This window comes from Astyanax mexicanus, chromosome 14 (assembly GCF_023375975.1).
Source record: "Astyanax mexicanus isolate ESR-SI-001 chromosome 14, AstMex3_surface, whole genome shotgun sequence".
Classification (NCBI taxonomy): domain Eukaryota; kingdom Metazoa; phylum Chordata; class Actinopteri; order Characiformes; family Acestrorhamphidae; genus Astyanax; species Astyanax mexicanus.
The window spans coordinates 4,683,422-4,755,510 of record NC_064421.1 but is presented as its reverse complement, the minus strand read 5'-3'; the positions used below and the strand labels follow the sequence as shown (position 1 = coordinate 4,755,510).

The window sequence follows — 72,089 nt, the reverse complement described above, 5'->3', positions numbered from 1 at the left end:
GCTTTGTCACTTCGCGCGCTAGTTCGCCCCCTCCTCATTCTTCGCCTCCCAAACCTTTTGTGGCCTGACGAACGAACAACGGCAATAGACGAACAACGGCAATAACGGCGCCGTCTCCCCCACGTCGGGTTTATGCATGTAGCGGCGCGTTAACCGACGCCGCTCTTTTCGAGAGACGTAATAGGAAAACACAAGCACAAATCACACACACACTCGCAGGCACTGCGGTGGGAGACATTTGTAGAGCACGTAAAACTGTCAGTGGGCATGTTGAGCACAGATCCACATCAATAGCACACATTTTCAATCGTAACTACCGCCACGACTAGGACTGTGCTATTTCCTGCGCAGATCCTTTGCATATTCTCTATTCCCCATTGAGCGCACTTCTAACTGCTCTGTTACCAGTTCCCTATTCATGCAGGAGACCAGAAAGAGCTGAATAATGGTACCCCGATAAGGCTCGCAATAAATTCCTGACATCTGACAGGGGAGTCTTTCACATCTAATGGCTGAGGGCTGCTGGCACTGACAGTCTGCTAAATGTATTCTCTCCGTCTCTCTCTCCGCTCTGCCATATGACTCGATGGCGCTGCGGATATTTCGTGCCAACGTTCCACGTTATTGCCTTGGATGCGCTCCAAATACGGCTGCCGTCGTGTCGCAGGGTCATTTCTGAGCAGCGACTTTGTGTTTGATGGGGCGCAGCTCTTTAAATGTACGTATTTTCATAGTTTATGGGATTTCTGATGAAGCAGTTTGTCTAGAATGTGTCAAAATACAGTTGTGTTCAAAATTATTCAACCCCTACTGCAGTAAAGTAAGTAATTTAATACAGGAAATTGACAAATCCTGCACCTAACAGCTGGGGTTATGCATAGGGCTCAGCCAGGATCTACTACTCACTCAACTAACAACAATAGCAAAACCACCACAATCTGATACTGGCTCGACAAGAATCCAGAAGCACAGCCTAACACTATGTTCATGGTCCATTGCCTCAACTGCCAAGTATCCAGACCTACCGAAAAATAACCTATGAACACACAGAATCCCTCCTTAATCTAAGCTCACTTCCTTTAACTATGGCAACAACACACTTACCTAAGCACAATCACACACAATAAATCACATTATAAGTTGCGTGAGCAGAACACAGCAACCACTACCATCTGATACTGGCTCGACAAGAATCCAGAAGCATAGCGAACTATGTTCATGGTCCGTGCCTCAACTGCCAAGTACTCAGACGTCTACAAAAACTCATGAGACAAATTATTACAAGAGCAGGACCACACCAATCCCCTTCATCCAAACTCTAACACAAACTTCAGTGCAAAGTGTTTTAGCAAGTTTAACATTTGTTTTTTATCTTGTTCATAATCAGATCAAATAAGGACTTGTACAATAGACAACAGAATTTATCTTACTAGAGCTACATTTCAAATTGTAGGTTTTAATGAGAGGTTGAAGTGTTTGTCATACAATCTGAATGAATCAGATTCCTGCATTCTGGTGTTTTTTTAAGAGGTTTTAAACACAATTTTACCTACAAAAGTGGCTTAATTCAGTAATTATTTTAGAAACACAAACATGTGCACAAAAACACAATTTAACTTACCAAAGATACTTTAAAGTGGGGCTTTAACTCTCTGTTAGCCACATTTTCTGCATGTTTTGATCACAAACATTGCTAAAACATTGTAAAAATAAAAATGAACTTTTTCTAGGTTTTCTTATAAAACTTTATTTCAATAACAGGAAAATTCAGCAGTATAATTAGTGTCTAATCAATAGTGTGTAACTACTTCCTCTGAAAACAAGCCATGGTAGAAAATGAAGGGCCACTGGTTGCAGGACTAAATTCACAAAATGTTCTGCTGTTAATGAGAAGGACACCAGGGCTTCTGGATGAGTGACATATAAAGCCTAATTCCTGCTCTATTTACTTATATGGGATTGGGCAAGGTTAATTATGCAGCTTGCCATCAGCTACCAGAGCCCTGAGAGAGCACAACTGGCCTTGCTCTCTCTGGGTGGGTAGAGTAGATGGCACTCCTAGGGTGATGTGGATCACCACAAGGATGTGTCTGTGAGCTGATGTATCAGCAGCAGTTCAAAAAGAGGTGGAGTCTGACTTCACATGTATTAGAGGAGGCATGTGCCTGGTTTTCACCCTTCTTGTGTTGTGGAATCACTAGTGATGGGGGATATACAGCTGATTAACAGCGGCTGAATTGGTGGGACAATTGTCCTAGCTAAATTGGGAGAAAATGGAAAAAAAGTCTGTAATCAAGAGTAAAATGAATGGCCAAAAGCCATCAAACAAAGCTGCATTGCTTGAACTGTTGCACCAGGAGTGGCATACGCTCACCCAAAATCAGTGTGTAAGGCTGGTGGAGGAGAGCAAGCCAAGGCGCATGAAAGCTGTGATAAAAAAAAAAGCTGTGTAAAAATCAGCTTTATTACACCAAAAATTAAATATGAAAATCTGAACTTGTTTTCTTTGCATTATTTGAGGTCTGAAAGCTCTGTATGTTTTTGTTATTTCTGCTGTTTCTTATTTTCTGCAAATAAAAGGTCTAAATGACGATATTTTAATATAGAATCTGGAAGAAATGTTGAGAGTAGTTTACAGAATTAAACAAGAATGTTAATTGTACTGCAAAATATGCTTATAAATGGTAAAATCAGGGGGGAAAAAAGAAGATCATACAACAAATTAAGTACTCTAAAAAAGCCCTTTCTAATGCATATATTGCCCAAAATAAAATGTGTTCCTCATGTAACAAACATGAGAATATTGTGTCTTTATAAACATGTCTACAATATTCCTTACACCTCACAGACAAATAAAGGAATGCCACTGTCAGCGGATCTGCATAGAAATGACCATTTAAGGCAATTCTCATTTTTGGATCCTGGTCTGGGCTCTAGCTCAGAGTCTCAAAAACATCTCTGTGTAGTCTGATTGCTTTTTTTTAGTGCATGCGCTGAGCTAATATAAGTTAGAAGTGATCTAAAATACATTTCTCCACAATTTTTTGGTGGTCTTATTTAACAAAAGGCTGCATTTGCTTATCACTAGAGTTGAGTTTTATGACTTTCCTTGACTTTCATGCCTCCCTGGGTCATTAGCATACCCCTCTTATTAATGTATGCTGCTTGTATGAGCTTGGTGTGCTGCTGATAGCAATTTGGTGGAAAGTTTGTGGTCTCATGCTGAGAGTTTAATGTGCTGTTTTCTCCAGTCAGTTGGGGCTCCTTTCTCATAACAGGATAAAACCAAAGTCTCACTTAGCCAGCCAATCAGAGCCCTCATATAGAATGAAGATGCTGGCTGTGGCTGGAGGCTCCCCAGCTACAACCCCAATTCCACAATTTGGGACACTGAGTTCAGAAATCAATATTTGGTGGAATAACCCTGGTTTCTAATCACTGTTTTCATGCATCTTGGCTTTTTCTCCTCCACCAGTCTTACACACTGCTTTTGGATAACCTTAAGCCACTCCTGGTGGAAAATTCAAGCAGTTCAGCTTGGTATGATGAATTGTGATCATCCATCTTCCTCTTGATTATATTATATATTATATTATTCTTAAGTGTTCTCTTATTTTTTTTCAGAGCTTTATAAAAATATAAATAAAAACAGAATGCAATGGTTTGCAAATCTTACAGATCAATATTTTATTCACAATATAGCACAAAACACACATATCAGATGGTACAATACTACTGAGGCTCGAAAAGGCAGTGTTACTAATAAAAAGTGGTGCAATAAGAGCAATAACTGCAATTAACTCACATGACTGGTATAAAAAAAAAAACATTTTAGAAAGGCAGAGTCTCTCACAACCAAACATAGGCAGTTTTTTTACAAGTCTGCCAAAAACTGCATCCAAAAATAGTGAAACAATTTTAGAAAAATGTTTCTCAATTGAAAACCACCCAGACATCAAGTCAAGTCAAGAGGCATTTATTGTCACTCCATCTGACATTCCTCCAGAAACCGTGGTACAACCTGGAACAAAAATACTATATAGACAACATAAAGTGCAGACATACAACAACGTCTGACTCTTGATGTCTGTCTAGATTGTATTTAGTCAGTGGAGCTCCTGTGTTTTGCTTGCCAAGTTAGCAATTCACCAGAAATTTGCCTGAACACACCTCACTTCCAGACCACCACACCCATCAGTATATATAAACAGGTGAATCTCAAAAAATATTATAATATTATAAATATTATTGAAAAGTTACTTGACTTCAGTAATTCAGTTCAAAATGTGAAACTCGAATATTATATAGATGTATTAAACACAGAGTAATCTATTTTAAGCGTTTATTTCTTTTATTGTTGATCATGATTATGACTTACAGCCAATGAATATCCAAAAATCAGTGTCTCAGAAAATTAGAATATTAAAGTATATACGACCAATTGGTACTTTTGGCAGTGTGGGCAGTGTGCCAAGTCCTGCTGGAAAATGAAATCTGTGTGTCCATAAAACTGACTTTGAACTTGATATAACACAGTGGATCAACACCAGCAGATGACATGTCTCTCCAAACCATCACTGATCATCAGTAAATATTACATTTCATTTGTAAATCAAGGGAGCAGAGTCTGGAGGAAGAGTGGAGAGACACACAGTCCAAGCTGCTCGAGGTCTAGTGTGAAGTTTCCACCAATCAGTGATGGTTTGGAGAGACATGTCATCTGCTGGTGTTGATCCACTGTGTTTTATTATCAAGTCTAAAGTCAGTGCAGTTTTTGTTTTCCCACAAAATCTTACAGCACTTCATGCTTCCCTCTGCTAAAAGATAACGTTTTATGGAGATGTGGATTTCATTTTCCAGCAGGACTTATCACACTGCCCACGCTGCCAAAAGCACTAATTGGTCTTATATAAAATTCTATTTTTTTTTTAGATAATCATGAACAATAAAATAAATAAACGCTTACTATAGATCACTCTGTGTATGATACGTCTATATAATATATGAGTTTCACATTTTGAGCTGAATTACTGAAATAAAGTAACTTTTCAATGATATTCTATTTTTTAGAGATGCGGTCTGTGTTCAGATAGCAATGAGCACTGCATAACACCTTGTGCAGGGTGTAAAATAAAACTCTTGGACTGATATCAGTACTGTTTACTCTTACTGTTTTCCCCACAAAAGAGTTTTTAGGTTGTTTTTTTTGGCATTTTAGGCCAAATAATTTCAAATAGCTAATTTACAGTTCTGGTTATTCTGCGTCAGAATGAAGCACACTGATTTTAGTCCTAAATTTAATTGATTAGAAATAATACATACCTACTATAGATATAAGTACATATATCATATATCAAATATTTACGTCAGTACTCAGAACTGAGTAAACACTTGTTGTAATGCTTATTAACTAATGCTACATTAAGATACTGTATATAAAAAGGCTGACATTGTTTTCCCATGAATATTATTGTGTTATTATTGAATAAAAGCCTGGGGAAGTAATTACTCTTATTCAAAAGGTTATTAAAGAGTTCCTGCATTTAAAAACACGCTTTTTTCAATAGTTACCTCTTCTTGTGTACCTCATTAATATGTTTAAATGAACTGATATTTGGGTCAAACTTGTTATTGCAATGCTAATTTAATCATTTTTCACTGAAAACAGAGACTTTTGTCAGAGCTTATCTAAAAACTGTTAATGGGCTCGTAGGTATAATTTAAACTGTTTAATAGAGTAGATGTACTCTGCTGAAAAGAATAAATTAAAGCAAGCTAAACAGAGAAGAACAACATAGTAGCTAAACACCTTTGTCTACAGAGTGTGTGTGTGTTTGTGTGTGTGTGTGTGTGTGTTTACTGATAAAGTTAGTTGACATGTTAGTGACATTTGCACAGTGCTTCAGCTCCTATATATATATATAAAACAAATAACTGTCGGATTTTTCACTTTTTTGTTATAATGTGAATCTATCAGTAATTCCTTATATTGTATCTCAATTTGCAAAAATAAATCAATGAATTAATACTCAAATATTAAGTAATATTATTGAAAAGCAGCTTAATAGAAATGTGTAGAGAATAGAGAATCTGACGAAAACACTAAACATACAACATAAAACCTCCAGTAAGCAACTGAGGTAAACCAAAAAGGAAGAAAAACTTGTACCATTACCATTAAGGCTAATATAGAGCTTTAGGAACAAATAAAAGAGCACTTAAAATGGTGGGTTTCTTTAATTTTACCAAATTGAAAACCTCTGGAATATAATCAAGAGGATCACAAGCCGTCAAACCACCAAACTGAACTGCTTGAATTTTTGCACCAGGAGTAAAGCAGCATAAAGTTATCCAAAAGCAGTGTGTAAGACTGGTGGAGGAGAACATGATGCCAAGATGCATAAAAACTGTGATTAAAAACCAGGGTTATTCCACCAAATATTGATTTGTGAACTCTTAAAACTTGTTTTTTTTTTTTTTTTTTTTGCATTATTAGAGGTCTGAAAGCTCTGCATCTTTTTTCCCTATTCTGCAAATAAATGCTTTGAATGAAAATATTTCTATTAATAATTTGTGAGGAATGTTGTCTGTAGTTTATAGAATAAACCTTCCTCCCCTCTCCTGTTTTCCCTATTTCCCTCCTAAAAACTAAAATAAAAATGTTGAAAAAAAGTTTTAAAAAAGTCAGATGTTCATTGCTATCTTGGCAACACATGCCCAACATGCCTATAGATTGCTTAAAAATAATAGGTAGGAAATAGTTCCCCCAGTGTGTAATCAGACCATATTTGTAATTATGTTGAGACTAAAACACATTAAATCACATTAATATGCTGCAATAATCCGAGCTTTTCTTTCCTTTCCTTACTTTCTAATGGTTTTAGTTGCACATATTGCATTTTGCAAGGTGGTGCTCGCAAAAAAAAACAAACAACAAAAAACAGCACGCATTATTACTACTCCAGCACAGCCTGTGTTAAAACGTCAGTGTTCTTTTCATTCTGGGCGATTTGAACCGACATTACGACACATCAGGAATACCAACAAGCTAATGATTGTCTGCAGAAGAGCTCGGGTGTGATATATGAAAATTGTGCAGCGCTCCGCCCGGAGGAAGATAATGAAGCATCTATTAAACTCTCTCTGAGCTCGGAAAGAAGGTGCGGTTCTGCTCCCCTCCCCTATTTGTTCTCGCTGGGTGAATTTATGGACGTAACCTTCCGTTTATAAATGATCCAGCCCCGCTAGATGATCCGCTCTCGGCTCTGGAAGGCGGCTGGACGTTTATTTATTTGGGCTGGATGCTCGGCTCGGCTCTGAGCGGCTCCGGCAGTTGATCACATGAGCGTGGGGCTCCATATGTTCTCCAGCAGAGCGTGGGCGTCCGGGCCGGAGCAGGTGCTGAACTGCCTCGCCGCTGTTCTACAGGCCCGGCTGCAGGTCGACGGCAGGGAAAACATGATTACTCAAATAAAGATCCGTTGATGGGGAAAAAATCTTGGGGAAACATCTGCAGCCTGCTCTCTGCCCTAGTGAAAAAAAAGTAGATTAAAGTATACTAAGCATTAATATGCTATAGTGCACTAAAGTGTTCTTATAGCTGCATTATTATTATTAATCAGTGTATTTAAAGAGTGCTAAAATGGAACTATTTTAAATATACTTAATAAGTAACATTTAAACTACTTCATGTATGTAACCCCATATTTTAAATATGCTTACAGTAAAATTATAATACATTTAATGATGAGTATTACAACTGTATCACTATTTATTATATACCAGATACATGAAAAATGTACTAAGAATTGATGTTAAATATATGTGATATATTTACATTAGTGTACAAATATGTTTCTTTCTTTGTCTTTTGTAAGTAGCACACTTCTAGTATATTTTGTTGGGTATAAAAATATATTTTAATATACTGTACTACAATTTTTAGCGTGTTACAAATTTACTTATTTTTTTTAAATTAGTAGTATTAATTTAATTTACTTTCTAAAAAGATACATGATACATTGCACTGTATTGTAAAAGTTGTTTTTAACACATTTTGTCAAAAATGTACAAGTATACAAGTATATTATATAGTTTACAAGTATATTTGTAAATAAGTATTTTAGAAGTAAAATGAATTACATTACACTAAAAGTGTACTTTATAGTAGTCTATTTATTTAAAATATACTATATTGTACTTTTTACAAAGTATGATCAAAGTTTACTTAATATTAATGTTCTTTTAATATATTATAAGTAAGTACATAAATCTGTTAATATATTTACAGCATACTTAGATAATTCTCAATAGGTTTTAAGTAAAATTTAGTTTATATATATATATATTTTAGCACGGTGGCTGCTCCCAGCTTCTTCAGACAGGAAAGAGCAGGAGGACGGAGGGTCGACTCCAACAGAAGAGGGGGGGCTCTTTTTCCCAGCCATCAATATTTTCCCAGCAAGGATGAGATTTTCATAATGAGGCCTCCACTCATCCGAGGAAGCTGATATGTTCTGCTAACGAAGAAACCAAAGTAAGAGCGTTTTTCATCAAGTAAGAAAAATCCAGTAACTCAACGCAATTTATTTTTAGGTTGAATAAAAATGAACTGGTGCTGCATTACGAGATGAAGCGAGGGGAAGATTACTGACACTTACCCAGACTCTGTTCTCAGCAATATGGCATCATTTTAAAACACTACTGCCAACTTTTAAGCAGCTCCCGCTACTCCTGCTCATCGAATTTGAGCGTAGCGTAACTCCATACCTGCCAAAAACACACTCTTACACAGACATGAACATGCCAAGTGGCATTTCCCACTGTAAATTAATCTTTGTAATAATGTTATACATTTAATACATTAAATATACTCGTTTAATTTAAGCTAAACTGCTGATAAGGCACAATTTAATCCAATATATTAGACAGGTAATGCTTATTACCACAGCTATAAACAAACCAACGCTTTCTCTGCTGCTCCATGCTGTTTACACAGGCGGTCTGTGCTGCATTCACTGCATGTATTAGCGGTGTGACTCCGTTTACTACATCAGTGTTCTGTGTTACAAAACAGATATATACTCTACAGCACAGAAGAATCATATATATATATATACTGCATATATTAACCCTTGTGAATTGAAAGTATACTTAAATTGTGCTAAAATATGTTTGTATTTTGGAAGCACTAATTTTTGTTCTTAACTACGACTTGTTTCTAATTAAAATTAGATAAATTTGCACTAAATTTATACTGACTATATTAGATGGATGGATGAATGGATGGATGGATAGATAGCTCTAGGGACAAAGGATCTCCTGAGTCTGTCTGTAGAGTAGCAGTGGCTGCTTTGGACTGCAAATACAATACAAAAAATCATTTTTTGCCACACAATAATGCAAAAAATTGATCTCTGAAGGATTTAATAATTGTGTTTTATGGTAAAGTTTATAGTTAGAGAGTGGTGGACAGTTAACAAATGCTATTTTTTTTGGTGTTCTAATTTTCTAGTTTTTATTCATGTTTTTAATTACATATCTTACTTTTGCATTTAGGTCAATGTGCAAGATACTATGCTTTATGATAAAATGTACTTTAAAGTTATTTTGTGTGCACATTAATACATTTAATTTCCTGGGGACAGAAATGGCACCAATTCCGTGGAACGGCCCAAATATAAATTTTTGTTATTAAATATTTTCGGAAAAAAAGATCAGCCCTTTAGGTATTTTGGGATGGTCTAATCTGGCTCCTCTTTGGAAAAGACAGCTCTGGTGAGTGTAGAGGACGCAGCGTCTCCATCAGTCTCTAGTCTGCAGTGTGAGTGCTGCTCCCTCGTTTATCCAGCCTCTGATATGAATGCGGGTCAGAGGTCAGAGCTTTGAAGAGCAGATCTGCATTCTGTGTGTCTGCAGGAGGAAGTGGGAGGACAACTCGCAGCTCCTGCGTTTCCTGTAGAACGCTCCTCTCTTCCTCCGCCCGCAGGAAACTCGCTCTTCTGTTCTTCACCACGTCCTCCTCCCCTTTCGACCTTCAGATGCACAAAAGCCTCGTTGCGTTCCCGTGTTCTCCGACCCGCCTCTGATCCTGAGAACGAACCAGAGAACAGCCGGAACGTCACTGTTTAATCAGAGAGAAACACACAGAGCCGGGATCGATCGATCGATCGGCCATAGGTCATATTCCTATCCTTTCCCTTTCCTCAAGAGTTTATTTTCATCCTGCCTGAGTGAAGTATTGACTTCAAATTAGCAAATTGTTTGTGTGTATTTATTTGTGTGTGTGTCCATATGCTTTTGTTTGATCTTGTGTGTGTGTGTGTGTGCATCGGTTTGTGTAGGGCTCTCATATTTAAATTTGATTGATTGGTTGTTTGTACAGTATATGTGTGTGTGTGGTGTATGCATTTGTGTGGTTTTGTGTGTGTGTGTGCATGTATGGGCTTTAGCTTACACCTTAAGACGCACAAGGCGCTTTATGATGCTCATTGCTATCTTAGACCCCAACCCCAACAGTCTATTTTTAAGCCTTCCATCTGCCTCATTTAAATAGCAACAGTGCTTCTGAATATATGTACACTGATGGGATGGGAGTGGTGAACTGGAAAAGAGGTGTGTTCAGGAAAATTACTGGTGTATTGCTATCTTGGCAACAAAAACACAGGTGCACCACTGACTGAATACAACCTACTGTAGATAGATGTCTAGGTTGTTAAGCACCCATTGACATCTAAAAAGTAGATCCTCAACAATTGAACTGTAACAGAACTGTAACAACAAAGTGCCGTATGGTTTATACAGGCTAACACCACCAACGTTAGCTTGAAATCAAAATTTCAATTTTGGGAATAAGCAAAAAACAGTGAAAGTTAAAGGAGTTAGTAAAAGATAGGACTATGAAATAACACTGAAAGTCTTCCTCATTTGAAATGTACGCGTTTGCGAACATTTCTGCCTGTTGTTGGTTAGCTAGCTGTGCCTGAAGGACTATAGTTAGCTTAGCATAGCTTGCTTTAGCTTAGCTTAGCCTGGCCAGTTAACGTTTCAGCTATCAGACTGTGGCCGAGGTAACTGATGGATTTTTTCTTTTTCTCTTTTTTCCACAAAAGACAAGCCAGCACAGCGGGCTGCTGGCGAGCGTGCCTTGGCTGGGCGCTAGCCTGTGCTAAGCTAATGCTGCTATTGATGATACAAAAATGTCTTGTGTGTGTATATGCCGTTACTTTGGCAACGCGTCCACGGAGTGATACAGATTTAGAAACCACCTAACAACACCTTAGCAACCAACACATGTATCAGAGGAACACTGTTGAACTTCGTCTACAATCAGATTTGAAACAGTTTTAAAGCTGTTAACCTTAAACTCATGTAATCAAATGTATTATACATCCAATGTATCCATACGTTTTACTCTTTATTCAGTTTTCAGGATATCAGAACCTTCACTACGAGCAGCGGTGAACAGTATAGAACATGTATTATATGTAGAGCTTGTTATTTGGAGGAGTTCAGGTGAGCATGCAGCCTTTTCTGAAGAGCTGTTTCTTCTCTGCCAGGTGAAAGGTGATGCTTTTGATGTAGAAATATAAGGGGAAGCCAATTTCACAGCTCTGACTGGCTTTCTTTGTGTACATCATATAAAATGAAAACAACAATAGCGAATTTCTTTTTTCCACATAACCATAGAGCTTCATTTTTATGTACCGCCACCTCTTTAGTCTACTGTACTTACTGTATAACAGCCTGTGCAGGAAAGTATAATAGAAACCCTCCTCTGCTGCTGTTTATAATGAGAATTTTATATTACTTTGATTATATTTACTGTGAAACGTCAGAGGGTTCCAGTGCACAGGATGAGTGAATAAGAATTATTGTATATATACTATATGTCAGTGTTTGTGCAGTAGTAGAAGTGCACTGAAACTGAAATATTACAGGCCCTTGTTTAGCTGTCTATATTGCTCTGGTCAATTGCGTATCGCTCTGTTTGATTTAGGGCGTGTCGGTGTGTCTTATCGTGTGTGGTATCGTGAGGGCACAAAAAATACGCCTTGAGCTGCTTAAAACACGCAAAAGGCATGAACTAATTCTCTTAATTAATCATTTATTAATTAAATCAGTTATTTTATTCTTCATTCTGTTTATTGCTGAGTTTATTGTACTAGTGCTGAGGGCACAGTGCAGTGTGCACAGCGCTCTTGCATGGCTAAGATAGGATTGGGCAGCTGACTCCTGACTGTTGTCAGGGTTTTAATCAGTCAGTGGCGCACCTGTATTTCCCTTCATCAAGATATAAACGCGGCAGAAATTTACCTGAATACACCACACTTCCAGACCACCAAACCAAACCATCAGTGTAGATTTGTTCCTAAACTCTGACGCTTTTTTAATGCTGCAAGCACGAGGCGTGAATATAAACAGGAAGGTTAAAGAGTTTGTATGTAGTTTTATTAGTATTTAAATCCACACTTTAAGTTGTAATTCTATGTAAAACAACAAAATATCAATAGCAGAAGCGAGTGACTGTGCATGTATTGCTAATACATACAGCCTTTTCAGTATAGATTATTCTCTCCCACGCATACATCACCTTAGCCTGAGCGAGAAAACATACATGAGTTTCCAGAGGAGGATGGAAGCAATTAGCAGCCGGCTCTGTGCCGAGCGAGGTGCGGAGTCGCCCTGCATTAATCAGCATTTTTCACTCTGTCAGAAGGAACACATATGAAAGAGAGCCATCTGGTGGGGGCTAAAGCTGGCGTTTGATTTAAGACACGGCGCCTACTTGCCATTATGTCCTCTCAAGGCAAATGTCAAGAGCTATTGAGGTGAGAAGTAGACCAGGGCAGAAACCGTCTTCAGCTCTGGCACTTGTATCCTGATATACAATTGTAAGAAAAGGTATGTGAACCCTTTGAATTTCTGCATAATTTGGTCATTAAATGTGTTCTGATCTTCATATACAGGGGTTGAACAATGAAACTGAAACACCTGGTTTTAGAGCACAATAATTTATTGTGGTGATGGACAGTTCTGGTGGAAACAAAAGAGTTGAGGTGCACATTTGAGGAATTCTGCCATGATTTGATCAGCCATGGTTTTATGTTTTTTTGGATACAATCCGGTTTAGCACCCGAACATCCCTTTCAGACAGCTTCCTCTTACAGCGTCCACAGTTAATCCTGTTGGATGTGGTTGGTCCTTCTTGGTGGTATGCTGACGTTACCCTGGATACCGTGGCTCTTGATGCATCACAAAGACTTGCTGTCTTGGTCACAGATGCTCCAGCAAGACGTGCACCAACAATTTGTCCTCTTTTGAACTCTGGAATGTCTCCCATAATGTTGTGTGCATTGCAATATTTAGAGCAGAACTGTGCTCTTACCCTGCTAATTGAACTCTGATCTTACTGGTGCAATGTGCAATTAATGAAGATTGAACACTAGGCTACTCCAATTTAGCCATGAAACCTCCCACACTAAAATGACAGGTGTTTCAGTTTCATTGTTTAACCCCTGTATGTCTCACTAGACAAACACATTCTGCTTAAACTAAGGAGATAGGGAGCCAAAGAACAGGCGGAAAGAAGAGAAAGGGAGAAAATTAAAGTCACGCCGAGCGCGGCAGAGAGAGACAGGGGAAGGAATGTGAACAAAAGCTCACCAGAGCTTTTTTAATTATCATACATTATAGTTTAAACAACCTCATGGGCCAGATGTTTTGTGCATTCGGGCCACATCTGCCTATTGCCAACCCCTGTTATATTAATGTTAAATAAAAATGTTTATGTTGATAATATAATTTGGGCTTCACTAGGCTCTTCCCTGTTTCAGCCGCATATATACCCATTGTAAATGAATGTATTTGTCATGTCCTGGCCTTGTCTCATGTCTGTGTGTTTTCCCCCACATGACCTGTGCCCCTCTGTGTCTCCTGTCTCAGTAGTTTTCCACCACGTGTCTCATTTGTAGCTCCGCCCCTTCCTTAGGTGTTTCCACTTCTAGTGTGTTTTCTGTTCATATAAATAGATCCCCTGTGCCACTTTGTCTTCATCGTTCTTTGCACCTTCCCCTGTCGTTCGTCTCTCTCTGTGTTTCAAAGCTTCTCTCAGTGTTTCCTTGTCTCCTATAGCCTTAGTCCCTTGTTTCTCGTTTATTTCTTGTTTTCTCGTTTATAGTTTATTTCCTTGTTTATTTCTAGTTTATTCCCTTGTATATATTCCCTGTTTATTTATTATCGTTATCTCTAGTTGGTTTAGTTTATGTTCTCTGGTTTGTTTTGGTTATTGGTCATTTGTGTATTTTTGTTTCGTGTTACTTGTTCCTTGTTTATTTGTTTATTTGTTATTTATTTAATAAATTATTTATTTCTTACCTGCGTTTACGTCCGCCTCCACATCTTCCCTACACCTCATCCTGACAGTATTTTACTAGAACATAAATGTGTTATAAATTTATCACATGACATGATGTTTAGGTGTGATGGATCAGAGTACAAACTAATAGGGTGTCAGAATGTTTACACCGTACTTCTCAACCAATCACAATCATATTCACTCTATCTGGATGAATGGGGAGATTTATTTGGATTGGGTTTTTTGTGGTGTTGATAGTTATTGTATTATGTAATGACTAACTGACTGAATAAAGTATCATTATCATCATCATTATCATCATCATTAAGACAATGCAAATCCACATGCTGCGCACATAACAAAGGCGCGACAGAGATACCCTGCATTAATCAGCAGAAAAGGGTATGAAAAAGAGCCGTAGAGTGGGGGCTAAAGCTGGCATTTGATTTAAGACAAGGCACCTACTTGCCATTATGTCCTCTCAAGGCAAATGTCAAGAACTATCAGAGCGAGAACTGGACCCGGGCAGTAACGATCCTCGGCTCTGGCACTCAGAGAGCGAGACCGACTGTAATGCTGTACGTGGGCTACCTTAATTTACCTCAGGCCTGTGATGAAAGTGTGCGAGGAGGGATCGCCATTGTTTAATAATGGATCCTCATCCATCTTCAGGCCCATCTGAGAATGAGATCATTCCCACGCTAAGAGGAAGACTATCAGTGGCGCTGCTCCGGAGCCGGGAAGAGGCATTACACTCGGATGTTAATCATTCCGGCCTGCGCCGAGTCGAACCGCGTTTCTGATATTGCTGATATTACTTGTAACAGTAAATTGAAGCCAACGTATCGCTGAATCGCTCCACACTCCAGAACTGGCCGCTTTGATTGTATCCAGGCCACGGGTGCCGTAAATTGCGCTGTAATCTCTGGTTACTGTGATAACCCGTAGATTTCCATCCCTAGGGGAGCTTTAATCTTTGCGGTACAAATATTATTGGATAATTCCTCCAGCTTTGGGAGATCAGGTGAAATTCGATTTGTTCCTGCGACTCTGATGAGCCACGGGTTTTGAACGCAGCCAGTTTTAGCTAATGCAAGTGCGCTGAGCCACAAAATAAGACCCAAATGAATGATAATTATCTCAGTCGCAGACTGGAGGAAGGAAACAATAAGATCCTAAATGATTTGCTTTTGCAATTTCAACGTTTGCAGAGACGGCTTTGTTTCCACACTCTTTAAACCACACATATTCCAACCTCACTACCAGGGGAGGATTAACACACAGGCTACCCAAGGAAATTTGAGCCCCCATTGGTCTATTTTAAAAGGTGTCCTTCTGCTAAAATCCACTTTTTCTTGTTCTTTGTGAAATACAGTAGGTCTCTCTGAGTTGTTTATGATGCTGCACATGATGAAACTCTTCCTCAAACTCTTCCTCATTGTCTGCAGCAGCTACTAAAAGAAAATAATTAAAAAAACGAGTCAATCAGGAAAAGCACCAGGTCTACGTCAACCCGTGAATTAGTATTCATGGCCCCGCCCACCTCGGCTCGGGACCGCCCAGAGACAGAGAGCTGAAGCCTGGCAGCTACACCGTCTCATCATAAAAGAGATAATTAAGAGCGCTAGAAACAGCATGGCAGTTCATTCTTGTGTTATTTGTGCGAATAACACATCAGTGTTATATATATGCTTTACCCAGTAATTCAGAGCTAAGAAACAAATGGTTAGAATTTGTCTATGGAGGAACACCACCAGCCAAGTACAATTAAAATAGATAGGTGTGTTTGTATAAAAAAAAGTCCTGTTTACACTAGTAAAAATAAAAATCCACTTTCTGGACCTGGACTACACACCTATGTGTGTAATTAACTATACATAACTTTAAATAGGATCTCCGGTGGATTTAGCATGGATTTTACAGAGACTCTTAAGACTAGGTCAGTGGCTGAACTGCACTTAGCAGAGCATTATTACCTTTATGACCTTGCAAACACTGTTATTAGTGTAAAACTAATGCCTGTCTTGCTGGTGTCGCAGTGCTGTTAGCCAATCAGTGGCAAGATGTTTGCATGTATGAATATTCATGAGCAAGAGCCGAAATGCTATCGTTTCTCTCCGACCACTCCTCCACTGGACTAAAGCAGTGTTATACTGGATCACCTGAAATGAGACCTTTAACGATAAACACTTTGTGAATTCAGAATTGGTTGGATGAAGACCTTTCTGCCAATCAGAGCACTTCATTTTCACCCAATCACCCGCCATGCATTGCCTAGCTTCGTGCTTCAGTCACAGACCTCATTAATAATGGGAATGATGAGTTAACAATATAGCTAATCCAGCAAGATACCTATGGCCTATATACGTCACTGTGCTGAAGACTCTCAAATGACTCCCTCTCTCTCTTTCTCTCTCTCTTTCTCTCTCTCTTTTTCTCTCTCTTTTTCTCACACACACATGCACACACACACAGCTGATGGCACATTAGCATTTCTTTCTCTATTAAAGCTCTAAGTTAAACTCAGCACATTCAAATATTCTCATCATTACTACCTAAAAGATATGCCTTAAAAATAAATCATGATTTTATTTAAAATTAATCACAGTATACTGTTGTGATTAATATAATTATTAACAAATATTTTTAAGTGATTTACGCCATTAATATAAATAGCATTATTTCTTTTTTGGGTGTGTAGAAGTGTTTAGGATGGGGGGGGGGGGCCCATTCAAAGTGTAGCCTAGGGGCCCCGATTCACCTTAATTCACCACTGCTCTTTACCACCATCCCACCCGTGCACAGCCAAACAGCCAGGCAGCACAATAAAGATGCTAAGGTCAGTAGGTGGTTGCCCACAGCGTGTTCAGTGAATTTTAATGAGGCTTGTTTTTGAAAGTCTATTCAAATCTACCTTGGTTGGGAATCAGTGTTACAACCCCAAACCATAAAAAAGAACAGAACAGTACGGAAAATGCAAATGCGTATAATAATAAAAGAAATATTGACTTTTATTATTGCAGACAGAATGAACCAGAGATATTTCATGTTTGGTTTGGAAAATTTTATAACATCATTTCATTTATTAATATACATTTATTCCTGCATTTCAGCCCTGAAACAACAACAACAAAAAAAAAAATAGAACAAATACAAGAAAAAGGTAGAACTGGCTAATTTAGGGATGGAAATGAGATTATAAAAAAATCAATGATAGGATTTCAATCAATAATTTAGGACAAAAATAGTATCTCAAGGTCTCGATATGAGCAGAGGATGTCTAATTTTCAGGGAATGCGTGAGGAAATTATTAAAGGAGACATAATATACCTTTTCTCACAGTTAAAAGTTGGAATAGGTCTATGGGCCATAGTACAAAACATGTTCATAAAGTTCTTTACACAACTCTCACATTAAAATGAAGAAATCTTACCAACTCTATTCTTAACCAGTTTCAGTCCCTTTCAGAACGAGCTGTTTAAGGGCTCTGACACTTTTATACAAATAAGCATATAAGCTGTTGCTGGAATTTATCACACACTAATGTTAGCATGTGCTAAATAGAAAAACATAAACAAGCTAGTCCATGCTTAACTGAGATAGAAGCAGACAGTAGGTACAGATCCCTCCCTCAGAAGAAGTCTGCTGGATAATCCTGCTGTATACTGTCTGAGGGTCTGAAGCAAAATAACCGAAATGGTGTTTCTTAAAGGAGAACATAAAGGAGAAATTGACTTTTGTTGTTGTAAAACATGATAAAAAGTGTTTACCTTTGACAAATAGCACACCTCCGTTCTCCCACAGCGTTCAGAGATCCAGAAATCTTAACAGTTTGTCCAAAAACACCCTTCAGACTGTGTGATAAGGGGCATAATTTACCCTGATAAATCACTTTTTACACCGTTATCCAGCTCAAAGTAGCTCCACACCTCCTTGCTAGTAATTAAATTCACTTTCTAAAAAGTTACATGATACATTGTACTTTAAGTACTTTAACTACTGTAGCAGTTGTTTGTTGACACACATTGCTAAAAATGTATATAAATATATTTGAAAAAGTATTTTAGAAGTATATTGTATTACATTAAACTAAAAGTGTAATTCACAGTAGTCTATTTTCTTAAATACATGTAATTGTAATTAAAAAAAAAGACAATTGATGAAAGCATAATATTAAAGTACTTTTAATATATTTTAAGTAAGTACATACATCTGTTAGTATATTTACAGCATACTTAGACATTTTTCAATATATTTTACAATTATTTTACGTGCTGATGCTGACCTTAATGCTGATGTTAATTTCCTAAGGGAGATTCTGGAGAAATAATTCAGGAGTCAGGAAGCTTATTAAAAACAATTTTTACACCCTATAATGCTTCAGCTTCAGCTCTGAGTGCCGCCATCACTGTACTGTACACATAGACATATATATACATAGACTCCACATAGCCTGCCTCCTGGCACTGGTTGTTCTATCCATATATATGTATACATGTATATGCATGTCTATGTATATATGACAAAATAAGCTGGAGCTAGCGTTATAGGATGTAAACAGTGTTTTTAATAAGGTTCTTGTGCACTTTTTAAGTTATTAATGCCTCGTTTTAAATGTCAGGGCTCTCGAGATTCTAGCAAGAAGGTGTGGAGTTACTTTGAGTTGGATAGCGGTGGAAAAAGTGATGTATGGGGGCAAAATATGCCCTGTTTCACCCAGACTGAAGGGTGTTTGGACAAACTGTTAAAATTTCTGGATCTCTGAACGCTGTGGGAGAGCGGAGCTGTGCTATTCATCAAAGGTAAGTACTTTTTATCATGTTTTACTACAACAAAAGTCCATTTTACACAGGAGTTCTCCTTTAAAATGATCTAGTGGGTGGGGCTCTGGTGGGGGTTGATGGATAGATAGATCTCAGAGGGAAATTCTAGACCTACTTACTAGTGTATGTGTAATATATGTGCTTATAACTTTGACTTAATTTGATTTAAATCTGAAGTACATAAAATATATGATCTATTCCTGTCATCTGTTATAAAACCCACTATTACAGTCTGTTACACAAACCTGTACACCCAGTATAAACTGGAAACCCTGTACATGTTTTGTTGGCTTCAACAGCAGGCTGAATTCTGAAGCCGTGGCTCTTGAAGAATTTGGAGCCATATGCTCAGCGGATGAGGAGCAGCTTTCAGATCCTATTTCATTTTTAATGACCTAATATATTAGTTCACATCAAAGTCCCGGTGACCTTTTCCACAAAGTGAGGGAAACGGCTGAATCCGGGGCCTAAAGGTCAGAGCTGCTGTAGAGACTCGCGCCCCATCAAGTGCCACCAGCTCCTGCCACGCTGAGCCGGCGCTGGCGTAGCGGCAGCCGTCCAGTCTGGCACTCAAATAAACAACAGCCAGGAAATAAATAAAAAAATAACACATTAAAGACAAAAGCTTCCAGGCTTTGGGGAATTAGGGCGGTTGCGTAACGTGTAATCTCCAAAAGTTTGGCTGCAGTACTTGCTTATTTATTTATAACAGCTTTTGAATGCAGGTGTATAATGGATAAAGGCTGCATCCTACCTTTTTCTCTCATTTAGGTATAACCCTAAATCCAAGAAAGTTGGGACAGTATGTTTATTACATTTTCTTTCATTTTTTATTTGATTACAGGCAGTACGAACCAAAGATACATCCTGTTTTATCTGCTCAACTTTTTCAAATTTAATTTATTAATAAAATAAATTTCTGTATTTCAGGTGTGCAACACATTCCACACATTTCAAAAAGTGAGATTTTAAGGCATTTATAACTTTGTAATGTTGCCATTTCTTCCTATTTAAACACATAAAAGTTGTTTGGCACTGAGAAATATTAGCGGCTTTATTGTACACCCTGCACAAGATGCGTCACAATGTTCATTGCTATCTTATACCCCGTCAACAGTCTATTTTCTGGAAATGAGGTGTGTTCAGGTACATTTCTGGCGAGTTTCTATATATTTTGGAGGTGAAAAAATACAGGAGCTCCACAGACTGATTAAAACCCTGACAATAGTCAATCATCAGAGTCCATTCCTATAGGTGCACCCAGCACTCGTACACCCCCGCTTATTAAACACACACATAAATACACACACACACACACACACACACACACACTGCAGAGCACAAACCTGATTTTTAACTCAACAATAAACAGAATAAAGAATAAAATAACATTACTGTTCACCTAAATGAGATGCTGGTGTATCTGCTGAGACGCACAAAAGATACGAACGTGCCAAAGTCAGAGCTCACCTGGTTCTGATTGGTTTATTTTAAGTTACATCCAAAATTACCCACACACATAATTAATTTTTGTATTTCAAGCTGCGCAAGGTGTATTTTTTTGTGACCTCACGATACCAAACACACCCCAACATGTCCTAAATTAAACAGCATGATCTGCAATTGACTGATGCTCTATAGATCACTAAAATAGAGCTCATAATGGCAAAAGGATTCATGTTTATTGTTAATCTGCTCCATAGTTTCCAATTCTATTGGCAGTACTTCTCTACAGAGACTACACAAGCTGTGTGTGCATTTGCACATCTCTGTCAACAATAATTGCAACGTGAAGTAGCTGAATGTACTATTAATTTAAAACATTTGGACCTATAGTTTATAACAGTATATTTAAAGAGTGATAAAATAAAACAACTTTTTTGTACTTATTATACTTTAATTGTATAAAAATAGTACAAAGTCTTACTTAAAGCAGCACTAGTAGGATTTTCTTGATTTTGGATCTTTTTAAAGAAGTAAAATTACAGCTTGAAACTCACTGCAGCGCTGCATTGAGGTGTAATAGGAGGAATAGCGGTGCTCTCGTGTCTGTGCTGGAGTCCCTCTGAGCTCAAACCAGACTCTGTAAGTTTTCCGAGGCGGCCGTGACCAACGCTCGCGAGAACTGCGACCTGCTTTCCGACCTTTAGTTCTAACAGTTCTACAAGGACTACTGGTTTATTCTTTACAAACTAACATACATACACTCTGGCAGAAGCTGGAAAGAGACGGAATATGTCTGTGAAAGCCAGAAAACGAGAAAGAGAAACTAATCTGCCTGAAACATTTATTACACTCTACAACTGTAGGGGGAGCCCACGAGCACAAAATCTCAAATCCTACCTAGTGGAGCTTTAAATTGTGCTAAGTGTACTTACTAACTGTACTAAAATGGAACTATTTTAAATATACTTAAGTAACATTCAAACATTTAAACTACTTCATGAAAGTAACCCCATATTTTAAATATGCTTAGAGATAAATTCTAACACATACACCAGGTATATTAGAAATGTACTAAGAATTGATGTTAAATATATTTGATCTATATACATTAGAGTACAAATATATATTCTTTCTGGTCCTGTCTTTTGTAAGTAGCACACTTCTAGTATACTTCGTTGGGTAGAAAAATATATATTTTAATATACTGTACTACAATTTTTAGAGTGTTTAACTAAATTAAATTTAATTAAAAGTAGTTATTTAATTTACTGTCTAAAAAGTTACATGATACATTGTAATTTAAGTGAACTACTGTAACAGTTGTTTTTTTTTTTGACAAATTTTACTAAAAATGTACAAAAAATATATTCGAAATAAGTATTTTAGAAGTATATTGTATTACGTTAAACTAAAAGTATACTTCATAGTAGTCAATTTTTTTTCTTAAATACACTATATTGTATTTTTTTAATTATGATCAAAGTTTACTTTCAAACATTTAATGAAAGCATAATATTAAAGTGCTTTTATTATATTTTAAGTAAGTACATAAATCTGTTAGTATATTTACAGCATGCTTAAACATTCCTCAATATGTTTTATGTACAATTATTTTACGTGCTGATGCTGATCTTAATGCTGATGCTGAGTTCCTTAGAGAGATTCAGGAGAAATAATTCAGGAGTCAGTGATCCGTCATTAAAACAGCGCTATAATCTGCTTTATTTCACTTCAGACAAAAAGAGAAGACGTCTCCCCGCCGGGATGTTGTAGTCTGTGTTTTAAGTTTAGTGCATTCCTTTGTTTAGTTTAAGGATCTGTCAGCGTTTAGCGTCCCCGCTGAATCGTTTCCCCTGAAGTGTTGATGGATTTCAATAAACTGAACTCCTCCACATGCATCCTGATGTCTTCTGGCTGTTACACACAGACAGTAACACCAGCATGCTGACAGCACTTCAGTTTGGGAGTCTGTTGTACAGTATACTATGTGTGCAAATGTTCGCAGACACCCTTTCTCATCTATCTATCTATCTATCTATCTATCTATCTATCTATCTATCTATCTATCTATCTATCTATCTATCTATCTATCTATCTATCTATATAAATATATCTATCTGTAAACCCTGAATTAGTTTGAACTCAAAGAAATGAAGACTGTTTATGTAAAATGTAATGTCAAATGTATTTCAAATCTATATTTAGTTAAATAAAATGAAAAAGAAGACTGAATATAAATCAGTAATTTACCTGACCAGAAAAATGTTACAAAATCATGGAATCACTGCTCCAAAATGGCAATGAAAGAAACTTACAATTTAGGCATAATGAAATTCAATTTTAGGTATAATTAACGGAACGGTTGCTTATAATTAAGCAACCGTTCCAATTCAACTTATCTAGGCTTCCAATGTGGATAGATAGATAGATAGATAGATAGATAGATAGATAGATAGATAGATAGATAGATAGATAGATAGATAGATAGATAGATAGATAGATAGATGGATGGAGCAATGGATGGAGGAATGGATGGATGGATGGATGGATGGATGGATGGATGGATGGATGGATGGATGGATGGATCTATTACATAATTTGAGCCAACAAATTTATTGATGAATGGACCAATAGAAACTCTTCAAAATGACCTGAAATAAACTCTTTTTACATTGACGTTTTTTCTAGATAGATAGATAGATAGATAGATAGATAGATAGATAGATAGATAGATAGATAGATAGATAGATAGATAGTGATACAATGAGCAAGTCAATATATTGCAACTGGTAAAATCAAATTATAAAAAAAATACTAACATTTAAAAAATTTAAAAACTGCGTAAAAGTTTATTCAATATTTATCCAATCAAAACAGCGGAAAATCATTCCTATCTAGTGGGCGGGGCTTAAAGACAATACTAAATGTACTCTATAGCATTGTCTCTTTCCATTTATTCTTTTATAAGTATTTCAAATCTATATCATCACTGTCCAATGAAGAAAAGTATCTCAATTCTTGTCGATTTTTAGTTTATTGCATGATTTGAACCCCCCATGATTTATTGATGAATGGACCAATAGAAACTCTTCTTAATGACCTGAAATAAACTCTTTTTATGTTGACTTCCATTCCATTCCAAATTTAAAAAAAAAGTTTTTCTCTCTCCTGTAAAGTTGCTGTTTTGGAGGTACTTGTTTTTCATTTGACAGTGACAATGTTTCAGTTAAATAAAATAAAAAACACTGAATATAAATCTATGTCATCCTCCTGACTATAAAAAAATGAATAAAACTGCTGCTCAAAAAATGCAATAAAAGAAACTTACAATTAAGAAATAATAAAGTTACATTTTAAGTACAATTACCAAATACATTTTTTATGGAAACATTTTAAAGCAAACAATTCCAATTTAACTTATTCAGGCTTGTAATGTAGATAGATAGGTAGGTAGGTAGGTAGATAGAGTTGGTACATGACTCAGTGTCATGCCTGGCGCTGAAAAAGTACACTACCCAGAACGCACCACTCTGTGACTCTTATGATCATGTGACGCCTTCAGGAAGTTGTTCGCCTGAGTACTAACACCCGGTCAGCCATTGCTGAGTTAGTCGATAGATAGATAGATAGATAGATAGATAGATAGATAGATAGATAGATAGATAGATAGATAGATAGATAGATAGATAGATAGAATTATCTCCATTTTTAGTTTATTACATAATTTGAACCAACAAATTTCTTGATGAATGGACCAAAAGAAACTCTTCAAAATTACCTGAAATAAACTTTTTTTACATTGACTTCTATTGAAGGTTTAAAAAGTTTTTCTAGATAGATAGATAGATAGATATATACAATATACAATATATTGCACTACATTGTATATTACAATATCAAATTATAAAAAATACTAACATATATTTAATAAATGCTTCAAAGTTTATTCAATATTTATCCAATCAGAACAGTGGAAAATTGTTCCTATCTAGTGGGCGGGGCTTAAACACAATACTAAATGTACCGCTGTCTGACACCATTCTTTACATGTGGTGAGACCTGCTGAATTAGAAGGAAAACATGGCGACACCCCTATTCCTTACTAGTGTCGCATAATGCGCCTTATTATCTGGTGCTCCTTATGTATGAAAATATACCAGAAAAAAGGGGTTTATTTTACATAATACGGTGCGCCTTATTGTGCGAAAAATAAGGTAGATGTTTTTAGTTTGGTAAACATACGGAAACAAATGGGATGTAAGAACTATTTAGTTTTCATTCGGTTAACGTCCACATTTTTCTTAATGTGTCTCTAAATCAATCGGAAACCCTCGCAACTAATCCAGGCAGAGGAGACTAATGCGAATACAATGTGGGGGGCTGCAATGCTACATGTCCCTTTAGCTGTTTGTATCTGAAGGCTGGTAATAATGGATTACTTTATCTGTGTGTAATGAGTCCCTCGTTTATTACAGCAGGAACACACCCAAATTAACACTTTGGGTTTGGGACGAGGGAAGCTTGTTGTCGAACATTAATTTCCTTCCACTTGGACGCGCTGAAGAATAATGTCTTCCAGTGTGAACAATGGGAAGAGTGTCGGCGTAGAGCCTGAAATACCAGGCAGAAACTGAGCCATGCAGGACTGTATGGGATGTGCCATTTGATTAACTCTTCTCCATAACTGAGTGCATTCACCAGAGCATTTCTGAATATTCTGCCAAGGCATGAAAAGAGGTGGTGTGTTGGAGGTTTATTGGAAACGCTGCCCAGAAATGTCTCTTTTGTTTTCTTAGTCATATTTAATTCTATTGATTTTGCTCACTTGTGTGGAGTTTGTTTGTTTGCTTGTTTCCTGGGGTGCGTTTCCCGAAGACCAGTATTGAACTATTGTGGTAAAATATCAAATTTCTGACCTCAACACTGCATTTTTTTGACCTAATCACCAGGAACTGATCTTCTAATGCCAGATCTTCTACAGTCTTTCTTTTTGTGATTTTTTACACTGTAAATGTAATATTGAAGACTATATTAGAGCTATACAGAAATAGATTAGAAATTATTCTCTAAAGTAAAAGTGTTAAACAAACCAGAATATGTTAGATTTATGCTTTAGATCAGGGGTGTCCAAACTTTTTTTGTTGGGGGCCAGAAGGAGAAATATATTTGAAGTCACGGGCCACAGACTCTGTAATAAAACAAATAATGAAATATACCACTTTAAATAATACATTTTCCTGATTATTTCATTTACACACCATTTTACTTGACTTACTATCTTTATCTTTGATAGTGTTGTGTAAACTAAGATTTCATGATGTCTCTTAATATTAAACTCCTTAATTACGGCAACTATTAGACTCTTTTACCCCGTTTTTCTGCTCTAGAAATGCGCACTCTCTCCGCTTTTAGACTCTTTGGTCCGTTTCTGACACCTAGCGTTCAAACTTTGAATCTCACATTATAAAAACCTGCTTAACAGCGGGCCAACTTTCATTCTATTTTTAAAATACCTCGTGGGCCGCTCCAAAAAAGGAAACGGGCCGCAAATGGCCCGCGGGCCGTAGTTTGGACACCCCTGCTTTAGATCTACAGACTCTTGGTATTTTAATCTCAGTGTCTTCATGAGGGAGAGTCACCTGGAATAGTTTTCTCAGTGTCTTGAAGGATGGAGTTCCTGGAGGTGCTGAACAATAGCTGCTGCTTTTCCTCAAACCACCATCTCAGTTCATCAGGTTTAGATCAGGGGATTGGTCAGGTGGAGGACTAACACCTTTTTACGGTTTACTAAGTAATTTCATATGTGCCCCTTAATAGTTTTCATAGCTTTAATCTAAATCTACAATGTAGAATATAAATTAAATAAAGAAATAAAGCATAAAAACATTGAATGGGAAGTTGAATCCAATATTTTGACTGGTACTTTACTTAGCAACCACACACCCAAGTGTTAGTAGAGCAAGTTAACCCTATATGAATCAAATCTTATTTTATTTGTATGGTCCTTTATACAACCAACCTTGTTGCAAAGCAGATTTACGGAAATCTAGTAACACAAGGGTACATTATTTCTGAATTTGAGCCAGAAGGTAACATAGATATGAGGACATCCTTAAACACTGGAATCTGGAAACTATCCTCTCCACCATGGTCTGGAGTTGAGTTGTGTTCAGGTAAATTTCTGGTGTGTTTCTATTTTGGCAGTGAGAAAAACAGGTGCTCCACTGACTTATTAAAACCCTGACAACAGTCAACAGTCAATCGCCCAATCATATCTTAACCATGCAGGAGCTCCACTCTTTAAACACACAAATAAACACACTGCATGTGCAAATCCAGCTTTTACATCAACAATAAAGATAATAAAGAATAAAATAACATGGCTGTTCCCTTAAATGAGCTGCTGGCTCTCCTTCACAGCGTGAACACACTGAGACATTCAAAAGAGCTGCGCTGTTAAGATACCAACACAAGTCAGAGCTCACCTGCCTCTTAAAGGGAATGTCAACTGGCACACTGATTGGTTTATTTTACATTATGCCCAAAACACACCCATGATTAATTTAGAGAATAAGTACATGCCTTTTGCACGTTTCGAGCCCCCACGACACTAGACACAATCGACCGAAATTAATGCGTAATTGACCAATGCGCTATAGATCGCTAAAATAGAGCGCTAAGAGCATGTCAAAGTCCTAAACAGTATCTGGAAGGTAATTTTAGAGTATTTTAGCCTTGTATGAGAATACTTTACCCCCTGTCTTCAGCTGAACTAATGTAGAAAAGTAATTTCTGCAAGTAAACATTGGTTAACACGATATTATATGACCTAAAAAAAAAGAGTAGCGTTGGAACAACTTCTTAGCACATTCAGCATAGCATCTATCAGCAGAGGAAGTTTGTTAGACTCTACTCTTCTATTTTTGGATCCTTTTGGTGTGAAATAAAATGCTAAAGCTCCAAAGTGAGGAGTCTGAGCAAGAGAACTTCGGTTCTGTAGACGAAACAGCACAACAAATTCAGACGAAATTTTGAACTAAAAGTGAAGTGCAGGAGAGGAACTGAGGAAAAAACAGAGACATTGATCAGATAACATCTAAAATCATTTGGAAATACTCTGAGAACTACACACCAAACACTGATATTTGTATCTAGTTTTTTCTAATCTTGATAAAGAAAGAACATTCATAATACTATAAAATGTGCATTATTCTTATTAATACAAATACATACTTATGTTCAAATATTTATGGACACCACCTTTTAAATACTGTATTTGAATGCATTCAAACATGTGCCTCTGTAGCTTGTCTAGTCCCTATAGAGGGGTATGGCCAATAGAATGGGACTCCCTAAAGGAAAAAAAAAAAACACAAACATGTATCAACTAGAACCATTCCTAATGCCAATAGTGGACTAGAGTGGTATAAAAAAAACCACATTATTGAGCTGTGGAGCAGAGGAAGAACTATGTTGTCTGGAATAATGGGGCACCATTCAATACTTTTGGATGGGATGAGTTAGTTGGGGAGTTTGGGATGAGGTTTGAGTCTGGTGATCATCTCATCCAACATCCTGAATTCACTGATGCAAATCTTCACAGCATTGCTCAGAATTCTAATAGAAAGTCTTCTTTAGACAGTAGAGACAGTTACTCCAACAAAATGTAAGATGAACTCTTTTTAATACCCTTAATTTAGGAAGAAACAGTGCACAAGCATGGCCTTTTTTCTAATTCTAATAAAGAAAGAATGTTCATAATACTGTATTTTTTGCACTATAAGGGCCACCCATAGACTGTATATAGCAGAACAGAGCATCGTCTCTCAAAAGTGAAGCCACCACAGGTCGGGCGCCCCCTGCTGTTCGGTTTCAGAAAGCTGTGTAACTCCACCCATCCCCATCGGTTTCAATGGCAAAACAGAACAACTTTCAATCACGTTTTTTTCTAATATACTGTAATTCTACCTCCATTATTTAAATGCAGCAGCTAGTGTAACCTCTGCTTATATTGTCATATTTTTATATCCTCACAGAATTCGCTTTTTAAAACGTTATTCAGCTCTATTCAAAAAAGGTGTGGTTATTGTAAAAGGGCTGGTTATGGGCGGGACCAATAACAGACCGTCAGCTCCGCTCTGCAGCCTGTGACCTCGAGGCAGCCCTCAGGGGCGGGGTTATTTAAATGAGTAGGCTGCTCTCCACAGTCTTTCTCCCTCCTCTGGTCTCTACTGCGCAGACTCGGGTGTCAGGATCGCCAACATGGCAGAAGATTTTGGCTTCATTTTCATTGAATGAATGGGAACGGCGACACGACGTCCATCTTTTTTTACAGTCTCTGGGGCCACCAGATTATAAGGCGCACTATCAATAAATGTCTATTTTCTGGTTTATTTTCATACATAAGGCACATCGGATTATAAATTTTATCATTTTACTATTAGTTGGAACAAAAAAAAACATTTCAGTCGAATCGGACAAGTAAAATGAGCTCTAGATGTTAATTTACACAGATTTCTCTCCTTAAAAAGTAAAGCGCTTCCGTTTATTTACAGTAAGCTTAGATTTCCAGTAAAGCTGGAGCATTAGCATTAGCAGCTAACCGCTAGTGGTTAGCGGCTAGTGCCACCCGACAGTGCTACACTGAGAGTATTCCTGTAAGCCAAGGCGATATTAGCTAGCAGTTTGTCTTACGTAGCTTGTTTTAACATGGTAAATGTGCAGACTACAGTCTGATATACTCACATCTAAATAGCAAAAGAGCTAGTGCTGTGGTTAGTGGCTAATGCTAATGATGCTCCAGCAGTGCTAGCCGGGGTTAGCAGCAGGGTACAGGCCAATAATACTCACCTCTGAATGACCAAAAAGCTAGTGCTCAGCGTGGTTAGCGGCTAATGCTAATGCTGCTCCAGCAGTGCTATCCGAGGTTAGCAGCATGCTACAGGTCGATAATACTCACCTTCGAGTGGTGATCAACTCATCCAAAACCCTGACCTCACCTATGCTTAATTTGTCACTAAATACAATCAAATCTTCACAGCAATGCTCCAAAATTATAGTAAAATGTCTTTTTTGGACAATAGAGACAGTTAATCAAACAAAAAGCTTCATAAACTCTTTTTAATACCCTACTTTTGACCATATATTGTATACTCAAAAAAGTTTGGTACATGAAACAAATGCAATGATTCAATCAAACGATTCAAAGAACTGAACCCTGAACTCTCACACAACCCTGAAAGCCACAAAGAACAATATATTTCAGAGTGGTTTCACAATTTTAGTGTACGACCACCCAAATACAATGGGTGAAACATGCTTAAAATACATAAAAAGGCATATTAACCATTAAACACACATTTATAGAACAATAGTGCATACCCAAACACATGGACTTCATCACTAGGTTGCAACTCCCTATAGGCCACAACCCACTGTAGCCCAGCGGCTATGGATTGCACAAAAACAACCGCTTTATGATGTTTCTGCAGTGTTTTATGGGTATATGCAACAGTAATTGTGTGCTTTTTACTCTTAAGATTATGTGCAATCACTATATATCCTTTTTTATCAGGGTTTGCTAATGTTCTGGCCAATTTGAGTTGATTAAAGCAATCCACTTTATGGAAGTACAATTTTAGAGACTTAAAAACAGCACAGTGTGCAGAGTTTAGTCTGATTCTTTCAACTCTAATCTTAAATTGTACTTTATAATGTAGGATATCAATCAAAACTGTTCTTAAAGTTAGAATAGGTCTATAGACCACAAAATCACAAAACACCTCCTACATAAAGATAAAGACATCTTACGCACTCTATTCTTGCCAGTTCCAGTCCCTTTCAGAATGAGCCATTTAAGGGCTCTGTCACTTTTATGCAAATAAGCTGTTACTGGCCACGCCCCATGTTACGATGAGCATTTTTACCACATGCTTATCTGCGATAGAAGCACATTAAAACTCATTATTTTTTAAAGTACTTACATCTCCCTTATCTAATGACTTGCCACACACAGTAGGTACAGATCCCTCCCTCAGACGAAGTCTGCTGGCTAATCCTGCTGTGTACTTTATAATGTAGGATATCCAACAAACCGTTCTTAAGGTTAGAGAAGGTCTATAGTCATTCCTACATAAAGAAATCTTACCAGCTCTATTCTTTCCACTTTCAGTCCCTTTCATGACTCGCCACATACGATAGGTACAGATTCCTCCCTCAGACGAAGTGATTCCAGAAAACGGATGGATGGATTTTTCTTTTTTTACACTTGGAGTGCTTATAGAGACAGTTAAAACATAAGTGGATATACAAATGCTGGATTTGTGGCTGGAAATGGCTGAAATAACAAAAAAGATGCAGATCTTTCAGACCTCAAATAAAGCAAAGAAAACAAGTTCATATTCATAAAGTTTTAAGAGGCCAGAAATCAATATTTGGTGGAATAACCCTGGTTGGGTTTTAATCACAGTTTTCATGCATCTTGGCATCATGTTCTCCTCCTCCAGTCTTACACACTGCTTTTGGATAACTTTATACTTTTCACTCCTAGTGAAAAAATTCAAGCAGTTCAGCTTGGTGGTTTGATGGCTTGTGATCATCCATCTTCCTCTTGATTATATTTCAGAGGTATATACTGTATAATACTAGAGCCCTATAATACACCTGCTTATTATAAGCTCAGTACGACTCTGCCGTAGCTACAAAAGGCCAGTTATTTCACCACAGAGAGGAAATGGAGGTGAACAGAAGCTCCTACCATTGAGAGAAATGCATTCTTACTGCGCTCTCTGCAATATTAATAGCAGCACTGCGCTTCTTTGTTTCCATCCAAATGAAACAGATGGCCTTTCATCCTGAAAATAAGACCGTTTTTTGATGGACCACACAGCCCAATTAAGGTCTTGATTAAAACTAGTGTGGACAATAGAGAAGAAGTGTTTTGAGTAAAGGCGAAAGCCTCTCCGGCGAGTGCACGGATAGTGCTGTAATGAGAGCGCTGGCTTTGCATACCCATCAGCTCTAATTGGCCCAGAGTTTAAATTAAGCACCTGTTGGTCAGGGTGAGGTCACGGCCATCAGGAGTCCAGTCTGCTGGACTCTCACTCAAATCAACACCCACTCCACAGGGGCTCTCACCTGCCCCTGGACTTCTGACCCCTTCAATATGACTGCTGTAATGAAGGAGATCAAGTTTAAAATATTGACTCAGTGTTTTACACCAGATAAAACTGATCATAAGACAGATCTGACTTCCAGATTGTTCATATTTCCACTCTGATCACATTGCAGAGCTTGGATAAAGAAACTTAAACACCTGGTTTTAGACCACAATAATTTATTGTCCCGACGGACAGTTCTGGTGGAAACAGGAGAGTTGAGGTGCACAGAATTTGTGGAATTCAGCTGTGATTTGATCAGTCGTGGTTTTATGTTTTTTAGATACAATCCAAAAAATGGGTTAGCACCCGAACATCCCTTTCAGACAGCTTCCTCTTACAGCGTCCACAGTTAATCCTGTTGGATGTGGTTGGTCCTTCTTGGTGGCATGCTGACATTACCCTGGATACCGTGGCTCTTGATGCATCACAAAGACTTGCTGTCTTGGTCAAAGATGCGCCAGCAAGACGTGCACGAACAATTTGCACCAAAACATCCAGCTTGTTTCAGCTTGTTTGAGAAAGTAATCCAATAAAACACATACTTTAGTGATTGACCTCCAAACCAGGCTTAACCTCCTGTGATGTGGCATCCACATGTGTGGACATCACATTTTGGGTTGTCTAAACCACAAAATTAAATTTTGCTCTACAAAAGGCCTGGTGTCCTCTTATGAGGCCATTATACTGTGAACAGTGAATAAAGTCAATGCACAACTTTTCTCAACTTCTTCTACTTTTGCTTTGTACTCGCTGTGCTGTGTTCAGGCACAAAGCAAATGTTTTGCACATCATTACTTCACTAATTGAGACTTCATTGTGTTTTTCCAACATATAAAACTAACGTCCTCATATGTGGACATCATTTTTTTTCAGAAACTACATCATGTAAAATGATCTTTTTTTTTTGTTTTTTACACTAATCAGGTTCCAATTAGCATAAAAATAGAAATAAAAGAGAAATGAAAAAATGCATGCAATGCAAGAGTTTGTGTCTTAGGAGGTTAATGTAGTGGTATTTTATAGTTACTATAAAAGAAAACTCAACGTTATACAGCAAATCTAATCAAGCAAATCAAACAGGATCCCTGTCAGAATCTAACCTGGTATATGTTGGCAGGTTGTATTTGTGGGCGGAGCATGGATGGGTCTTCTGGGTTTATGGAGGCAATGTAATTTCCTTCAGCTCCATTTACTGTAGCAGGACTTCTGGCCCGGCTTGGTTTGGATCCAGCAGAGTTCAGTGGAGGAGTCGGGGAGTCGGCTGGTGCCTGCAGTGCCTGGATCTGCTCTGGGAGAAGATCGGCGTCTTCCTGTCCGCTGTTTTCCTGGGCTGTGCGCGTGAATGTAGCGCTGGTGTGAAACAGACGGTGAGGTCCAGCCCCCCCGGACCCTCGGTACAGTAGGAACTTTTGGCTGCGATTTGCTGCAAATTGCTTTGGGATCGGGCGTAAGGCAAAGCCTGCGGCGGCGAGGCTCTTTTCTGAACCATGCTAAAGTGTTCTCCTAAAACCCAACCGCACATTAAAATACAAAACCCAGAAGCTCTTTCCCACCTTATCCCCCTATAGCAACCCGGGAAACAGATGCTGCTTTAAAATACGTTTCAGATGTTTTTCTGTGCTTCAAACTGTGTCTTTTTTTAAGTTTAAAATTTAATTGCAGACGTTATGAACAATACATTTGTCTTGTTGTGTCTGGTCAACTACGTTTATTTTATTATCACTTTCAGACTGGAATTATCATATACATCTCTGGGTAAAAATAAGAGACCACTATTTTACCAAATTGAAGAGGAAGACGGATGATCACAAGCCATCAAACCAAGCTGAACTGCTTGAATTTTTGCACCAGGAGTAAAGCAGCATAAAGTTATCCAAAAGCAGTGTGTAAGACTGATGGAGGAGAACATGATGCCAAGATACATGAAAACTGTGATTAAAAAACAGGGTTTTTCCACCAAATATTGATTTAAACTCTTAAAACTTTATGAAAGTTCTGCATCTTTTTTTGTTATTTGAGCCATTTTTCATTCTCTGCAAATAAATGCTCTAAATGACAATATTTGTATTTGGAGTTTGGGATAAATTTTGTCCATAGAACATAATAAATGAAAAATATTAATTTTACTCAAACATATACAGATATAGTGCAGTTTATTATCTGATATATTAGCCAGATAACATTAATTACCGCAGCTATTAACTAACACTGTCTCTGTCTCAGTGCTGCTCCATGCTGTTTACACACACACAGTAATGTGCAGCGTTCACTAATCTTTCTTTTTTTATTTATATTTTTTTCCTATTTTCTCTGTAATTCAGACAGCCAGTTACCCAACCCACTCATTAGGACTCGCTAGTGATCACTAGTGATGCCCCAACACCAGGAGGGAGAAGACTAGCAGCATTACCGAGTAGCATCACAGCGCTAACACTCGGAGGACAGCGCAGCGACTCGGTTCTGATACATCAGCTCACAGATGCAGCCTTGTGCTGATCCACATCACCCTAGGAGTGATGTGGGGAAAGAGCGCCATCTACTGTACCCACCCAGAGAGAGCAAGACCAATTGTGCTCTCTCAGGGCTCCGGCAGCTGATGGCAAGCTACAAGAACAGGATTAAACCAGCTACAGATATGAAAACAGCCTAAAACCAGCCTTTTCTGCTTGGAACAAAGTCTAACGGATTCAGATCAAGGTTCTGTAGGTGTGAAAGTATTCTAAACCTGATTCATGTGGCTCTCATTTCAGTTTATCAGTCAGTTTACATTTCCCCTCCTTTCGTCTCGTCTTGTTTTCTCTCTCTCTCTCTATTTCATTGCATATGTATGAACCGGCGTATGTTTACCAACTCGGCGTCGTCAGACGGCAGCGGAGAACTTTACGCCTCCTCAGATACAGAAGCAGGTGATTTGTTATTAAGATGCTCTTCTGCTGAGGTCAAGCAGAGGAGATTCGTATAGAGAAAAGCAGCCGAGCAAGCATTCCCCCCGACCCTCACACTTTAATTTGAATTAAGTAACAAAGCTACCTTTGCAGAAGGTGAACGCTGAATCTTAATTAAATCTCCTGGCTACAGCTGGGCTTCAATTTATCATAATATAAGGAGATCACATCTGTCGCGAGCAAGGCCACTGCCAACCAAACCCGAATTCAGAGCGAAGCAGAATGGTCATTTTTAAAAGCTAATTATTTATTTATTTGTGTAGGAAGTGTCGGGGGAGCCGGGGCTGCTGGGTAATTGCTGGTTTGGTGAGATGTGTGTGGGTGATGAGGTATAGGAAAAGGGAATGGCTTGTTTCAGGTTAAAGAAAAAGTAAAGTTTAAGGGCCGTTTTGACCTAAACCTATGAAAATTAGGGGTGTGCCAAATTTTCTTTATAGATTTTTAAATTCCATGTTGTGCTAAAAGCAGTATTCTGTCTTAAAAATAGTAATGTATCATCTAATTTAATTGCATTTGTGTTGTAGTTCATTCTTAAAAACAAACAATTTTAAGTTGACTTGGAAAAGTACTTTAAAATCTTTTGGCTAACATGATGGAATTCTAATACTTTTGTCTGATATCACAGTGTTCCAAAATCTTTGGCTAAAAGCTAAAGTCATGAAAACTTTTGGTAGCACTTTATTTTACGGTACGGTAACTACCTAGTACTTAATAGGTAAATAGTCAGTAAGTACCAGTGATTTTATGGTACGTACATAGTAAGTCTATAGTAACTACTAGTAAAACTACCAGGTATGTACAGCAGTACTTATTCAGAACTTAATGGTAAATATGTAGTACCTACAAATAATAGTTATGTACTTAACAAGTACATAGTAACTAATAAAAAAGCTATAAAGTATGTACAACAACAACTGCTCAGATGGTAATACTTATTTTTTAGTACTTACATATGAATACTTTGAAAGTACATGGTAATTCATCTACAGCTACCATGTATGTACATCAGTACTTCGTACAAAACAATAATGATTTAGAATTGAATGTCAGTAAGTACTTTTAATGTTAAAAATTACAAAGTTTGTACAATAGTACTTACATGGAAACAGGTAAGCATTATTACCAATTTAGCCATACTAAAACCTCTGCATTACAGTGCCTATTAGAGTTTACCAAGCTGTATCTGACTTTAAGAAATGAGACCAGAAAATGTAGGTTACCTGCCTTTGTGTTTTTAGTCCTCTTCAGGAGATTCTTTCCATTCTTTTTATGCTCCAGGAAATGGAAGATTTTCATATTTCATATTAATTGGCACGTTCACTGCTAAAAGCTCTGTAAACCTGAGGTAACAGAACTGTAAATTACTCTGAGTTACTGTGTGGTGATCAAGTAGTAGCTTTTTTATATACCTAGACTCAGTATACGCTAGCATGTAATTAATCAGTAAGTAACAAGGACTAATATGCATCTTTTGCTCATGTAGCATGTAACACAACAGCGTAAGTACAGCACAATTACCAGGTAAATACACTTGTAGATACTGAGTAATACTACAGAAACTGGACCGTAAAATAAAGTGCAGTTTTGTACATAGTAATTAATCAGAAAGTACCTGTTATTTATAGCATGTAACCCAAAATACTAAAACTATAAGTACAGCACAATTACCAGGTAAATACACTTGTAGGTACTGAGTAATACTACAGAAACTGGACCGTAAAATAAAGTGCAGTTTTGTACATAGTAATTAATCAGAAAGTACCTGTTATTTATAGCATGTAACCCAAAATACTAAAACTATAAGTACAGCACAATTACCAGGTAAATACACTTGTAGATACTGAGTAATACTACAGAAACTGGACCGTAAAATAAAGTGCAGTTTTGTACATAGTAATTAATCAGAAAGTACCTGTTATTTATAGCATGTAACCCAAAATACTAAAACTATAAGCAGAGCACAATTACCAGGTAAATACACTTGTAGATACTGAGTAATACTACAGAAACTGGACCGTAAAATAAAATTAACCTTTGTACAAAATAGTCTAATTAAAGAAATTCACATGCAGATCCTTAAAAATTCTGTAGAAAGGGTAAGTAATTTATTTTTGACTTTGGCATGTACAGAAAAAAGAAACAGAAAGTGTGTTGTTAAATAGCTTGTACAGAGTGAATCCATAAAATCAATAAACTATTTATTTCAGTACATATACTTACAAATATTATTTGCTATTTCATACAACCATCATTTTATCAATGATTTTAATGCTAATCACATTTGAAGGCTTACTGTTCAGTACCTACATGGAAAAATACCAACTGGTTTATTTGTATGTAACAGTAATTAGACATGGAAGACTGGATACATGGGAGAACCTGGCAGTTTAAGGGGCTGTTCATCAAAAATTGTGCAATGCTTATTGCAATTTTTTTTTTATAAAACATGATGTTGGCCTTGAAGCATTGCCTTAAAATGTCATGTTTTTAGTTAAATAAAGAAGTTTTTGCACCATTTTTGATATAGAGTCATTTTTTTCTTTTTGGTTGCACCTCATCCAATATTGGTTGAAGCACGTTTTACTTCTGGTTTTGATGTTTAAAGGGTTACACCTGATACTTCAGTCCAATGTCTTCAAAGAGACATCCAAGGACACCTCTTGGATGTGATTTTCCCCTCCAGTAATTCCATTCAATGAATGCAAGTTGGTCTTTCAATGATTTTTTTGTCAAGTTACCCCTGTAACGGTACACTTCGTTCTTGAATGTTCTCCATGCTCGCTCAATGTGTTGTGTGTGTGCTCCTGTTTGTGGATGTACAAAGAAGCGTTTGTGATTGACCTGATAATGAATGTAACCGTGTTGTCCTAGTTGTTTATAAGCTGGCCATTCATCACTGATCACAGTGGTTCCACAACGCACATATTTCTGAATAGCAGGAATCAACTTTGCAGCTGTTCTTCTCTTAACCACCTTTAGGAGGGGTCTCCTGCGATTCCGCTTTATTTCCATCATGCCAAACACCCATGCTTTTCTTCGCCAGGTGTTTCCAAAACGGCCACGTGCATACTGGAAGCAGAGCAACAGTTTTGTTAAATTAGTTATTAGACATATTGTAATACCAGCCTTTTATATTAGTATGTAGTTTCTTTTTTTTCTGAGCTGACATCCGAGCAACATATATTGAAGTAAACTACGTATGTATGAATTCTCTGTTGCATATTTAGCAACTATTACAGGTAGCTCAATATACTGTTCCGGTTCAGTGTGGTCGGTGAACTCTTTAGAATGTTCTATCTTTCTGCATATATATAACCTAAAACTTCACCAGATTATTGAAAGTCCTAAAAGTAGATGCTTTGTTGCATCTGGGCCAGGATGGCTTGCCATTGTTTATGGAGCAATGAATTCTGAATTATTCCAGCAAATTCTGAAGGAAAATGTCAAGATATCTGGATGTGGGCTAAATCTCAGGAGAATGTGGTTCAAGAAGCACCCTAAACTCTCAAGTTGTACTACCAAAGAAAGGTTAAGGAATAATAAAGTTATATAGACAACATATTAGAAATGTTAAAAACATAAACAAATGTTGTGGACAAGTGCTAAAGAAGCAGTTCAACTTAGAAAACCAACATAACATAATTGCAAAATAAAATTAATAAAATTAATTATTTTCTAAGAAATACCTTCCGTTTGTGGCAAAACTTGCTTTCATCAAGAACAACATATGCTCTTCCTCCACCAATTTGCATCTTCTTTTGCCTCTTCATTTTGCGAATAGCATTGACACACACTCCTTTAAGCTTCTGGGTTAATTTTGTAATTGTAGCACTACTACCACAAAGTCCCTCCTCAACCATGTCTACCTGCCGGAGCCGCAGTCCTTGGGCAAATCTAGAAAAGAGTGACAAAGCTCTCACAAGCAGTCATGTTAAAAAGAACACCCCCTCTTTGATACATCCTTTCCTATACACTATGGTTTTACCGATAACAAATAATCTTACCTTATAAGACATAACTTTAAGAATTAAAATTTTACACTTGGTTTGCAAAAGCCTTCTTAGTCTGCAAAGTTACGTAGGCACATGTTTATTCTAAAGATTTTATTTTTAATGAAAGACAATTACTCCATAATGAATTCCATTATTTGTGTTATGCTAGGGGGATTTTGCATCCTTTAGATATATTCTTTATATTTATCAACATTGTATGTATATTTGTATATGTATGTCAACTTAAAGACCCATAGAAATTAAAATGTACATCTATAATATTTTGCTAATTGACATAACTTCTATTCATTTCTCATTGATAAAATTCTGAATGCCAAACTCAGCATAAATAATTTATTTTTATTCTAATAAGTGTTAACATGTGGCCTGGAAAAGGTTAACTGTAAATCAGTAGAATTTACTTTATAACATTGATTATTTATTTTTTCATTTATATTATTAAAACAACAACGCAGAATAGTTTTTACATAAAAAGTATGAGTATAATTTACCAACCTGTGAATGTGTTTCATATATGACACCAGTGGAACATGGCTTCGGCTAAAAATTGATCCGTGTCGAATGGAACGAACTGTATTCTGCCGATGATGATTCCGTCTACATATCCTAAGTATATGGGGATAGATATGCGCATAATTTAATAAAAATTCATTTAACTTATTATTTATAATCATTATTATTATTATTATTATTATTATTATTATTATTATTATTAAGAACAACAACAATAATAACAACACTAATAATAAAAAAAATTATAATAATGATGATGGTGATTATTATTATTTTTATTATTTATTTGTGCATTAAAATAAATAAAGAAAAACTCACCATGTGTACCCATCCTTTATGCTGGTTTTCTTCTTAAAATGCATCTTTTTCCCGCATCTAGGGCATTTCAGTGTTCTGGCAAGAAGTCTCTCCTTCTGAAGCCATTTAATGAGCTTCTTTTTGCTGTGTTTTCGTTCTGTCCTGCGCAGGAGCTTTTTTATCAGACTCATTTTTCTGTACTATTTTCTATGGGCACATACAGAGCTCTGGAGTAGTTGACGCTACGCGCCAACTAAAGCCCGGTAAATTTAAAGAAAGTAGTATCTAATTGGCTTGTTCTGTTTTCAAACAGCACGAAGTTTGGTCATTGGATGGGCAATAACGAAAGGCAGCCAATCAGAGAGGACTGCTGCTGTGGGCGGACCTAGCTTGTTTAGATGCGTGTCTGAAGCAGGTTAATAAGCTAGAGAGAGTACCGGGGGATTTAGTCAGAAATCCTGGAGGCGCAGTTCAGTAAGTAAGCCTGTTAGCTCAGCTAGGTTACTGTATTTGCTAGAAATGTAGTTTATTAGTCAGCTACACGAATAATTTACAGCAGCAGGAGGGGGTTTTATGTGTTTAGGCAGTGGCGCTGCGTGTCTAGGTGTAATTAAAGGTGCAGTGTAGGTACGGTGTAATGGATCAGTCCTCACGGTTCGGTCCGCACTGTACATTTAACGTTAGTCCTAATACAGACTAAAACTGTTACCCACGTGTCTGCTGTGGTGTTAATTACTGAGCCAGGACCCCGGCTTTAATGCTGAAAGTGTTTAAGCAACCCTCACTTCACTGCGAAGATCATGCCAGATCATTATGAACACCACAGGATAACCACAGACAGACAGCTCTCCATCTAAGTGGAGAGTCACTTTTTATTAAATAAGTAAAGGTATAAAACTGGACAGGGAGAATAAACGTACAATAAATGAATAAAATAAACAAAAATAATCATATTTAATATTATTTTTAATTATTTGTTTTATTAAAAAGAAAACAAATGTACATTTTGTTAAATTCTTTTTTATTCTTATTTGATCCGTGAGGTTTGTGATCCTTTACACCCCTACGTATTAAGACTGAAGTGTGTATGTCAATCGGTAAATCAGCATCAATCTTTTTTTTTAAGTTCAAAATTGAGGATGCCAAACACAAGACGTGGACGGCGCAGAGCTCAGGATAAACAGCAAGGTGATGCTGAAGGTGAAATAGTTGAAGGTGGGTGTGTATATTTCATTCTTCAGGTTGTAAAAATAAAAGATCTTGCTCAATATGCAGGCCTACAACATTGAGATAACCAATAATAATTAAAGTAACAATAATGATTGTGTTAAACTATTTATAGAGGAAGATGATGAAGTAAAACAGTTTACTTACCAAGATATACATAACCTCAACCTATAGTTTATTTAACCTCAAGTTCAGTGCTATCTGTTATATTAACCAATATACGTAGATATAGATGTAGTCCTGATGTATATTCATCATTATCTTTTTTTTTTTTTGCAGTAAGTCCATCTGCCCCAGTAACACCCCGCTTAAATGTTGCACCAACTGCTGCAGCAATGGTGGAAAAACTGAAAGAGGAAAACAGACTTTTGAAAGAGGAGCGGGACTTTCTTCGAGAGCAACTAAAGGACACCCTTAGCTCCAAACAGACAGGTTAGAAAAGACTTAAGCATTATTTATTTAGCATATAATCTTTAGCATATAATAATTAGAAAGTAGAAATTATGTTTTCACTAAAATGTATGTGTATACTTTCAGTAGTAGATCAAACAATACTAATTTAACCAAAAAATATTAGGTAATCAGGTTTGTTGTCACTTAAGTGTACAAGCAGTGGTAGCTTAGCGATTAGAACACAGGGCCCTCAATGACAAGGTTGTGGGTTTGATACTGTCCTTTTGTGAAGGTCCAATTATGTTCAAGCTTTAGCTGCCCCACAAAAATGCATGACAGCACACAGGTAAAAGATGTATTTTACATTCAGGTCCAGAAATCTGTATGTTTTTTGCTTTTTTAAACAATGAACCCATTTTTGTGTTTTTGTTTTCTTTGTGTTTGACATATTGTATATAAATAGTTTCAGGAGCAAAACGAAAGCTGGGTGCAAGGAAGGATGATGAAGATTACAGCTCAGACACAGAGGACAGCTCAACGTCCGATTCGTCCGATTCATCTGCATCTTCAAAGAGCAGAAAAAGAAAACTCAAGTGCAAGCCCAAAAGTAGAAAGCACAAAGGTTGGAAGGAGAAAGATGACTTTGCACGGAGAGGTAAGACTGAATTGACATGGAAAAAAAGCTCTTTTTTTTGCATTAGGCATCACAGAGCAGAATTATCTTGCAGATATTTATCTGTTTATCAAATGGGTGATCCAACCAAAATGAAGACACGGAACACTCTAGGAGAAAAGAGGTCTTATAAAGGGAGACTTGTCATTTTAAACATTGAATACCAATATCCAGTATTCTTCATTAGACTTTTTTAGACTTTTTTTTTCTTCTTCTTTTTAATGGTTCAATGTATTTTTCCCTACAATTATTGAATCTGGTCAAAAAGTAAACATACAGCACCCTGCTAAGCATGCTGAAAAAAGAGCTCCATAATGGACAGTTTGTTTATATTGAAGATGTATAGGTGAAGTAAGCTTAATGAGAGACTGTATTGTTTATTATCTTCCATTATAAAGTTAAATTTGTTGATTAACTTCTTCAGTGTGAAGTTTTAAAATCCTGAAATTCTTGCATTTCATGTAAATTGTCAGTTCCTCTCAGTGTGCTGATCTTAGTTCAGCAAAAAAACGTGATTGACCCTTGATCACATGATCGGATCATTAAATGAAAGATTGTGATGATTAATACAAGTCAGCTTATCTGTTTAAAATAGTTTGCCATGTTGAATATTGTGAAATAATCTGCAGAATTTGTATTTACCTTTGTTAAGATTTTACTTTAAAAGTTATTTAAATATTCTAAAATGTAATGGCTGCCATGATTAAAAAAATAGTAAAATTTCCTCAGGTAACAAAATATACACACTTCCTGCTGGCTGTTTTAGATTCCAGTTACTTGGAAGGGAAAAAAAACGTTAGAATTTTTTTACAGGTGTTTTAAGATCGGATAAGTTAAAAGCAATAAATAATAACAAAGGCTGTGATGTGAGAATGCTCTATAGCCGCATTCAGTCTACCGCTCCAGACAGGTTTGGTGGCCATATTGCGGAAGTTTAGAAAAGAAAAAGAGACCGCATGGATGGTTTCATTGTCAGACAAGCTGTTTCAGTTAAACATGCTGATCTTTAGGGTGTGATTGATGTTTTGTCAGTGCAACATTTATGAGCAAAACTCTCACCTACCCATTGGCTCCTGGCACATCTATTTGCATAAAGGGTGTGTCATCTTTTCACAAGCACTTAATGTGTTTCTTTTATGTAATGGTTGACTGCCTTTTTAAATGCCATTGATTTGCATGCCTTGTTTTCATAAGATTTTAAATTGACATGAATCAACTCAACTGTTATTTTGTTGTAGGACAGTGCAACTGCATACAGGACAAACCTGTATTATGTCAGACATGTTCCCATTTAAAAGTAAAAGTCTTTCATAATTAGTGAAAAATGAGAGCTTATGAGCAGAATTACAGCATAGAAATGTGGTGTTCCTCTGTTGTTTAGCATATATTAAACTGTTTTCTAATTGGAACAAAATTGGTTACTGAAAAATTACTTACACAAATTTAGCACCCAATTTTTAGAAATCAAGTATTTTAAGCATGCTTTTGGTTCTTTGATATCTTATAGTTGTTAAACCATAGCAACTGTTCTGTTCAGTGTTTATCGTGTTAATATCTTAAGTTTCTAAAGAAAGTTTAATTTCTCTTTTTCAGTCCAAACCCCGTTGGAGGTATTACAACGGTACAAGACCATTTTGAGGTCATTCCAGAGAACCAAGAGTGTTTCCCGAAGCTGTGAGAGAAGCAACATCGACCGAAACACAATCGCTCTCACTGCCATCATAGCTGAGCTACAGATTGTTGCCACACCAGAACTCCAAATCCCTGAGTTTCAAGGTGGTACTCTGCAACAATATGCACAAAGGTGCAAAGAATATTTGGATTCAAATCCAAATCTTGCGCTAAAAATTGAAGAAATGAAAAAGAAGCACAGTCTGTTGCCCATAAAGTACAAATTTAGAAAAGCAGACAATTAACCATCCTGACCATAACATCCTTTGTTCTTTGCATTGCATTTTATTATAGTTCGTTTTCTCTGGGTTTTGAGTGGTCCAACAGATTAAGGCCACTATAATCTGAAGTTATTCTGAGGTTATTCTTACCATAAGCATTCATTGTCTGAGAGAGGACAATTGGCCTTGCTCTTTCTGGGTGGGTAAATGGTGCTCTTTCCCACATCACTGCTAGTTTGATGCCGATCTGCACAGGTGTCTGTTAGCTAATATATCAATGCTGAGTTGCTGCGCTTTCCTCCATCTCTCCTGTATAAGGAGCAGTTGGAAAAGCAGCAGTAGCTGTGTTCACTCTTATAGGAGGAGTTTTGAGGGCATTACTAGTAATAGTGAGGAGTAGTTGGCAGAAATTTCAACATTATAGAAAAATAATATTTTGTTTTCTCTGATGTTTGTTTGGAAATTTCCGTTGATTTTTGTATGCCAAAACTATTTGCAATGATGTTCTGCTAAAAACATGGCTTCTGTTACCTGTTAAAAAAGGTTATAATCTTTACTCAAAAAAGTGTGGTTAAATATGTTTCTTAACTAAAGCATGCACTGCATTTATTTTGTTTGCTTTTTCTGCTAGACATATGTTTGCAGTAGTTATTTGATAAATAAACCAGCCAAAAATGTTGTCAATCTCTGTGAGTTTATTCATTTCAACCTTAATTCTTGTGAAAAATTCCACTGTATAAATGTTTTTGTGTTTTGCATTTTACAGAAAAATAGTAGGTACTTTCTGATTAATTACTATGTACAAAACTGCACTTTATTTTACGGTCCAGTTTCTGTAGTATTACTCAGTACCTACAAGTGTATTTACCTGGTAATTGTGCTGTACTTATAGTTTTAGTATTTTGGGTTACATGCTATAAATAACAGGTACTTTCTGATTAATTACTATGTACAAAACTGCACTTTATTTTACGGTCCAGTTTCTGTAGTATTACTCAGTATCTACAAGTGTATTTACCTGGTAATTGTGCTGTACTTACGCTGTTGTGTTACATGCTACATGAGCAAAAGATGCATATTAGTCCTTGTTACTTACTGATTAATTACATGCTAGCGTATACTGAGTCTAGGTATATAAAAAAGCTACTACTTGATCACCACACAGTAACTCAGAGTAATTTACAGTTCTGTTACCTCAGGTTTACAGAGCTTTTAGCAGTGAACGTGCCAATTAATATGAAATATGAAAATCTTCCATTTCCTGGAGCATAAAAAGAATGGAAAGAATCTCCTGAAGAGGACTAAAAACACAAAGGCAGGTAACCTACATTTTCTGGTCTCATTTCTTAAAGTCAGATACAGCTTGGTAAACTCTAATAGGCACTGTAATGCAGAGGTTTTAGTATGGCTAAATTGGTAATAATGCTTACCTGTTTCCATGTAAGTACTATTGTACAAACTTTGTAATTTTTAACATTAAAAGTACTTACTGACATTCAATTCTAAATCATTATTGTTTTGTACGAAGTACTGATGTACATACATGGTAGCTGTAGATGAATTACCATGTACTTTCAAAGTATTCATATGTAAGTACTAAAAAATAAGTATTACCATCTGAGCAGTTGTTGTTGTACATACTTTATAGCTTTTTTATTAGTTACTATGTACTTGTTAAGTACATAACTATTATTTGTAGGTACTACATATTTACCATTAAGTTCTGAATAAGTACTGCTGTACATACCTGGTAGTTTTACTAGTAGTTACTATAGACTTACTATGTACGTACCATAAAATCACTGGTACTTACTGACTATTTACCTATTAAGTACTAGGTAGTTACCGTACCGTAAAATAAAGTGCTACCAAACATTTGGCTAAAAGCTAAAATCCAAAAACGTTTGGCTAAAAGCTAAAGTTCAAAAACTTTTGCCTAAATGCTAAAGACCAAAAACGTTTGGCTAAAAGCTAAAGTTTAAAAACTTTTGCCTAAATGCTAAAGACCAAAACCGTTTGGCTAAAAGCTAAAGTTCAAAAACGTTTGGCTAAAAGCTTAAGTCCAAAAACTTTTGGCTAAAAGATAAACTCCAAAAACTTTGGGCTAAAAACTAAAGTTCAAAACTGTTTGGCTAAACGCTAAAGTTTAAAAACGTTTGTCTAAAAGCTGAAGTCCACAAACATGAGGCTAAAAGCTCAAAAATATTTTTTTATTTATTTGTGTATGAAGCGTCAGGGGAGCCGGGGCTGCTGGGTAATTGCTGGTATAGTGAGATGTGTGTGGGTGATGAGGTATAGGAAAAGGGAATGGCTTTTTTGAGGTTAAAGAAAAAGTAAAGATTAAGTTTAAGGGCCGTTTTGACCTAAACCAATGAAAATTAGGGGTATGCCAAATTTTTTAAAATCCATGTTGTGATAAAAGCAGTATTCTGTCTTAAAAATAGTAATTTATCATCTAATGTAATTACATTTGTGTTGTAGTTCATTCTTAAAAACAAACAAGTTTAAGTTGACTTGTTGAAATGTACGCAAAAATGTTAAAAAATTTAAATTGGCTGCAAAGCTGAGTGTGAAGAGGAAATGGTTGCTATGCTGTTAACTTTGGGCTAAATGCTAAAGTCCAAAAAGTTTTGACTAAAATGGTGGAGTGCTAATACTTTTTCCTGACATAGCACTGTCCAAAATCTTTTGGCTAAAAGATAAACTTTAAAAACTTTTGGCTAAAATGGTGGAATTCTAATACTTTTGTCTGATATCACAGGGTTCCAAAAACTTTGTCTAAAAGCTAAAGTCATGAAAACATTTGGCTAAAAGCTAAAATCAAAAAATGATTGGCTAAAAGCTAAAGTCCAAAAACTTTTAGCTTATAGCTAAAGTCCAAAATGTTTTGGCTAAAAGCTGAAGTCCAACAACATTTGCCTAAATGCTAAATACCAAAACCGTTTGGCTAAAAGCTAAAGTTCAAAAACATTTGTTTAAAAGATAAAGTTTAAAACCGTTTGGCTAAAAGATAAGGTTTAAAAACGTTTAGTTAAAAGCTGAAGTTCCAAAACTTTTGCCTAAATGCTAAAAACCAAAACCGTGTAGCTTAGAGATAAAGTTCAAAAACGTTTGGCTAAAAGCTGAAGTCCACAAATGTTAGGCTAAAAGCTGAAGTCCACAAACGTTTGGCTAAAAGCTAAAGTTCAAAAACGTTTGGCTAAAAGCTAAAGTTCAAAAACAGTTGGCTAAAAGCTTAAGTCCAAAAACATTTGGCTAAAAGCTAAAGTTCAAAAACGTTTGGCTAAAAACTAAAGTTCAAAACTGTTTGGCTAAAAGCTAAAGGTTAAAAACTTTTGGCTTAAAGCTAAAGTTTAAAAACGTTTGGCTAAAAGCTAAAGTCCAAAAACCTTTGGCTAAAAGCTAAAGTCCAAAAACATTTATCCAAAAGCTAAAGTCCAAAAACGTTTGGTTAAAAGCTAAAGTTCAAAAACTTTTGCCTAAATGCTAAAAACCTTTTAACCTTTGGCTAAAAGCTAAAGTCCAAAAACGTTTATCCAAAAGCTAAAGTTCAAAAACCTTTGGCTAAAAGATAAAGTCCAAATACGTTTGGATAAAAGCTAATGTTTAAAAAACTTTTGCCTAAATGCTAAAGACCAAAATCTTTTGGCTTAAAGCTAAAGTTCAAAAACTTTTGGCTAAATTCTAAAGTTAAAAACGTTAGGCTAAAAGCTCGAAAATGTTTTATTCATTTGTGTATGAAGCGTTGGGGGAGCCGGGGCTGCTGGGTAATTGCTGGTTTGGTGAGATGTGTGTGGGTGATGAGGTATAGGAAAAGGGAATGGCTTGTTTGAGGTTAAAGAAAAAGTAAAGATTAAGATTAAGGAGCATTCTGAGCATTAACAACATTAACATTCTAATATAACATAACATTATAGTCATTCTGATTTTTAAGAAAAATGTGTTTTGGGGGAAGGGGGTTAGTGCACTATAGGACTCTGTGGGCGTGGCTTAAGCATTTGTTCTTAATGGTTTTATTTTTTTCTCCTTACATTACTTTTACTTTTATACTTTAAGTATTTTTAAAAGAAGTTCTTTCACTTAAAAACTTTTACGGTAACACTTTATTTTAAGGAACACAAATTAGGCGCTTATTAATGTCTTATTATTTGCTTAATAAAGCCTTAATTAGACATTAGTAAATGATTTATTCACTATTTATTAGGATTTATTCTGTGTAATTGTTATTGATGCTTAATTAGGTGTCTGTAATTGTTAAATATGTATTCAGTTATTTTTAGTGTCTAATTAGTGATGAACAGAATCTCACTTTAAGATATGGTGCACATCTTGGTCTATTAGTGACTTATTAACCCCTTATTAACTCAATATTAGCAAACTCCAGCACAGCTATAACCTTACCAAACTCACATAAATCAAACCGCTGCCAATTATAATAACACTAATAACATGTAGAATTAGCTCATAGTTAATACTTAATAATCAAATCTGCTTATCAGGGTGCTAACTATAATAACTGTTAATTGTGCATTATAAGAACTAATACAGCCATTATTAATCATTTCCACATAACAGTCCCCTAATTAAGCACTAATAACACTTAATAACACAGAATAAAGCCTAATAAGTAGTGAATACATAATTTAGACATGTCTAATTAAGGCTTTATTAAGCAAATAATAAGACATTAATAAGCACCTAATTTGTGTTCCTTCAAATAAAGTGTTACCACTTTTACTTAAGTATTTTAAACTCTACAGAAGTATTTTAAACACTAGTATCTACAATATATTTCTAACTACAGAGTAATGAATGGAGATACTTTTCACACCTTTGTTGCCAGATTACATTTACATTTACATTATAAGAAGTCAAATGCTATATTTGCTTTTTATATAGAGATGGATAATTTCTTATTTTACCAAGAGTGCTCCTTTACAAAATATGTAAAGATGGTCTTTATTGCAATTTCTCAATACATAAATACTGTACATAAATAAATATATTATACAATATATACAGTAAGTCATGCTCTTCAGGTCCACAGTGGACCACACAATAAATCACTACACAGAATGCACATATATAGCCATAAACACACACGATCATAAATAAATGGGACAAGAAATACACATGACATTAAACAGACAAGAGAGTAAACATTATACTGATGCTTCATGTGCTTTGCATCACAGCAGCATATGGGCAGAATTTATCTCCATTTCTGCTGATCCTCACTTTTTGACATAATGTGAATCTTGGTTGTTCTTTATATGGTGACACGATTCTGTGATAAATGGATTAACAGAACCAGCAATTTTGGACATGCAAGGTTTTTGCATGACAGTGATGAATTGTTTGCATATTGTTTGCACAAAATTAATAATATTGCTAAAAGTGTCTCTAAGCTGCTTTAAAACAGTGTGGATATGCAGTATGCAGTATGTATCAGTCAAAAGTTTGGTCCTTTTTAGTGTTTATCTATTTTCTACATTGTAGATTAATATTAAAGACATAAAAATGATTAAGGGACACATATAGAATTACATATTAAACAGTGAAAAAAAAGTGTTATTCCTCCACATTAATCCCCTGATCTAAACCTGATGAACTGAGATGGTGGTTTGAGGTGATTTAATTGGAATGAGCTGGAGCTTCACAGCGTGAAGGAAAAGCAGCAGCTATTGTTCAGCACCTCCAGGAACTCCTTCCTTCAAGACGCTGAGAAAACTATTCCAGATGACTCTCCCTCATGAAGACACTGAGATTAAAATCTCACCAAGAGTGTGCAGATCTGTCCTCAAAGATACATGTGATACTTACTTAGAATAATCTAAAGTACAATTATAGCATAATTCTGAGTGTGTTCCTGTATAGCTTTAATATAGTCTTCAATATTAAATTTACAACATAAAAAATCATAGAAAAAGAAAGAAAAAATGTCACTTTAATTGAGAAGAGGTTTGACCAAACATTTGACTGGTACTCTACACTGCCATGCGATGATATATTTATATTTTAAGTATTGTAATTTACAGACTATACAGCGCACCCCACTGTAAGACACACGGCCAATGAAGGTCTATTTTCTGGTCTATTTTCATATATTAGGCACACCGGCTTATAAGGTGCATTTTAAAAACACTAGTAAGGAACAGGGGTGTTGCCATGTTTTCTCTCTGGGGTGCCTAAGTACACAAAATTGTAAGTAGTAAGTAAGCTAGCCGCAGTTAGCAGCACTTAGCGCTAATAAATGCCGCCTGACAGCGCTATACTGAGGAAAACTGAGTGTTTCGGTAAGCCAGGGTGATATCAGCTAGCGGTTTGTCCCACGTAGCTTGTTTTAACATGTTAAACACGCAGACTACAGTCTAATATACTCACCTCTGAATGGCGAAAGAGCTAGTGCTGTGGTTAGCAGCTAATGCTAATGCTAATACTGCTGCACCCAACTTTAGTGCTGGAGAAACATTGAAAACTCACCCTTATAATGCTGTACTTCAGTGGAGTGGCTTTACTGCTCCTAAATACCTGACTGGTAGAATTCATACATAAGGAGCACCGGATTATAAGGAACACTGTTGATTAGATTTTAGCCAGGGGTGTCCAAACTACGGCCCGCGGGCCATTTGCGGCCCGTTTCCTTTTTTGGAGCGGCCCGCGAGGTATTTTAGAAATAGAATGAAAGTTGGCCCGCTGTTAATCAGGTTTTTATAATGTGACATTCAAAGTTTGAACGCTAGGTGTCAGAAACGGGTCAAAGAGTCTAAAAGCGGAGAGAGTGTGCATTTCTAACGCAGAAAAACGTGCCAAAGAGTCTAAAAGCGGAGAGGGAGCGCTTTTTTTAGCGCAGAAAAACGGGCCAAAGAGTCTAAAAGTGGAGAGGGTGCGCATTTCTAGCGCAGAAAAACGTGCCAAAGAGTCTAAAAGCGGAGAGAGTGCGCTTTTTGTAACGCAGAAAAACGGGCCAAAGAGTCTAAAAGCGGAGAGGGTGCGCTTTTTTTAGCGCAGAAAAACGGGCCAAAGAGTCTAAAAGTGGAGAGGGTGCGCATTTCTAGCGCAGAAAAACGTGCCAAAGAGTCTAAAAGCGGAGAGGGTGCGCATTTCCAGCGCAGAAAAACGTGCCAAAGAGTCTAAAAGCGGAGAGAGTGCGCTTTTTTTAGCGCAGAAAAACGGGCCAAAGAGTCTAAAAGCGGAGAGGGTGCGCATTTCTAGTGCAGAAAAACGTGCCAAAGAGTCTAAAAGCGGAGAGGGTGCGCATTTCTAGTGCAGAAAAACGGACCAAAGAGTCTAAAAGTTGCCGTAATTAAGATTTTTATATTAAGAGACATCATGAAATTAAACATCGATTTGAAAAATCTTAGTTTACACAACACTGTCAAAGATAAAGATAGTAAGTCAAGTAAAATGGTGTGTAAATGAAAGTAATCAGGAAAAAGTATTATTTAAAGTGGTATATTTCATTATTTGTTTTATTACAGAGTCTGTGGCCCGTGACTTCAAATATATTTCTCCTTCTGGCCCCCAACAAAAAAAGTTTGGAAACCCCTGTTTTAAGTGCACCTTATAGTCCGAAATTTACGGTAAGATTGATTAAGATCATTATTCCTAAAATAAGCAAAATGAGACAAAAAGTATTATCAGGATTTTTGCCCTAAAATTAGAAAAATTCACTGGCTTTCAGTGTCTTTACAGAGATGGTTGATGGTTTGATCACATTTTGAGGAATTTAAAGAAAATGAATCACACAGATTTGTGCACATTTTGGTATAATTACCCTGTGTGGCATTTGTTCTCAGGATGCTTCAAAATTAAATTAAAGGTTGGCTCTGGCTTCCTGCAGCTAACAAACCTTGATATTTTGGAAATTACAGTCCTATATTAGGAGTTTGTGTTTGGCGGAGATGGAAATCAGCATTTTAAAGTGGTCCGTGCCATTTCTGTCTCCGATAATAGCTTTAATTAAAGCGTTCCGAAGATTTCCCGGGACGGAGTGCCTCCCTATACTTCTCTAAAAGCACTCCAGCTCCACTGCTCTGTTATTCAGTGCACTGGAACATCGATCTGTATTCTGACTGCTCCGTTTCCCCTGTGATCGCAGTCCTCCTTCTGCAGGTACAACTGCATCTCCCGGTCCCCTGACAAGAGTGCCGACAAGCATCAATGATTCAAAGCGGGCCCCGGCGGAATACGGCCAGACCATTTCTCTCAATATCTTCTTCGCCTCATTTAGAGACTTCACTTGCACTTGCCTGTAGAGGTCTTCATATAACTCTGTGTAGCTGCATGATCCCCATTAGGAGAATCGGCCCAGGAGGCGCTCTCCGGCTCTAAAAACGCTCCTCGCCAATCTGCTGCCCACTCTCCTCCGCCCAGTCGTCGCGCCGTCGGTGCCGCCCGCCATTTAAATGGGTCTGAAGTTTGGAGCTCGACGTCGCCCATTTATCTCTCTGCTCTCAGAGCGAGCACACGGCGTCCTCCCCCAGATCCAAACCTCTCCAGATACGGGTCTAATAGAACCCACGCTTTGATCTGATGGCCAGCAGCAGCAGCAGCAGCAGATTGTTAGGGCATTGATGTACCCAGTTGTCCACAGGCGAAACGAGGCTGCTGAAGCTGACCGTGACTGGCTGGCTGGTTTAACTGGCCCCCTACATACATCTTTTACTGACCTGTCAATTAAATTTTATGTCTGAAAGATAGATCCCCCTTAGTGTCTGGCTTTAGCAACATATTCATAACATCTGATCATAACATCTCTCTTATTAATCTACAGCATCTCTCTGTATTTGATTCTAATTTCTACTTTTAAAAAATATCTTTATCATGATTTTTTTTACTCCATAATATAACTAACCCATCACTCTCAACAAATTACTTTCAATGCTTCCCAACACTAGGAGGTTGAGGACATATCGTCGCTGTCCAATGAAAAACAAGTTTATCCATTTCCTTTGATTTTTAGATTACTAGATTATTTCAACAAACCAACTGTCCCTAATACTGTGTCAACATTTTTTGATGTATTGACCAATAGAATTGTTTCCTAAATGACCTGAAATAAACTCTTTTTACATTTTCTGTGGACTGTGGACATTTTCCATTGAAAGTTTAGAATTTTTTGCATCTCTTCTGTATAGTTGCTGTTTTGGAGATACATGGTTTTCACTGGACAATGACCATATATCATAATATATATATTAAGCAAAAGAGGTAAGAGCCTCCCATTGGGCTGCGTCTGTGAGCTGATGTATCAGAACCGAGTCGCGGCGCTTTCCTCTGAGTGTTAGCGCTGTGATGCTACTTGGCAATGCTGCAGCTATCAGCAGCAGTTCAAAAAGAGATGGTAGCTGAGGCATGTGCTAGTCTTCACCCTCCTTGTCTTTTGGAATCACTAGTGATAGGGGATATCTAGCTGAATGGGTGGGCAATTGGCCTAGATAAAATGGGAAAAAATGGAAACAAATCTCAGCCAGCCAATCAACAACAGATTGGTAGATCAGCCTCACCTGTGTTTTGATTCCTTTCAGCTATTTTTGTATATCGATCTGTTTTTTCTGCCTTTTCGCAAAGTGTTGTTATTTCACCCTAACTGATGCAGTGAGTAGCTTCTCATTTGTGAAAAGACCTATAGTCACGGAGAAGATAATGCAGAGAAAACATCTAAGGAGATTGTGTCTAAAACTACTAAAATCAGGTTAAAAACTGTCTAACACATTTATTTTTCATTAAACAGCGGAAGAATAGTGGGGAAACATTATCTTCCATAAAGGAATGTGGTAAAAAAAAAATCTTATTTGATGGTGGAAAAAATGGTAGAAAACCAAAAAATAAAATTAGGGAAGTGTTTAATAATTTAATAATATTGAAATGCATTACTTCAGTTTATTGGTAAACAAAAGTATTGCAGTATAAAATCCTTAAGACATAAACAGGTTAAAATAAATAACTCATGATATTTGATATTTGGCTGCATTTCACTTCCCTGCACATAACTGTGTTTGTGGATCTTTTTTCAGAAATGTGCTGACGGTACAGATCTTTGGTTGTCATGATGGTTTAGAGCTCAGTCCAAAATTTCAGAGCTGTTTATAGACGAATGCATCAAACAGCTCACACCTGGCCAACAGGAGCACCTGATATTTCTGCTCACTTGAAAAATGTGAGTTCAACAAAAAGGTGCCAGAGTTCTTTCTCTCTCTCTCTCTCTCTCTCTCTCTCTCTCTCTCTCTGTCTCTCTATCTCTCTCTCTACAGCTATGGAAAAAATAAGAGACCACTTAAAAATTATGAGTTTCTTTGATTTTACCAAATTGAAGAGGAAGATGGATGATCACAAGCCATCAAATCAAGCTGAACTGCTTGAATTTTTGCACCAGGAGTAAAGCAGCATAAATTTATCCAAAAGCAGTGTGTAAGACTGGTGGAGGAGAACATGATGCCAAGATGCATGAAAACATGATTATTAAAAAATGATTAAAAAACAGGGTTATTCCACCAAATATTGATTTCTGAACTCTTAAAAGGCTGAAAGCTCTGCATCTTTAATTTTTTTGTTAATTTCAGCCATTTGGGAGAAATGTTGTCTGTAGTTTATAGAATAAAACAAAAATGTTGTCTTTACTCAAACATATAACTATAAATAGCAAAATTAGAGAAACTGGTTCAGATATTTGGGTCTCTTATTGTTTCCAGAGCTGTATATATAGTACCAGTCAAAAGTTCTTCATTTTTATTATTTTCTACATTGTAGATTAATATGGAATGGTTCTTTAACTCCCTTAAAGGAGTTCTAGAGGTGCTGAGCTCTTTTTATTGACTGATTTTTCTTCACTCTGAGCTCCAACTCATCCTAAACCACCTAGATTTGGTGTTTACATCAATTTTTATATCAAACTAAATACTTTTTTGTCTTCTACCTAACTGCATATGTTAATTCATCGTGTTCAATCTCTAAAAATAATCTAAAATGTATTAAATCATAAATAATAAAGAACTAATAGTAATGAGAATGTGTGTCCAAACTTTTGACTGCTACTGTACCCCTGTTATTGCCAAACCATAGCAGTAAAAATAATATCAACACACCAGCATAACCAACATCAATAATAACAATAATAGGACTAATAGACATAATTATAATCATAATACTAAGGACAATAATCACCTATAATAAAACCAATTATCAATAATATGCCAATTTAGCTGTTTAGATCTCTTTCTCGTTCCTTCATCTTCCTCCCACTTACTGGGAAGCCAGGCTACATTAAGACCTGCATGATTACAGTTTAATTGTTGGTATAATTCCTTTTATGCATTTGCATATAGGTACACTAATTAGACTGTAGAGTGTGAATTAGCCTGTTTGCGTGTATTACACTGAGATGCCAAAAATCACGGGAAGACATGTAAATTAGAAGTAAATTAGTTGATCATGATTTTTTTTACCTCAGGGGACGGCTTTAGAGCCCCCACACCTGCACCTGCAGTATAAGTTGTGAGGTGTTATCTTGTGAGTGAGGTTGGAATGTGGTCTGATGGGAATGTGTAATAGAAGGCATTACCCTTTACAGTGGACAGCACTGTGGACAGTGGGTGATAATGATTGTGACCGGCAGCGTCTGGCTGGAATTGTCCATGTGAACAAACAAGGGACTCCTTGGGGACAAGAGACAAGTCAGTGCAGTATTTTTCAGCTTCCATTGGACATGCCAAAAGTCATGGGACACAGTAGGCACTATTTAAGTGATCTATAGCACATTAGACGTGTTGGTGTGTCTTTGGTATTGTAAAGTGCTAAAAATGTACTAATTTTCTTAACTAATCCTGGGTGTGGTTAATTTTGGACCTAAAAAAAAAAATTAACCAATCAGTGTGTCAGTTGTCATTTTCTATAAGAGCCAGGTGCACACTGCATGGCTAAGATAGTAATGGACTCTGAGTGTTGACTGTTGTCAGGGTTTAAATTAGTCAGTGGCGCACCTGTATTTCCTGTGGCCAAGATAGAAACATGCCAGATATTGACCTGAACACACCTCACTTACAAACCACCACACCCATCAGTGTAGATTTATTCCTAAACTCAGAAGCTATAAGGCGTGAAAATAGACTGTTGATGGGGTGTAAGATAGCAATGAGCATCTCAACGTGCCTTGCCCAGGGTGTACAATAGAACCCAATGTGTGTTACTGTCCCAAAACTTTTGGTATGAGTTCAGAGAAGGTTCTACACACATCCACAATATAAATAAAACAATTAAGACTTGTAGACATCCATCAACCCAGCATCAATCAGCTAATTATAATGGGGCTCCATGTGTCCAAACTCCATGTCCTAACATTAAGAAGAGATGATGAAGCATTATTCACGACTGGTCCAGACCGGACACACTTATTTATGTTCCAGTTAGCTCATAATTGTATCTGGAAGAGACTGAGTTAGAAAGAGGGAGTCGTATTTATTTACCCAGAACTGCTGCCAGGTTTGAATGGGTTTAAATGGGGAAACCAAGTGTTTGACTCTGATTCTCTTCTGTACAATTTCCACCATTACGATTCAGCCTGAGAAAGTCGTTTACATTATATTTAATCCTTAGGTTTGCTTGTAGCTTTGGTTTGTTTGAAAAGTATAAGTGCATTTCAGCATATTTAGTAGCAGTTACACAACACAGTATCACAAACAAGAGTAACAGGGGTGGTACAGTAGATAGAAGTAGTAGTAGAAGTAGGTAAAAGCACAGTAAGAAATATAAAACTTGCTGTGGTTTGAAAAATTAACTATACTTAAAAAAAATAATAATAAAATGCTGTAGCCTCAAGATTAGTATCTTACTTTATACAGTGTTCAAAGAATATATACAAGAATATATAAATACACAACTATACAACTCATGGTCAAAGAGTATATATGTGAATATATACAAGCATATAAATACAAACCTATACATCGTATGGACAAAAAGTATATACAAGAATATGTAAAGTATATACAAAAATATAAAAAATACAAACCCATACAACGTATGGTCAAAGAGTATATACAAGAATATACACAAGAATATATAAATACAAACCTATACAACGTATGGTCAAAGAGTATATACAAGAATATATACAAGTATATACAAGAATATATAGATACAAACCTATACAATGTATGGTCAAAGAGTATATACAAGAATATATACAAGCGTATATAAATACAAACCTACACATCGTATGGTCAAAAAGTATATACAAGAATATGTAAAGTATATACAAGAATATAGAAATACAAACCTATACAACGTATGGTCAAAGAGTATATACAAGAATATATACAAGTATATACAAAAATATAGAAATATAAACCTATACAACGTATGGTCAAAGAGTATATACAAGAATATATACAAGTATATACAAAAATATAGAAATATAAACCTATACAACGTATGGTCAAAGAGTATATACAAGAATATATACAAGTATATACAAGCATATATAAATACAAACCTATACAATGTATGGTCAAAGAGTATATACAAGAATATATACAAGCATATATAAATACAAACCTATACATCGTATGGTCAAAAAGTATATACAAGAATATGTAAAGTATATACAAAAATGTATAAATACAAACCTATACAACGTATGGTCAAAGAGTATATACAAGAATATATACAAGAATATATAAAGACAAACCTATACAACGTATGGTCAAAGAGTATATACAAGAATATATACAAGAATATATAAAGACAAACCTATACAACGTATGGTCAAAGAGTATATACAAGAATTTATACAAGTATATACAAGAAAATATAGATACAAACCTATACACATATGGTCAAAGAGTATAAACAAGAATATATACAAGAATATATACAAGAATATATAGATACAAACCTATACAACGTATGGTCAAAGAGCATATAAAAGAATATATACAAGCATATATAAATACAAACCTATACATCGTATGGTCAAAGAGTATATACAAGAATATATACAAGTATATACAAGCATATATAAATACAATCCTATAAAACAATTGGTCAAAAAGTATATACAAGAATATATACAAGTATATACAAAAATATATAAATACAAACCTATACAACGTATGGTCCAAGAGTATATACAAGAGTATATACAAGAGTATATACAAGCATTTATAAATACAAACCTATACAATGTATGGTCAAAGAGTATACACAAGAATATATACAAGCATATAAATACAAACCTATACATAGTATGGTCAAAAAGTATATACAAGAATATGTAAAGTATATACAAAAATATAGAAATACAAACCCATACAACGTATGGTCAAAGAGTATATACAAGAATATACACAAGAATATAGAAATACAAACCTATACAACGTATGGTCAAAGAGTATATACAAGAATATATACAAGTATATACAAGCATATATAAATACAAACCTATACAATGTATGGTCAAAGAGTATATACAAGAATATATACAAGTATATACAAGCATATATAAATACAAACCTATACAATGTATGGTCAAAGAGTATATACAAGAATATATACAAGCATATAAATACAAACCTATACATCGTATGGTCAAAAAGTATATACAAGAATATGTAAAGTATATACAAGAATATAGAAATACAAACCTATACAACGTATGGTCAAAGAGTATATACAAGAATATATACAAGTATATACAAGCATATATAAATACAAACCTATACAATGTATGGTCAAAGAGTATATACAAGAATATATACAAGTATATACAAGCATATATAAATACAAACCTATACAATGTATGGTCAAAGAGTATATACAAGAATATATACAAGCATATATAAATACAAACCTATACATCGTATGGTCAAAAAGTATATACAAGAATATGTAAAGTATATACAAGAATATAGAAATACAAACCTATACAACGTATGGTCAAAGAGTATATACAAGAATATATACAAGTATATACAAAAATATAGAAATATAAACCTATACAACGTATGGTCAAAAAGTATATACAAGAATATGTAAAGTATATACAAAAATATAGAAATACAAACCTATACAACATATGGTCAAAGAGTATATACAAGAATATACACAAGAATATAGAAATACAAACCTATACAACGTATGGTCAAAGAGTATATACAAGAATATATACAAGTATATACAATAATATATAGATACAAACCTATACAATGTATGGTCAAAGAGTATATACAAGAATATATACAAGCATATATAAATACAAACCTACACATCGTATGGTCAAAAAGTATATACAAGAATATGTAAAGTATATACAAGAATATATAAATACAAACCTATACAACGTATGGTCAAAGAGTATATACAAGAATATATACAAGTATATACAAAAATATAGAAATATAAACCTATACAACGTATGGTCAAAGAGTATATACAAGAATATATACAAGTATATACAAGCATATATAAATACAAACCTATACAATGTATGGTCAAAGAGTATATACAAGAATATATACAAGCGTATATAAATACAAACCTATACATCGTATGGTCAAAAAGTACATACGAGAATATGTAAAGTATATACAAGAATATAGAAATACAAACCTATACAACGTATGGTCAAAGAGTATATACAAGAATATACACAAGAATATATAAAGACAAACCTATACAACGTATGGTCAAAGAGTATATACAAGAATTTATACAAGTATATACAAGAAAATATAGATACAAACCTATACACATATGGTCAAAGAGTATATACAAGAATATATACGAGAATATATACAAGAATATATAGATACAAACCTATACAACGTATGGTCAAAGAGTATATACAAGAATATATACAAGCATATATAAATACAAACCTATAAAACAATTGGTCAAAAAGTATATACAAGAATATATACAAGTATATAAAAAAATATATAAATACAAACCTATACAACGTATGGTCCAAGAGTATATACAAGAGTATATACAAGAATATATAAATACAAAACTTATCCAACGTATGGTCAAAGAGTATATACAAGAATATATACAAGTATATACAAGCATTTATAAATACAAACCTATACAATGTATGGTCAAAGAGTATATACAAGAATATATACAAGTATATACAAGCATTTATAAATACAAACCTATACAATGTATGGTCAAAGAGTATATACAAGAATATATACAAGCATATAAATACAAACCTATACATCGTATGGTCAAAAAGTATGTACAAGAATATGTAAAGTATATACCAAAATATAGAAATACAAACCCATACAACGTATGGTCAAAGAGTATATACAAGAATATACACAAGAATATAGAAATACAAACCTATACAACGTATGGTCAAAGAGTATATACAAGAATATATACAAGTATATACAAAAATATAGAAATATAAACCTATACAACGTATGGTCAAAGAGTATATACAAGAATATATACAAGTATATACAAGCATATATAAATACAAACCTATACAATGTATTGTCAAAGAGTATATACAAGAATATATACAAGCATATATAAATACAAACCTATACATCGTATGGTCAAAAAGTATATACAAGAATATGTAAAGTATATACAAAAATATAGAAATACAAACCTATACAACGTATGGTCAAAGAGTATATACAAGAATATACACAAGAATATATAAATACAAACCTATACAACGTATGGTCAAAGAGTATATACAAGAATATATACAAGTATATACAAAAGTATAGAAATATAAACCTATACAACATATGGTCACAGAGTATATACAAGAATATATACAAGTATATACAAGCATATATAAATACAAACCTATACAATGTATGGTCAAAGAGTATATACAAGAATATATACAAGCATATATAAATACAAACCTATACATCGTATGGTCAAAAAGTATATACAAGAATATGTAAAGTATATACAAAAATATATAAATACAAATCTATACAACGTATGGTCAAAGAGTATATACAAAAATATACACAAGAATATATAAAGACAAACCTATACAACGTATGGTCAAAGAGTATATACAAGAATATATACAAGTATATACAAGAAAATATAGATACAAACCTATACACATATGGTCAAAGAGTATATACAAGAATATATACAAGAATATATAGATACAAACCTATACATTGTATGGTCAAAGAGTATATACAAGAATATATACAAGCATATATAAATACAAACCTATACATCGTATGGTCAAAGAGTATATACAAGAATATATACAAGTATATACAAGCATATATAAATACAAACCTATAAAACAATTGGTCAAAAAGTATATACAAGAATATATACAAGTATATACAAAAATATATAAATACAAACCTATACTACGTATGGTCAAAGAGTATATACAATAATATATAAATACAAAACATATATAAACATATATATAAACATATATAAACATATATATATATATACGTATATATATATATATATATATATATATATATATATATATATATATATATATATATATATATATATATATATATATATATATATATATACGTATATATAAATGTGAAAGTAACTTAACTGTAAATATGAGGTAGTGCAGTAATATACAATAAATTAAGTATAAGGGAAAACAGGTATCTACAGGTACAACACTACTGCATATAAACCTATGCAGATATTGTATTTACAGTAAGTTAAATGTAAATAGTGTAAATGTACAGGATGTACAGTAAAGTGTCAGTAGTGTCCAGGAGTGAACACAAACGTTCAGTGGTGGAATGGAGACAATATTTTGAAAACTGTGGGAGGTGTAGTGACTCCAGAAACTGGTGAAATAATGATAAAAAAGACAATAACTTAACTTAAGAAGAGTAATATCAGCTTTTTCTTTGGCAGGATGTTGAATAGGTTTGTTTTGGCGCTACTTCTGCAGTTTGTCCTTGAGTTTTTCACATAAATAATACTTTCTTAGGATTAATAACTAGGTTTTGGCATTGCTGAGTTTTTTTTTTATTAAATATTACTCTTGGAATACTGTGTATATATAGAAATATATATATATAGAAATATATATATATATATATATATATATATATATATATATATATATATATATATATATATATATATATATATATATTATTATAATCGTCTTCTCAAAACCGAATTGCACAACTCAGTTGGCCCAGTTTAATCCTGCAGAGGATACAGCAGAGATCCAGTATCCAGTACGGTGGTGTGTTCAGTGGATTATGAGTGTGAACTCTGAGCCGTGGTGCTGTGAAGACTCCGGCTGCCCGGGCATGTAATATATATCAGCTCAGTGGGCGCGGCAGCGCTGCAGAACAGCTGACTTTAATGGAGTGTAAACGTGTGGACAGTCTCACAATGGAAGAGCGATGTGGGTTAATCTGGGCTGTGGGGCTGGCAGTCACCTGCCATTTACTCTGGCAGGACACGGACCGCCCTGCTCACCATTTGTTGCAAATCAATTTCAGTCTTCAGAGCAGAACCTCCTTCAGGACGGCCCGGCGCCCGACTCCAACAGCTGCCTCACACACTGTACCTCCTCACTGTGGGGTAAACAGGGCGAAATGGGGGGTAATATTACCCAACACGGTTGTATTTTCCAATCTGTTTCCAAGCTTTACTGAACAAAACATGTAAAAAGTGGTTTGCCCATTAAAACTAAAACAAAACACTCTTATTAAACTATTAAACTGTGTTTATTCAACTTAAACAAATACTCTAAATAAGCCAGAATTTTCAAAATTATTTATTTCAAGTTTAAATAACTTAAAATCTAAATTCCGATTAAGTTGTCTCACATTACATTACAAAGTATGTGATGTCTGGTACATATTGGTCTTCTGTCACATCAGATTTGTAAAAAAATGGTTAATAACTTGGTAATTAAATTTGTAACTTCAATATGATTAAATAATACTGAATGTCATGGCTGGGCAGGACTCAGACACACGCAGATGCATTTTAAGAACTTTGTTAAAGAAGGGTTTGGCACAGTTGAGTAGTCAAAATGAGTAAACAACTGTAAACAGCAGCAAGAGGGAGTAAACATACCATAAATGGTAAACAGTCCAGAAGTCATGCACGGCGAGGCAATATCAGAGGGCAGGCAAAAATCAGGGTCGGTAAACACAAAACTCTTTGTACGAGAATAAATCTGTCAATACTCTGCAAAGAGTAAGTGAAGTGAGCGTGTATATACATATAGTGAGTGTAACAGGTGAAATCAATATTCAGGTGATTGGCTTTCAGGGTACAGCCCTTTGATCGTGAACAGTAGTGATGTCAGTGTGTGGTGCACTCTGGGTATTGTAGTCTGGAGATGAATGCAGATTACAGGTAAGAGCTGAGTGTGGGAGAAACAGGATTGCTTTCAGCACTATCCTGAAAAATTTATGAATTCCTAAAAATGTATGATATAAATAAGGATATAAGGGATATAAAACCGAATACATGATTGGTGGTAGACTTATGCACTATATTTATTTAAAAAAAAATAATATATCTTGATGTATCCAGTATAATACAAAATAAAAAAATATATATGTAAAGTGTTATTTAATTTCCATAAAATAACTTTAATTATACATTTCATTTTAGCATAGTTATGATTTCATGATATGTTTATTAATTTATGATATGAGATTTTAAAATATGTTTAACACCTAAATATCCTTTTGTAAAGACCATTTCACTGACTCTAAGTGCAATTTTCAATCATTGCAAATTAAATTTTTCAGTTTTTGACACCACTTGCACATTGCAAAACTCCAATTTCTATAAAGTAAAGCCTATTTGTTTGGCACGAGCCTCCATCTCTATCCAGAAGCCCATTCCAGTGTCTTCATCCCTGCTGAGATCCATTTAAGATGCACTACACACATTGGTCTATATAGAGAGCATGTATATATAAAATGAGTATAACAGGTGAAATCAATCTTCTGGTGATTGCCTTCCAGGTAGTGCCCTGTGATCGTGAATGGGAGTAATGAAAAAACGGCTAAAATCTCTAGTTTTCCATTCATAAATACCACTTTATTGGCTCTAAGCTCAATTTTCAACCATTGGAAATTTAATTTTACAGTTGTACATTACAAAAGCCTTAAATTCCCTACAGTAAAGCCTATTTGTTTGGGACGAGCCTTCATCTCTATCCAGAAGCCCATTCCAGCATCTTCATCCCTGCTGAGGTCCATTTAGGATGCACTACACACATCAGTCTGTATATAGAGCATATATATAATGAGTGTAAGAGGTGAAAACAATAATTATGTGATTGGCTTCCGAGTAGTGTTCTGTGATTGTGAACAGGAGCGATGTTAGTGTGTGGTGCATTCTGGGTATTGTAGTCTGGAGACTGGAGATCGCAGGAAGAGCTGAGGGTGGCAGAGACAGGAGTGCTTTCAGCACAAGGCATGACCCTGAAATTCCTAAAAATCCAATTAAAAAATGTATGAGTTCAAGTAAACATTCTAGTTTAGTACAGTTATGATTTTCTGGAAAAATATTTCTCGTAAAATATTTTAAATGGCTAAAATCCCTAGTTTTCCAATCATAAATACCACTTTATTGGCTCTAAGCTCAATTTTCAACCATTGGATATTTAATTTTATGTTTTTTGACACTACTTGTACATTACAAAAGCCTCAAATTCCCTACAGTAAAGCCTATTTGTTTGGGACGAGCCTTCATCTCTATCCAGAAGCACATTGCAGTGTCTTCATCCCTGCTGAGGTCCATTCAGGATGCACTACACACATCGGACTTAGCATTGGTATGAATGGTAGCGATGTCGTAAATGGTAGTGATGTAAGTGTGTTGTGCATTCTGGGTATTGTAGTCTGGAGACTGGAGATAACAGGTAGAGCTGAGCGTATTTCAGGAAAAATATTTTAAATGGCTAAAATCCCTAGTTTTCCATTCATAAATACCACTTTATTGGCTGTAAGCTCAATTTTCAACCACTGGAAATTTAATTTTACAGTTTTTGACACTACTTGTACATTACAAAAGCCTCAAATTCCCTACAGTAAAGCCTATTTGTTTGGGACGAGCCTTCATCTCTGTCCAGAAGCCCATTCCAGCGTCTTCATCCCTGCTGAAGTCCATTCAGGATGCACTACACACATGGGTCTGAGCATTAACAGGATCTGTGATTATGGTGTATTACAGTAAGCCTTGGTAGAAGACGTTTACGGTTCAGGCGAGTCGGAGCAGCTAAATGAGCTTAAAGGGTCAGGCAAAGATACTGCAGCGCTAAACGCCGGATTCAAGGCCGTGTCGGACGGCAGACGAGCCGCCCGCCCGCCCGCCCGCCGGCCGCATGCCGTGTTATGATATATCAGAGGCTCGGAGTTATCAAGGTGGGGCTGGACCCACGTCTTGTTTATCGATTCTCCGGCTGTGGAATTAAGTGTCCCATAAATCTCCACAGCACTGCAGAATCAACAGAAGGGGGCGGGGGGTTGATGTGGCAGTGGGGGGGTGGTTGTGGAGGTGTACAGGGAGAGAATGAGCTGTGCGTGTCCTGGTATAACTCAGCCCAAAAGTCTTTCTCTGCGGTTAATGTGTATTCGTTGTGTAATTAAAGGCGCGAGGGTCTGGAGACACCCAGGAGAGCTCTGAGGAAATGTGGCTTTGATAATATCAGGGTTGTGGGCGGCAGCATTAAAGGAATACCATTTTCTCCCCTCTCCCAGATGAATTTTTTCTTCTCTAGGTAAAAAAAGGAAGAAGAAAACAGGTGATGATGATGATAGCTGAGCTGCTGGAGTGTTTGCCTGCACAGCCTCTAGATAATACACGTCCAGATTGTTAATTATATCCCTCCTGTTTAAATTATCATTTCATTGATTAGCTCTTGGCCGCTTTAGCCGACCATTTCAGGCCACTGTCGAGAAGTTCCCATGAAGTCAGCTCTACAAGTTTCAGTGCCTTGGTGGCTTCTGCTGCTTTCCAAGTTTCCTTCCTATCTTACACCCCATTAAAGAGTCTATTTTCACACCTTGAGCCTGCTGCGTTAAAAATGCATGGAAGTTTAGGAGTAAATACACAGTGAAGGGCGTGGTGGTTTGGAAGTGAGGTGTGTTCAGGTAAATTTCTGGCTTGTTGCTGTTTTGGAGGCAGAAAACACAGGTGCGCCATTGATCGAAATAAACCTAGACAACAGTCTGGTTTTAACTGAACAGAATAATATAAAATATCATTACTGTTCCCTTAAATAAGCTGCTGGTGTACAGTACCTTCACAGCGTGAATGCACAGGTCAATATTCTCTTCTGAAATGCGCAGTTAAGATACGAACGAGCCAAAGTCAGAGCTCACCTGCCTCTCAAAGGGAACGACAACTGAATGACACTGATTGGTTTATTTGACGTTACGCCTAAAATGAACCACACCCATAATTAATCATGCCTTTCACGTGTTTTGAGCTGCACCCTCCCGATACCAAAGACAAGCCCTAAATGATGCGCTATAGATTGCTAAAATAGGGATTGCTGGACTGCTACAGACTGGAAATGTATCGTCTTTAGTGACAATTTCAGGTTTTGTTTGGGATCCAATGTTGGTCAGGTTTGAGCATGGTGGTTGCACACACAGCAAGAGTTCCTTAGGAATAATTCTAGCAGATTGCAACACTTTCTTGACTTGTTGACGATGTTGATAGTTACTCTGTTGGAGTGTTTGCCTTCATAAAATTCATTAAAGCAAATTTAGGCCATCCACCAGCCAAGCCACCGTGGCCTTCGTTTAAGCTGGTTTTGGGAACGATAAACCTGAACTGCTACAGACTGGAACAGTATCGTCCTTATTGATAAATCCCTGTTTTGTTAAGGATAATGGTAGCTCAAACACTTTTGGAGTGAACTAACGTGTGGTCCCCTATTTTCGGCCACCCCCTATTTTCAGTCAGTTCCATCTATTGCCCAGTTTCCTTTCCTTGTCTGCCAATCGCATTAAGGAAATTCAAAACATGTCATTTGGCGCCTTAGATGAACTCTTAAACTTTATTCGTACACAAAATCCCGTCATAAAACATTATTTTAGTATCGCTAACAATGTTATAAACCTGTCCGTAAGAAACTGTGTGGAGCGTGCACCGCACACAGCCTAATTCTAAGTAAACTAAGGTGTCGCCATGTTTTCAGAGTGGTCATTTTGACTAATTGCCTTCAATCCATCACCTTTAGCAACATCCCCCCCTTTCTGTCAGGTCAAGATGAGGATGGTGCATGTACACTCTCACAGTGTTGATTTAACATTGGCACATGTGCTGGGTAAACCTGTATGCCCCATCTAGCTGTTAATTAAGTGACATTATAGAAGACGGTATGGGTCCATCGTCATGCTGCTGCCATGAAAAGGTCATGTCCCTCCCTCACTTTGCCGCTGTTGTCAGAAAAACACATTTCTTATAATGGAAGGTATAAAATATGCCTGATAAATATATAGTATTTTACTCCATTGGCCATTCATCATTTCACATTATTTCTACTATTACGACTCCGGAAGAAATGTTGTCAGTTGCACGATTTAATGTTTTAACATATTTAGCAAAACAAAGATACATATATGAAGAGGTTATAATGAAACAGTCTTCTAGTAGAGTCTTTGGCGTAGGCCCCGTCATCGGCCCAGGACTTGATACATCTGGGCTCTGCAGATCCTGTCGTACATTGGAGACAGGGGCGGAGCCAACCCCAAAAGTAAAAGAATTAATATATATATATACCCACCGGTAGATCTTTACTTTATCCTACATCCTGTAATAAAAGAAACGTTTGATTAATAATCAGCATAATAATAAACGATACCGTACTTTTAAATGATAGCTCTTTGGCACCGGTGACTGTGGACAGTGAAGCATTTCCTTTTATACCTTGGATATCCCCATGCATGAGTGAGTTTATTAGCATTTAACTTGTGGCTTGTGTTAAGTGAGCACATGCTTGATGTATCTAAATGTGGGTGACCTGTGCAGTAACAAGCAGAGTTAACGTGGGTGTAGTGTCCAGTGATGCACTTGCATTGCGCCAACTTTCCATGCTGTTAGTATGGGCCGATGCCCTTCACTCATACATACCCTTGCTACGAGCCTGAGCGGGATGCGCCCCCGAAGCGTACGGGCTCGAGCCCTTCACTCGTACACACCCTTGCTACGAGCCTGAGCGGGATGCGCCCCCGAAGCGTACGGGCTCGAGCCCTTCACTCGTACACACGCTTGCTACGAGCCCAAGCGGGGTGCGCCCCCGAAGCGTACGGGTGGCGAGCCCTTCACTCATACGTACGCTTGCTATGAGCCCAAGCGGGGTGCGCCCCCGAAGCGTACGGGCTCGAGCCCTTCACTCGTACACACGCTTGCTACGAGCCCAAGCGGGGTGCGCCCCCGAAGCGTACGGGCTCGAGCCCTTCACTCATACGTACGCTTGCTATGAGCCCAAGCGGGGTGCGCCCCCGAAGCGTACGGGCGGCGAGCCCTTCACTCATTCATTTATTCATTAGATCATTACATATTCATTCAGTTATCTATTCATCCGAGCATGCGCGGGGAATGCCCCCAAACATTCAGGCCATGTGCCTACATTCAAACATTCATTTCTTTCATTCTTTCATTAATTCTGCATTCATCCGATCAATACATAACATTTTGCAGACGCTTTTGTCTAAAGCGACTTAAATAGTAAAGTTCAGAAATAATAGAAGGTACAAAAAACTTAATACAGGGCCTAAATGAGATCAAAGGGAAATTGTGTGACAGAGGAGTGAAGAAGGGGAAGAAGGAAGAGACGTTAGCAAGAAGAAAATGAGGTTAGGCGAGGGGTGCGCCCCCAAGCATACGGGCCACGGGCCCTACATTCATACACGTGGGCGTCGAGCCCAATCAAAGCATGCATTGCTATTAGTGAGGGCCATGGCCAAAACATGCATCTAGGTTGGGCATCGAGCCCATCATGCGCGGGGACCGCCCCCAAAGCATGCGTTGCTGTTAGTAACGGGCTGCGCGCCCTGTAAAACGCTTGGTTGTTGCGCCTGACAAGCGCGGGGTTCGACCCCTAAAAAACATGCTGTTAGTAACATGCAATAATCCTCATGTCATGTCGTCTGGGCTGTGAGCCCAAGATAAAGAGGAGATTGTCTCCTGGCATGTGTTGATGTAAATGACCACGGGCCATAATGCCTTAAGCTATAGGTATAGACATGTGATAATCAGCAGTGTTGGGAGAGTATCTCAGATCGTTTTAATAACTGGTTAATACTGTTAGTGAAGCATTGAAACAAAAGCAAATGTTGATGTATAATAGATCATTTGAATCGCCGGATTGATGCACAAATTAACATACTCTAAAGTATGTAGTACTTCCACCGCCTCCAGTGTTTGCTTATAAATAAAACTTACTTAGACAGTGTTGAATGAGCTTGCTGAGCGTTCAGCAGTAGGTCCAGTTCTGGTCTAATGTGTGACAGGTGTGCTAAATTTACCCGTCTCTCAAGTAGCAAGATGGTGACGTCAGCTTCGCTGAGGATGTGGCTGCGTCGTTCCTAAAGAGAGCGAACAGCGTAGCAGGATGGAGATGGTCAGCGTTTCCTAAGTGACATTTGACAGGTGAAATCTGACCACTGTTTCGCCATAGGGTAGCTATTAGGTAAAACCAAACAGAGGCGCATAAAGTTTAGAAGAGCGTGAAAGCAGATAGCTAGCCCCAGTAGTGTAAAGACAGAAATCGGAGTGCACTTTTAGCATTTTAATTGTAAAACAGGGCCCTGTTATCTGCAACAGAATGTTTCGTGAAAACAGTAATGAAGGAAGGAGTAGAGCTTAAATCAGACAGCGTGAGGCATTGAACTGATCAAATAAATATTGTCGGCGCGCGCTCGTGAAATGCCTGTGCGCTTAAATCCATAAAAGCTGCCGTATGCAGTGGAAACATAGGGAGAATATATAAGACTTGTAAATTAGATTTATTTCTGTAAATGGCAAGCTATATTACATTGAGGAAGAGGATTTTTGCAATGCCTTTGAGGAGTAAGCATATAGCTGGATTAGAAAACGAACTCGGATAATCTGACCATTACGACGTTCCTTATTAATTGGCATCAATAATTTTTGTAGAGAGAACGTTTGTTACCAATTATGAAATTAATTTATAATTACTGATTCCCAGGTGATTCAATTGAGCAATGACATGATCGGAGTGCAAAAAGAACAACTTAAATGAGGATCGTGATCACACTTCGCGGTCACAATGTATTTATTAATAATTTCAGAGAAAATAAAAAGTAATGAAACGCACGCGATCACCACCGATCATTTTGTACAGAACTGAGAGGCAGATCCAGGGGCGAGGGTTAAAATTAATTGCCAACGGTCGGCAAACTATCGCCCTTGGAAATAAATACCCAAAACCGACAAACAGAGCGGCGCTCGCACCGAGCGCAGCCGAAGAAACGGCGCCGAGGAGAACAATTAGAAATACCGGACCACAACCAAGAAAGCGAGACTAGAAAAGCTACGAACGACACAGCAAACAGAGAAGACACGAAAAGCACCCAAGCGAAATCGCGAGCCCAGAGACCGATAAAGAGATATATAGATATATTATTTATCCCAAAGGAAATTAAAGCACCCAAGCGAAATCACAAACCCAGAGACAGATAAAGATAGATATATAGATATTAATTAGCCCTAAGGAAATGTAGACATTCAGCAGCAACAGCACAATTTATAAGAAATAAAGAATAGCAAGAATAAAGAAACACACTAGATACGGATCAAAACACAGAAGAATAGAAAATATATAAGAAGATTAAATAGAATCGAAAAGGTAATAAGAAGATAAGTCGGGAAGCAGTTCAGCAGCAAACAGTGTTAAAACGCAGAGTAAGACATATTCCTTTAAACTAAGCTTTAACAAGTTATCCATTTCACAGTTACAATAATTCGTAATAGCAACAGTAGTATCATTATTATTATTATTATCATTATTTATTTTTTATATAAATAAATATATTTTTTTAATAATATTACAGTCGGACAATATATTTTATATCAGTTCGTATTCTAGTATTATTTTATTATTATTATTTTTTTTATTAGTACTAGCATTACTAGCATTATTATTAATTATTATTTATTTATTTTTTGTGCTTATTCTATGTACAGCACACGTTGAGTGTGCCACAAAATAAAGAGTAACATCGGCATTATTATTATCATTATTACTATTATTAGTATTATTATTATGACCATTATCACTATTAGTACTATTATTATTATTACCATTATTATTACCCTAAACTAAGCAGAGCAGTCGATGTTGCCAACTGCCATCAAATAATTTAAGGAGCAAAATGCAAGGAGCAATGACATGAATCGCAAGAGACTGAAAGCACCGAGAAACACAAACATGCATATGATACAAAATATGTCGAAGAAGCGAATACGTGAAAACCCAATCATGAGTAACTGCATGTGACAGTAAGGGAGGCGAGGTCGGGGAAGAGACGGCGGAAGAATGAAGTAGTGAGTGGTAGAATGGCCGAGAAGTGCGACTGAATCAAAAAGCAGGCAGCAGCAGCATCACGCCCCCGACGGAAGGAGTTAAAAGTCCGGAAAATCAACAGAACAGCGAACAGAAGACAGAACAGAAAAAAGAAAAGAGGTAGAAGAGCGGCCAGCCATAAGGTCAAAAGACCGCAAAGAGGACCATCCACGCGCTGGGGGCAAACGGGCTTCGGAAGGAAGGCAAAAGAAGAACCTTACCTTGTAGGATGACAGCACGCAAGCGCTGGGAAAACCATAGCAGCATCGGGAGAAACAAACGGCCTACCAAAAGCCGGGCCAGGCACGGCAGTAGCTAAACAGGAGGAGGAAGAGGCCATGCAGCAGAGGACCCAGGCAGAAACACGCGTGGCAGCGCAGCAGCAGATCCAGCAGAAGCGCCAGGTAGGGCAGTAGCAGCAGCAGCAGCAGCAGATCCGGCGGAAGCGCCAGGTAGGGCAGTAGCAGCAGCAGCAGCAGCGGATCCGGCAGAAGGGCACCAGCAGCGCAGGAGCAGCAGCAGCAGACCCAGCAGATCCGGCAGAAGGGCACCAGCAGCGCAGTAGCAGCAGCAGCAGCAGATCCGATAGAAGTGCACCAGCAGCACAGTAGCAGCAGCAGATCCGAGAGAAGCGCATCAGCAGCGCAGTAGCAGTAGCAGCAGATCTAGCAGAAGCGCGCTAGGCAGCACAGCAACAGTAGAAGATCCAGGCAGGAGCGCGCCAGTCAGCGCAGCAACAGTCAAAGGTCCAGGGAGAGCGCGCCAGAAGGAGAAAGATACGGGC

General features: G+C 36.6%; 2 protein-coding genes across 3 annotated transcripts; one reads left to right on the top strand and one right to left on the bottom strand.

Moving 5' to 3' along the window:
• Nucleotides 1-36,987: 36,987 nt before the first annotated feature.
• LOC111188896 (uncharacterized) lies at nt 36,988-40,175 on the bottom strand. Its single transcript, XM_049463334.1, has 4 exons — nt 39,574-40,175; nt 39,238-39,348; nt 38,416-38,623; nt 36,988-37,798 (listed from the first exon to the last, which is right to left on the bottom strand). Exons 1-4 carry the CDS (start codon nt 39,741-39,743, stop codon nt 37,337-37,339), a joined length of 951 nt encoding a protein of 316 aa, XP_049319291.1. The 5' UTR covers nt 39,744-40,175; the 3' UTR covers nt 36,988-37,336.
• Nucleotides 39,947-44,421, top strand: LOC111196041 (coiled-coil domain-containing protein 106-like). 2 transcript variants are annotated; one of them, XM_049463337.1, is made up of 5 exons: nt 39,947-40,026; nt 40,679-40,767; nt 41,059-41,211; nt 41,636-41,827; nt 43,439-44,421. In XM_049463337.1, exons 2-5 carry the CDS (start codon nt 40,692-40,694, stop codon nt 43,759-43,761), a joined length of 744 nt encoding a protein of 247 aa, XP_049319294.1. In that variant the 5' UTR covers nt 39,947-40,026; nt 40,679-40,691; the 3' UTR covers nt 43,762-44,421. The 2 variants fall into 2 exon arrangements, with proteins under 2 accessions (XP_049319294.1, XP_049319295.1); XM_049463338.1 differs by lacking the exon at nt 39,947-40,026 and having other exon boundaries at nt 40,577-40,767.
• Nucleotides 44,422-72,089: the final 27,668 nt, after the last annotated feature.

Bases quoted from the DNA above. Each gene is read 5' to 3' on its own strand.
- LOC111188896 (XM_049463334.1), bottom strand. From the start codon at position 39,743: ATGAGTCTGATAAAAAAGCTCCTGCGCAGGACAGAACGAAAACACAGC. The intron at 39,349-39,573 runs GTGAGTTTTTCT...CCATATACTTAG, and splicing joins ATAAAGGATGGGTACACATG to GATATGTAGACGGAATCATC. The intron at 38,624-39,237 runs GTTGGTAAATTA...ACTCTTTTCTAG, and splicing joins TATATGAAACACATTCACAG to ATTTGCCCAAGGACTGCGGC.
- LOC111196041 (XM_049463337.1), top strand. From the start codon at position 40,692: ATGCCAAACACAAGACGTGGACGGCGCAGAGCTCAGGATAAACAGCAA. The intron at 40,768-41,058 runs GTGGGTGTGTAT...TTTTTTTTGCAG, and splicing joins TGAAGGTGAAATAGTTGAAG to TAAGTCCATCTGCCCCAGTA. The intron at 41,212-41,635 runs GTTAGAAAAGAC...GTATATAAATAG, and splicing joins CCTTAGCTCCAAACAGACAG to TTTCAGGAGCAAAACGAAAG.